Here is a 66,427-nt window from a genome sequence, read left to right as displayed (position 1 = left end):
TTCAGTTTACGATGAGAATATGAAAGAGGCTCATCAGCAAACATGACACAGCTGATTCATGGACACATGACTCCATGACAGAAAATCAGCACGCAGCACATCCTGCCCGGTGGGGCGGCAAACAGTCTCGTCTTAATCTAATTTTTATCGACACAATGTAAGCAAAGTAATGCAACACACCCACAGTGTAACATTAACTCTCACATAATAATGCAGGCCCGACTGAATTCAAGTCACCTCCCTCTGTGCCCAGAGAGAAGGCTCGGCAGCTCTGAAATACATTAACAGCTGTATACTCTTAAAAATACACAGCACTACACTTGTCTAAATCTCCCAAGACATACAAAAAAATCACGAACATCAGAAAGGTGTACCTGATTGTCAGAGGTCCCATAATTCAGAAATAGTTCCCAAACTGAGATTAATGCAATCGTAAAGACTTCATTCATTCAGCCTGACCTGACCTAAGGAGTCTCTATCGCTCTCCACTTTTCTGCTTTGTATCTTCTCCTCCTGTTGTGTCTTTGGTGACTAGACATCAGAGGACTTGACTCTTTGATTTGTGCTGACTAGCTGAGCTCGTGGCGTGGAGCTGACCAACCAGAGCAGCCGTGTCCTCTCTGTAAACTAATAGACCGCGCCAGGGTCCAGAAGCTAATTCAGTGTCCTGTAGCCAAGGGAGCTGCAGCAAGCTAGCCCATGCAGGCGTGGGATCAAGCCAGTGCAGATTCTCTGGAGGATTAGCGGCGAGCTCTTCTAGAGGGAATTACCCCGACACGGCCATCTGGACAGCAAAACACTGCCCACTAAAACACTTATTGTCCAGGCAGCTATCATCCAGTCATCATGCAACTCTGACCCTCCACTCAAGCCTGTACCCTGACTTAAAAACAGCAAATTGTGACCGAAAGCAGACTCTGCGTTTAAAAGGAACGTTAACTATAGCTTGAATTATCCATTCATTTGGTCCATATTGAAAACATTCTTTCAGGGATTATTACTGCTGACCAGTTTCTGAGGATTTTACATGATCTAGTGAGGTATCATTATATCAGAGACTAAACTGACTGTGCTGAGCTGAATGGGTTAAAAGTCTAATTTAAGGTTTATTCTACGAGACTGATATCAACACTGACATTTTTAGCTAACATTTCGAACTGATAGTGTTTTCATGGAACTGCGATGCCTTAATATTTGCCCATCAATGAAGTTCCTTTGAGCCATCGACTGAAGAGCTGGACCATAATTGATCTCGGGGTGCTACAAATACACAGATGATATTATGGAAGTGCGACTAAAACAGCAGCTACATCCTCAAGAGTAAAATCCTTTACTTTAAAGAAGCATTTATAATCTTGTTTATAACAGCTGAACTTATAATAACTAAAAGAAAAGAGTTTAACGTCCAATTGAAGAGATTATTCTACACTTACTGTTGAAGAGCTATACTCATAATAGAAATGGTACGGCAAAACAAATGCATTCTAATGTAACACTCCTGTACTCGACTGGAGATTCGTAACTGAGAGAGTGTTAATCAGCGGGTTATACTAAATAACAAAAATACTTTAGTGTTGAATTCAACCCAGATTAACAGCAACACAAACTACACCCTCCAAAATGATCACATTACCACCTTCCTGACGCTGGTGCAACACAACGTGAACAGATTTGCTGCAGGACTGTTACGTTAGAGTGGATTTGTTTTGACTCGTGCACCTAATGAATTGAGCACAAGTGAGTGTTATTCACAGACATGACACGAAAACGCATTACCTCGTTCGTTCAGCGACAGAACGCCGCAGAGATACACCCGGGATAAACACACGTCTGGTTGTGAAATCCACTGAAACCGTCACCACAAACCACCTTCTGTGGGCAGCGGCGGTGGAGAGCGCTCAGTCTTTTTCTGCCATGTCACACGTTTGCCTACAGCGTGCATGAACGAAACCTACACGATCACAAGCCAAAAGCCACGCAAAGCGTCTGCGCCAAAAGCACGATAACACAATGCATGCAATGCAAATTAACGCTGGGCTGCGTTTTACCTGACAGGAGCTTGATAACCCGCCGGAACAAACGGCTCGACTGGGCCGAGTATTTCCCTGTGCGACTTCTCCTGCTCTCGCTCCCTCTTTCTCTACCTCCGTGTGTGTGTGTCAAACAAATACCAGGAAACTGAACAAATAGTTGTCTCTACATTCACACCTGTTTGTTTTATGTAAAGTCAACCAGCGGCTCTCGCTGGCTCCTTGGCCCTTCCTCATGCGCTTCTTTGTGTGCGTGGTAACTCTAAACTCCGGGATCAGGTGTCAGATAAGGAAGGGAGGAAGAGAAAGAAATTGCCCAGACAAGAGATGCACAGATAAATAGAGAAACAGGTGGGCAGCCATAACAACAACAACAACAAAGTGGGTTAATAAGATGTGGAGGAGATGAAAGGGAAGGAACACATGGGTGGCATCATTACCTCAGGAAATGAAATGTTAGTTTACTCTGAAACATGTTCTGTAATTAAAGTCTTAGCTGTGTGTGTGTGTGTGTGTGTGTGTGTGTGTGTGTGAGAGAGAGAGAGAGAGAGCATTTGTTTTTAGTCAACATTTAATTTTAAATGATTTTAACGCTTGCCTTGAGGGTAAGTCATCAGGGGAATTATTTTAAAGCTTCTATGTAACAAAAACATAGTGTAAGAAAGCTTAAATAGGACATTTGTGTTTGTTTTAAGTTTAAGAGGCCGCCAATGATGACAATCTGAAGGGCAGTTTGAGGGTTAGGACTCGGTTTTAGGGTAAAGACTGGAATGAGGATTAGTTAAGAGCTGAGGCTAGGTGAGGTGGTTAGGGTTAGGGTTAGGGTTAGGGTAAGAGAGGATGAGATAAGCTTGATCACTCATCACTCATAACCTATAATATTTTTTTGTAAATTCTTATTTAGTAGTTTGGTTACAGGATTTAAGAGTTAAGATTGAGATCTTGGTGCAGGTTGTTTAATTTCAGACTATATTGATTTACTTTATACATTCAGGAGTCACATTACCTTAAATGAAAACAGTGCAATGTTCACATTTAATGGTTGGGATGACCTGTCAGGGTAGGTTTTAAGGCATAATTCTGAACGTATCTTCAGTGGAGTGCCCCAGGATCATAGGGTGTTTTTGTCACTAGATCCCCTCAACCAAGGAAGGGCCATACACAACCAGTGGATTTGCAGAACTGAACTGGTCTGCAAGTCCACTGGTTGGCTATAGATATTTCAATTTCGCTTTTATTTTTACCTATTAGATTATATTATATTATCTTTATAGATCTTACTGAAGAAACTACAAGGTCTCTTATACAGTTTATTGGATATAGGTGAATCACAATGAGTTTTCTTACCTGATTTAATATAGATCTGAGCCATGAAATGAAAGCCTGTCTGTAGTGAAAGCGCAGGTCTCATAACACTGAGTCATCACTAGAGGGCAGCAGCTCTTCTTTGTATCAGCAGGGTCTCATCTGAATCTTTGACAAATGAAGTCAAATCTCCGCATCCATGACATTTTGACTAAATGGTTAAAAAAAAAAACAAAAAAAAAACAGAAGCTCAAAAACATAGTCTGTCCGTAAGTTATTCCTCTTTCAGAAATAAAGTTATAAATGAGTCAGAGTGATAATGACACACGGTTTCCTCGAGTTGCTGCAGATTTGTCATGTTTGGGTTTTTGTCTCTTTTACGCTCCACACACATAGTTTTGGAGAAGCCTTCCCAGAAAAATGTGACGAATTCTGTGTATTTCATACCAAGATAGCGGAGAGGAGACACAGCTCGGCCGGACTAAATGCTGTAGCTGATTATGTACATGTGACATCCCGAACGGTGTCCTGAGATGTTCTAAATTTCTTTTTAAGTTTCTTACAGTTTGGATTCACACGTGCACTAGAAAGTTGTGTTGATCTGAATCAAATTTTTGGTAAACAGCGATGCTTTAGCTTTATTCCACATTCCCAGTGCTGCACAGGAGGGACAACCCTGACGTGTCCTGCTGCCACCTGTTGTCACTCAGGCAATCTTAGCGTGAGTGTTCCCCGTCTCAAGAAGGAACCGTGGATATAATCTCATCTCTTTCCGTATCCATGGCAACAAACTGATCCACTGTTGCAACTTCCACGAAATGGATTGAAATCTGGTTTGGAGCTTGTAGGCAGGTTGCAATCAGCAGGTCAAAAAGGTTAAAAAAACAACTTCACCAATCAGTAGCAGATGTAGCATTCACTGTCTCGTTTAACAAGATGATGTTGTATTGGTGGTTATATTCAAATCAGTGACATCCAGCACTGTTCTCTATGGTGGTGCTGATGTTAAACCGTAGACTCATGGAAACATAGTATATCCCAACAACATCAGTGAACATCTTATCAGTAATTATTTATGACTTACACGGTTGTCTTGTAGTAGTTTTGTTATAATGCAGCATGTAAACAAATCAATAACAATAATATTTAATCTGTCATTAAACTTCCTCTTACCATTTTTCTATGTAAGTCCTGACTCCCTTCCTTTTTTTAATTCTTTTTGGGTGGGACGGTTGACACTGCGATCGTTGCTCTGTTAATAGATTTTCCAGTATAGCTGCACCCATTTTCAACCTAACTCAGAATCTCATTATCCAGAGTGATTGTTGACACTGGTGTGGGTCTACCAGACTTTCATTTATACTTGTATTACTCACTTTTGAAATGACAACAAACCACTCGACACACAGAGTCACCCTGAGGCCTTTAGAGCCCGCTTGATAATCCTGTTTCCGAATATTGATGACCTTGTATAGTGTATTAGCATTTACTGCATATTCAATCTCACCATAAAGTTCTGTCTTATGCTAAGACTGTATCCTCTAGAACAGATGGTCAACTTATATATATGAGCAATATATAGTAGATTCAGATTAAGACGTAGTAAAAGTAGTATAAAATTCAATTTAACGTGCTTCAGCTTTAACGTTACTACACTGTAGTAGTAATAGCTAGTAAGAATCCAGTAACATAATATGTATAGAAGATAATACAGCGTATATTAGAACTTTTTTTAATTCTTACCTCTCATATGAAAGTGGGTTTTACTGACAATAACTACTTCAGATTATTAATACTGAAGCAAAACAGAGTGCTACTGTTTATGTTCAGATAAACCTGAGGAGTCGCAAGTTGATTAATGTTTGGAAAAAAGAAAAAGTTCAGATACACGCACCTGTTTTCAGCTTTCAGAGTTTTCCTGTGATGTTACATTTTTAGTGAGATACACACACCAGATCAGTTTGCCAGTTCATTAGGTACACTAATGAAAACAAATGCATTCTAATACCACAGCCGTGCTCTAAATGGTTTTTCACTATGGTTATAGCATTGGGCCTCCATTTAAAACAAGCAAGAGTCCAGTTGATTCAAACGTGTTTTCATTTCGGAGGCTGTGGTTTGTAGAACTATTGAACTGTGTTTCTATTGTTTTAACCACCACATTTTAATCAGTGGGCTAGGCTAAATAACGCTGCACCACAAAACTACATCAACCCAAACGATCACACAGCTGAATAACCACTTTTTCTGATGCCGTTTTAACACAGACCAAACATTGTAACAGCCACGAGTGGACATTTAGTGCAGGACTGGTGCCGCACAACGCATTTGCTTCCATCAGTGCACATAATCAGCTGGCACCTGAACTAAAAGCTGAGATGGCGCACGCGCTCGCGCACATCCATCTGAGGAGTTCCCTGCCACGGCACGTGCGTCTACAAATGGTTGGACGAGCACGCGCTCAGCTTTTCAGTTTTTTATCCTTCCAGTGAACCAGAGAGAGTAGGAGGGGGGGAGAAGAGAAAGAGGGGTAGAGAGAGAGAGAGAGAGAGAGAGAGAGAGAGAGAGAGAGTCTGCTTGGTCGCTTCCGGCTTCAAACACTCAGACAAACAGCGCCTTACTACGAACACGGAGAGGTGTCGAGCAACACATGACAACAGAAACCTCCCCGAGAACAACCTCTCGTCCCGACGGCGAGCTGCGAAAGAATGCGTCGTTGAAGGTCGGGCCCGAAAGTTGAAGTTCGCCTCCTTCTTCGCCACAGCCAGATGCTCGTGTGACAAAAGGGACATTCTTTTCTTTTGAAATCTTATTTCGTAGAGGAGGCTTCTTCTTTCTTTTTTTTTTTTTTTTTCTTTTTTTTGGAGGGGAGGGGAGGGTGAAAAGGTGAAGAAGCGTAAAGAAAAGTGGGGACCGGCGGCTGCGTCGAGCAAGTTCGTTCATGGAAGAAACCCAAACCGCACAAGAGGAGGGGTCGAGTCAGTGCACGACGGCTGGTGTCTCTTCCATGCTCCGAGTTTGACAGAGAGGACTCATCATTGTTGCTGCTGCTGCTGCTGCTGCTGGTGATATCTGGCAGTAATAAAGCTCAAGCGGAGAGGCTTTTGGAGGGGCACGGGACGGGGCTGAGGTAAGGTGCTGTCACGTCAAGACCTCATGTCTGAGATCGATGCTGTGTGAAAGTTTGGTTTATTACTATTTAATAGCACCACCTCCTCTGAATGGGGAGTGAAAGCTGCTGGTAGTTAGGACCACATGCACAGCTATTCTTCCAGTAACTGGCTACTCGAGCTGTTTGAAAACTGTTAAGCAATTAATACCGCGAAGGCATTTAGTCTGCTGGAGAATCCCCACATGATACATACCAATAGTTTGTGAATGCAGCTGCCTGTCAGTGATAAACAGATTAACAGTGATAAATAAGGCATCCCATGCATTTGACTGGAGTTTGGCTGCACGCCACCTCATCCAATTTTCCAAAACAACTCAAGTCATTAAAATTAAACGTGTCCAAATAACTTGTCTAATCTGTTTGATCTGCCTGTTCGCCTCCAGCAACTGTATTTAACTAATATGCTGGAAAACTGAAACTCAAATATTGACGCTCACATGAGTTAAAACAACTAGTTTTTCTACGTTATGCAAATTTGCCTCAACTACTTTATTGATGTGGACATCCTGTCCTGAAAAGAGACCCGGGACAGATGGAAGATCTGGCTTTTATTACCAAATTATTTCACCAACTTGCAGCCAGATCGGACCATAACGCAGCATCAAGCCGTCACAGGTTCATTCATTGGATTAGGTCGCGAATATTTTTTGCGGCTGCACGTAAGATTTATTTTTGTTTCGTCTATAAATAAGTCTTACCTATTTGTTTGGTAAATAAAATGTCTTAAAGTAGTCCAGTATACCAACGTAAATATTATTCTTTTTCAGGCCTCTTGTCCCGACCGGCACAAAATATCAACACAGATATAAGAGTAAAACAGTCAAACAATTGAAAACTGACTTTGACAAAATTAATCAACTCATTTCTACGTGTCTAGTTTTGTCTGGGTCCCATATAAGGCCCAGTCTAGTCCTTCTCCCGTTAACGGACCCAGTGTGTGTGATCCCATCAGCTAGGAGAGGGCATCACGGATAAAAAGTTATCCATTGCTGTGTGTGTAATTTTAGATTTTTCGTCTGTTTTATCGTGTTTGTGGGAAATTTAAGGAAATTCTTTTCTGATCGAGTAGAATAAATGAAAAACACAATACAAAAATCCAGTATTGCCACAAATAAGCGTCGCCTATAACCTCACACACATGTGAAAGGGGTTTACATAGAGTAAGGAGTGCAGTGAAGATACATGCACTGCACTGTGAAGCTCCTTATTATACCTGCTTGTAAATTCTGAGATACCATCAACATCTCAACACACTGTGCAGGTTTATTGCCCACTCGTGTAGGCAAGTGGACAGTTTGGACGCTCACGCCGTCCTACTCACTCTGACGTTAGGCTGCACTGCAACACTCTGAAGTAGTTTATATGTGGTGATGCCAGTGTGATGGTGACAGTGTTTAAATGTGCTGTTGCAGTATGTTGCTATAGCAGCGCTTTTGTGCATTCCTGTAAAAGTAGACCTGTGTTTAGGGGCCTCCTCGTGGTGATGGATTACTTCACCGTCCTGTCACTAATACACGTTAAAAGTGGTTGTAATGTCAGCAAAATGCACAAGACCAAAGCACGAGTAAAGTTGAGCATGTGTACGTTTTTGGGAATTATTATGTTAAGTAGGACGCATCAATCAATAGAAATTAAATGTGTCGTTTAGCTTTTCAGGATCTCTTTATATTTCATATTTTTTAATTTTCCTCTTGTAGTCATTTGTAGGCGATGGGGCCTGTGTTGAAATTGTCCGTTTTATTCGAGCTCACAATTCCAAATTGAGAGATGTTATTCAGTGCAAAGACCGAAAAAAAAAAAAGTCTTTCTGTTGCAGCTAACCATGTGTGGCATGCAGTGTGAAAATGGTTCCTAGTGCCCAGTGCTGCTTCATTACACACTTGCTGTTTCACAGAAAGTAAATCCACTACTTCTGCATGAAAGGTTCAGAAAAGACAGCCGAACCGAAATAGCTTGCAAACGCCTCTCTTTCCTTCCTTTCTTCTCCTTCTCTCGTCCAGCTCGCTCGGTCTGCGTCCTGCGCTGTCCCCTTTCCTATGTCATGCGGGCCTTCGTGTTGTTGTGATTAAAACTTTGTGGCCATTTAATAAATAAAGCGAGCAAAGAGATTATGCAGTGTGACAAAAGCAGAACTGGTGGTTAGTAAGTTACTCGAGAGACCATTCAGATCGTTGATCTCTCTCTCTCTCCCTCCCTCTCCCTCTCTCTCTCTCTCTCTCTGTCTCTCCCTCTCTCTCTCTCTAACCAATGGAAAGCTCGTGTTTACCCTGTGGTCGATGACCTGATGTCTTAACTTATCAACTATCAAAACATATGTCACGGCAGTTTCTGTCACCGACACGCTTCAAATAGCTCGAGAACTGCAAACGGCCTGAAAAGGTCTTGATTTCTAGTAATTACGTTGGCTGTTCAGGAGTAGCTACGATGTGTCGGTGTGCCTGTTAAAAAATACGTAATCTGTGACTCATCAATTTCTCTTAAAGGTGGTCACTGACAATTGGAATGTCGTAATAAGGATTTGAACCTCTTTCTCGCACGCTGCCGCATATAAAACAAACTGGAAAAGACTTGCAGATGAGCGCACTGGCCGTGTTAGAGACGTCTCTGTCCGCTGCGCATCAGACACTGGCCGTCAGCCCCTGTTGCACGCTGAAGCTTATTTGCATGGCTGATTTCAACAGCAGGACGTGATGCCGAGTCCGAACCCTAACTAAACAGAGCGTTATTTTGCCGTATTGTGAATGGACGTTGCTCCTGTTTTGTCATATTTACACAAATTAAGCGTCATATTTCAAATGATTGTATCCACAACGGTTTTTCATACAAATACAAAAGAATAAACGCAAAGGTGCAGCCTGAAATTTACGTCTTGCTGTGTTGTTTGCAAAAGGAGAAATCTTAAGTCACTGACTCTGGGCAGCATCTGCATCACGTCATAACAAGGAGATTCCACAGACCAGCTGTAACCTTTTCTCCATCTATTTTTTTTTAATCCATTTTGAACACGTTTCTCTCTCCGTCTTTAAAGACCCCTGTGTTTACTTCTGCTGCTACTTTTTTTTTTTATCTCTCTCTACCTCCCTGATTTTCTCTCCCGCCACCCGCCCGCCCTGACGCAATCTCCCACTCTGCCGGCTTCTATCTCCATCTCCCCGCCCTTTTCCACGTGGCTCCCTCATTTTCCCACTGAAAGAATGTTGCCTTCAAGGTATTTTATTTACCCTAATTTCAAGGAAGGAGCGCAGGGTGACAAGACTGAGCAGAGCGGCGCACTGACAGGTTGATGAGAATGAGTTTCTTCTTGCCCTGAAACACTAAGCGGGGTTTCAGAGATGTCATGAAAAATGCTGAGCAACTACCGGGCTGTGTAATAAATCAGCTGTTTTATTCAAATGAGCGTCTTAAAAATCTCTTTTGTAGAACGTTGCAGGAGAAAAGGCAAGTTGTTTCCTGCTCGTTTTTCTCCAGTGTAACTTCACCTGTTCTCTTTCTCTGTTATTTTTCCATTTATTTTGTTGACTGTGACATCTTTGTTTTGGGTCAACAACAGGACTAGATGAATGATCGTCTTTGTCCGTAACGCAGTTTGGGTTTTCCAGGAATGGAAAAATATGACTTCTAGTCTCTGTCCTCTTTGGACAGAAGGAGCTTTTAATAAATTGGATGAGCCTGATGAAGGTCACCAGCTGAAATACGCTGGTCTGATAAAGTTTTTCCATAACTTTAAATCTGATTTACAAAGGTTGGATGAAATGAAATAAACTTCCCTGGTCCTTTTTTTTTTTTTTTTTTTTTTTTTTATTGTCAGTGGCGGGTACAGATTGAAGCGGCTCCCGGCGGCTTCAGGGGAGATTGTCAGATGTGTACCCAGCGCTCAAAGCCCCTGGCCCGGCCGTGGGAATGGCAGCCTCTGCCCTGAACCTGAATGGGCTTGGAGTCATGAACAGGTATCATTTCATTTTATAGGTCTCACCTGTCCTTTGCCTTTTCAGATTTTTTTTGTGACTGTATCGTTTTGTTTTTTGTTTGTTTTTTTTAACTGAGGAGTCTCTGTAGCGGAAGTGCATACTTTAAATGGTCATTATGGTTTGTTGCCACTCAGAAGCTGTTAGACCAGACTGGCAAGATGACTTTTTCTTTCTATTAAGTTAATAATTACATCTCTTAATATATCCCCCTTTATTCCTCTTTATCTGTTGTTTATTTATAATTTCAGCTTTGGGAGCTTCTCACAACATATTAAGTATCAAGTTTTACAATTTGCTTACCTACAGTCTATGTTGAGGTGTTATTCTCCTTTTACAGTGCTGTACATACAGATTAATCCTGCCCTCTCCTCCCTTTTTCTGCAGCAGTAATCAGTTTCACACCCAGTCAGGCTCCTCTAGTACCTCCTCCCGAGCCAGAACCAACCCAGTGGCCAGACCTGTGCTGCCAGTTCCAGATCGGAGCACCTACTGCCAGTTACTCGGTGGAGGTGGAGGTCTCTACAGCCCAACCAGTCCCAAGGTAGCTCAGTCACCACACCCGCCTCCAGATGGTTAAATACCACTGACATTCTCAAAAAACGTCATGATTTACATTAAAACACCAGCAAGTTTGAGCCGTCGCGTGATAGGCATCGGTGTTTCCCGTCCCATTACAATTAACTGGAAGCAGCGCGACATGTCTCGCATAACTTAAATAACTTTGTGGGTGCAGTGGCGAAAATGAAAGTGGAACTTATCGAAGCGAAACTCTTCTTCAGGAATTTTTTGGTCTCAGTTGGACATCTTGTGCGTCACTGCTGCTATCACATCCCATAATTAAGAATGTTTTGAGAGCCACGCCTCAAGTGCCAGGCCTCACCCCCTACAGTCTCACAAAATAATCGAAACGCTGGATATTGTCGTGTAACTTGTTTCTTATTTTAACTGCTGACATTAAAAAAAACAAACACACAATAAAAAAAACTGCTTTGCTTGTATTTTCTATTTTTATGCTTTTATTTTTACTTTCAACTGAAAGTGCTTTTTTACGTTCACCTGCGCCAACGATAAATGTGTGTGTGTATGTTCATTGTTGATCTCTTCTTTTTCAGACTGTAATCCAGAGAGTTTGTTTTTTCACCTGAGCATCAGAAAGTTCTCTTGGATACTTCCCATGTTTTCCCACCATAGGCTTTGCCTCACTCAATGCTCCCGGTTGCTGTTATCTATCCCACTGTGACAGTTGTCCCTCTCTACTGCCGAGAGCGAGGGCGTGAATGTAACGAACGTTTATGTTAAAAACCCCACGCTGTAGGTTTAGGAAAATTCTAAAGTAGCTGCACAAACAATGGAAAGAAACCCAAATAGCTGCTTTTGTTGACACTTGCAGTTTTTCGGGACATATCGCTCGGTGTGTCTCTCATCTTTACCTTATTCGAGTTTCGGTTCGGCTCTTTATTCGTCTTTTTTTGTCTCCCTTTAGACGAGCCCTAGAAGCTTCGGTCAGACCTTTGTCTTCCCCCCTTCGTCCCCGCTCAACCTAAGCCCCGCACCCCGCGCTCGCTCCCCCTCCCCGAGAAGCCCAGAGCTCCTGGGCGTCAATGTGGGCCAGCGCGTCCGACGTCTGAGCTCACCCGGTGGTGAAGGGAGGGCCGAAGGAGACGGGCTAGAGGAGAGGGGCGGAGAGACGGCGGGAGGAGAGAAACGAGAGGAGCGGAGACGCCAGGCACAGCTGCTTCAGATTCACAGAGAGCTGCAGAACGTCGAGGTGATTATTACACGTGCCTCCTTCTCTGTCTCGTATGTATTATCCTGTCCCTCCTGTCTCTCTGCTTCTAAGCGTCTTTATGCAATATAAGGAAATGTATTAAAACTCTGAAGGATTTACTAGTTTTGATATACTGAGCAGATCATAACAATGCCATTAATCACTGCTCGCTCTCTCTCTGCCTCTGCTGTTGGTGAGGATCCTAAAACAATTACTCAAGCTTGGAAAGCGGAGCAGCAATAATAATAAAAAAAAAAAAAAAAAAAAAAAAAACGTGTCTGGACTCACAACTTGACGTCCACTCCCTGTCATTCTGCGGAAGAGCTGTTACCTTACATTTCATTTTAAACAAAGCTTCTTCAGCAGAAAAAAGCCCCGGATGCAAAATCATGTGGAGCTGCTCAGTTCGTTTTTGATAACGCAGACCAAAATGCCTCTTTACGCAATTGGCCGGGCCCACGACCAGTCAGAGCAACAAAACACGTGACGTAGCCATCTCAGTTCCCTCAGTGACACTCCTTTGTACAGTCACACTCATACCCATATTTGATAAATGGTTGGCATTGGCCCGGCACTGGCAAACCCGTTGGAAATGTGTTTGAATGAAATGAGGGCCAAATGGATTCTGCCAGAGCGAATGTAACGTGAGCACTCAGATCCGTCTGGTTCCCAGACTAATGTTTCCAAGATTCAACTGTCCAAAATTTGTAATGGTACTCCCTTGGTTCACGGCATCATGGAAAAAGAAGTCGCTAACCTTAGTGGGATATCCAAGGTTAAATTAAGGTTAATAAATAATGGCTCCTTTGTTCACAATTTCATCAATTTCCATTTATCACTTAAGGTTATTCATCATGAAATCAAGCAGCGTGTTTTCTAACCTTTTATTGTTGGTATTAATCTACAGATGGACCGAGCTCATGTCAGTGCAGATTGTTCGGAATTAAAACGACAAAAATCAATAGACAGCATAGCCTTTTTTCTCTTATATGTTGTGAAGATGTCACACACACGCTTCAATTTCAAGTTCTTGCTTGCTTCTCTTCATGCCTCTCTGTTTACAGTGAGAAGCCAGCGTACATTAACGCTCTCTGTGAAACTGCAGACCGTCACAGTCACATTGAATTCACAGCTTGCCAACTGTTCATTTTTTAAAACAGCCTGTGTAGTGCCAGACATGGAATATGATAGTATTTCTTAAGTTCCTTAATATTGGTGCTTTGTTTTGACTTGCATTCCAGTTCATCTTTCTCACATCAGATAAGGTTGTTAATACACCTGCTCAGTGATAAGCTGCCTACACCAAGATGGAAAAAAAAAAAAAAAAACGCAGCTAACTTACAGTTACACCAAGGAAACCAAACTGTAGCTTCAGTTACGACCCTCGCTTTCTCTGTGTCTTTCAGGTCAGGGGAAAAGTGGGCATTTTCGAGGCCCACATTTCTGGGATTCGTGCCCAGGTGCTTAATAGTGAGCTCCAGCGTAGCCCCCGGTCTCCCAGACGAGCGACGAGCCAAACCCCTTCCCATCTCAGCCAAGGAAACACAGTTTTTGAATACCCAATGACCCACCCACAAGAAACTAAAGTTCCCTCTGTTGTCCAAAATGGGAGAGACCGGGAGGAAGAAACAACTGAAAGAGAAAGGAGAGAAGGAGGTGAGAGGGAGAGCAGTGCTACTAAAACAAATCCAGAGGACAAGACACTGGTTGATGGTAATGACTGCCACCCAGAAACAATGATGCAGGCTCCCTGTTTAGATGGACTTTTTGTTCAAAGTTCATCTGGGACATTAGTCAAAGACGCAACAACGGACGGAGAGAAAAAAGAAGGAGAAGTACTGAGAGAAAAGGAGGAAGAGAGAGCTCGAGGGGAGGTAGGAAACAAACAAACTGTGGAAGATGAAACAGAACGGACCAAAAAAGACGCGACCGACGAAAAAACGCTGCTTCAGACGGAAGGAAACAGGCTGGAAAGACGAGCTAGTGAGAACTCCTGTTTGTTGGACATCCCTGATCTCGCCTCCAACCACTCTTCCTCCATTCCTCCCTCCATCCCTGCAGTCATAATAACTGACCACGGCCAGGAAAGCCAACCTCAAACTTCTGAAGGCTCAGACCAAGGACGATGCTGCACCCCGAGCCCCACTTCTAGCTCCAGTCCAAACTTCTCCACTCGCTCTCTCAGGAAGCTGTCTTCCTCCTCCGCCTCCTCCGCCGGCTTCTCTTCTTCTTGGGAGGAATCGGAGGATGATATTTCCAGTGATACGGAGAAAGGAGAGCTCCTTCTTAACCCTGCACTCCTCAGTTCTCAACAGAAAGCGGTGAGTAGAAGTTTGAGAGCGTGCGTGCCTCTGTCTATAACTTACTTTTGACTGGTCATATTTAGAAACTTGCCCCAACATTGCCCTTTATAATCCCCAAAGGAGAAGACAAAGAACTAGATGAATTCTCTGTGAACTTCAGCCAATAACTTTAAAGGACAGTTGCTTTGCACCATTTGTTGAACCAATCGCTTGTGCCTACACATTACATGACCCACAGCCATTTATTAGTTAATTCAAGTTTTTAAAATACGTATTTTCCCAATTTTCTCATTGATTCAGGTTTATTTCAGCGCAGCTTCCAAACAATGCCTGTGGGGATTTTTTTTTTGAGGAAGTCAAGTGAGACAGAAACTCTGATCTGCGTGCTTTTCATGGGGTGGGGGACATAAAACTGCAGCGTGCCGCTATTTCATGTAATGGAATGAGCTGGCCCTCCCTCACGCACACATGCATTGTCCTCTCGACTTGACTTTTAAAAAAAAAAACGTATTTACTCAGCCGCCCAGAACCACAGCTTAATGCACCGTGCAGATTCGATAGTGATAAAAATAGCATTCATTCACAAATGTAATCACAACCTGAAGAGGCACTTTTGTAGAATAGTTTACAAAATACTCCAAATCCTCCTTTCGTTAGCTCATTTTGCTAATGAAATGCCAGCACAAAGTTGCGAATCTTACGTAATTTCATGTGATGGGTGACGATGGTACTATGTTGGCCTGAGTCCAAGGGAAGCCAAAGAGTGGCTGGCTTCCCTTGACACAGTCCTGGCCAATCACAGGTGAGTAATGTCATAACGGCGGCCTCACCTGATTGGTTTATCGTTGTTTCTTTTTTTTCGACAAGGGAACCCAACTCTGGAGTCTTTGCACAACAGTGCAATACCGTATTTTGCAATGCCGTATTTGGCTACGTATTCATTTAGGACGGCACTTAAATGAATAATTAGAGAAAAGAGATAAGAAAGAGACGAAATGAGGCAACAGAGAATTGACGCAACTGTCGAGAAGAGTGTTTTCATTTAATGTCAGCTACAGTCTGATAAAAAAAAAAAAAAAGAGAGAGGAAGCATGGCTTCCCTTGGCTTCCAGGAGAAAACCCCACTTCAAAATCAACTCGCAGGGTCTTGAGAGTTTCTCAGCACAGCTGATCCTTGGTGATGTAAAAATAGTTCGAAGACATGAGTTTCACAAAGCACAACAATTTGGAGAGATTGTAATATCACGAAAGTTATTTTGTTGACCTCAGGACAATCTCAGCTGGCACATACACACACTGTTCCTACACCTCTGCATCAAACACAGAAGACTATTCTCACTGGATAATCATGCCTGGAAAGTCTGTATACTAGTCAGCAAACAACAAGAAGTACATTTATTATAGGGACAAAATAACCATCAGCAAATAGGGCTATGAAGAGGTCTGACAATGAGACAGTTATGTTCCCATGGGATGGTACTTTGTTTTTTGAGTCGTACAAGGAAATTAAATATTGAACTGAACGAACAAATGACAGCTGGTGTTGTAGTTGTAACACGTTCCAAACTCTGCGGCCCACAGCAGAGCGCTTCTGTTGACGAAGTTGGACACCACAAATAGATCCAGTGTTTTGGTCGGAAATTAGGTTGGATTCATTGAGAAGTAGTCGTTCCCGCCTATGACTGCTTCTCAGAGAATTCAACCCAATTTCATCTGTCCTCTTAACCGATCCCTCACAAAATTACACCAGAAAATATAAAATACCCCGTCTCCAGGATTAAATGAGCAAAATCATTGTGACTGTTGAACATAGGGTGTTTAAATATGTAAAATATTTAAAATTTGGGAAGTTACCATGAATAAAGTGCATTACATCCACGTAAAGCGTCACATAAATACCATAGTAAGGTTTTATATACTGTACAGTGATGACTAGCCAATGAATGCGTGATAAATAAATGCAGTAAATACACAAAAGTTAGCGAACTACCCACTTTACATCAGCGCGTTGGATCCTTCAGTTGCTTCAATGAAGTTTAATTTTATTCGCATCCACAACTCAAGACCTGCCTGGTGCAGTAATGTTGCAATTAATCTTTTCTTGAAAATAACTTGTCTTGGCATGAGTCTCTTGTTTTTTCCACATCTGCATTGTCGTCAAGTTGTGCAAATCATAGCGTAGGGACACCATCATCGCTTCCAAAGAATTGTGTTGTTAACAAAATAGGGAGCACGCATGCACATGCACACACACACACACACACACACACACACACACACACACACACACAATGACAAAACAACACCACAGACATGACACAATACAGACCAGAAAGAGTCAACGTGGATCGGGGTTGGATCGGAAGTCTCCTAATTGTGCACCTCGTTTTTGTTTGTTCGAGTGTGCCTGTGCGTGTTGCTGAGTGCTCCTGTGTCAAATTGGCCTGAGCTCTGCCTGAGTAATCTTTGACAGCGGCGAGACTCGCTCTGTTCCTCAACCTGTGCCCGTGTAGGAGTGTCTGTAAAAGATGGTGCGGGCGATAGAAAAAGAAAAAGACAGAAGAAGAAAATGCCAGTCACACACACTTGGGCTGTGCCCACATTTGGACACAGTTCAAAGACAAGGTTGAAGCCTGTTGATGCTGTGTGTGTGTGTGTGTGTGTGTGTGTGTGTGTGTGTGAAGGAAGGTGTAGGTGGGTGCGCAGATAAGCTTTTATTTGTAGCCAGGAAAAGTTCATGAGGCCATCTCGCTCACTTCTGCTTTGAAACGCGACTTTTAACGAAGGATTGTATAACTGATTTTGCCACTGTTCCTGAAACAGAGTGACGGTCGCGAACGTATCCCTCTTTTAAGGACTTTGTGATGCAAATTATGTTTTCAATTGCTTTAAGAGAGAGAAGTGCTCCTTGTTAAAAGACAGCAGCATCAAAACATTAAGTGCATGACGTGGTAGTTTAACCGCGTAGTTTTTATATTGTGCAAATGTATACATTTAGAGTGGCTTGCACGTTTAATCGAATAATCCCCCACCACCGTCCGAGCTCTCCTGTGTGGCTTGCGCTGCCGTGCATTTGCTTAAACGAACTTGGCTGGCGGATTTGAATAGTGTTTGTATCACTCTTTGCATATTTCCGGGCATTGTTTTTGTTTTGTTTTTTCTATCCAGGCAAAGAAAGAGACAGATTTGTAGTTGGCAACTGTAGTAAAAGTCTAGATCCCCCCCCCCCCTTTATAGCACGGAGCTGTCAAACATGTGGGTTACGCATGTTCTTGTCTGTAGCTCGTCACAGTTCCTGATCCGTACTTTAAGGAAACCTGGTGTATGTGCGCAAGAGGCAAACGTGCAGAAACACATAAAGCATGCTCGCCTGTGTGGGAGGCATGTAGGAGAGAGGATAGAGAGACGAGGAGTGATACTGAGAGAGTAAGAAAGACAGAAAAACGGAGTGGGCCACAGAGAAAGCTGGTATAGACACAGACAGGAGAAGGGGCACAGTGTGTACTGTACACTCGCTATGTTGTGTTGACGTGAAGGGACACGTTTCTCTACTTGTTGGGGAACTTTGGAGGCAGAAATGAGCATTATCTGGCATCTGACAATGAAAACAAAATACTTTAGGGGCATCTTTCATAGCATAAATCATTTGAAGACGTACCAGGAAATGTACAGATGTGTGAAGAGTGCAGCTCAGGTACGACTATACGCACACCGATGTTTAAGAAAAGGAATATTCCCCACACTCTCTCTCAAAAATACATTCATCAGTTTTCAAGAGCTCTGCGTCACTGTGGATATATTTGTCACCCACAGTGGGTTTAATAAATATGCATTCTTTTGAATTATTCCCCCACAAGTCAGCGTGACGTTTTTGTTTTGTACAAACACAGATCTCCTTTGTTACGGTCATTTATGTTTGGATCATATCAAGTCACTTTTTAAGTGTGTAAGTGGAAGAGGCTGGAATCTGAACAGAGCCATATATAGACACAATTTGGCTGATCCTTTGACAGCTGGGCATCTCTCCAAGTTTAGAAGGAACATATGTGCTGCCAAGGTTTTTCTAGTTTGGGTAAATGTGCAACAAAAGGACACCTGCCATAGATTGGCATCAGTGTTTCTCTCTTTTTCTTTTCGCTCTGCAAGATTTCAGTTGAGTTTCACGGATTAAAAAGAGGAGAAGACTCTCGTCAGCCTCAGATGTGAGCCTTTAGTTAGATGACACTTGTTTGCTTTTCTGTGTAAATTAACGTTAAGCTGCCACCCACATTAGAGTAGTTTGGAACTAAACATCTTGATGCGAATGCAAATATTTGGGAATGTAATATTAAGTCTAGCCATTAGAGGATTTAAGACAATAAAGATTAAAGTAACTATACAAAATATCCGCCTGGCTGAATAACATTTCAGAGAAATGGAAGAAATGAATGAGAATCGTGGGATACATCAGCATGGTCGGACACACGAGGCTCTGATCGTAATGAGTGTGTTTGCATTCAAAGGTCTTTACTATCAAATTGAATCATCGAATTTCTTTTAACAGCCAGTCAATCAGTCCATCAACATCTGCAGAATATTAATCATGAACTAGGTTGAGTAATCATTCATCTTCAGACTGTTTAATAAATGTGCAGCAACAACTGGGTGATTTTATTGTCTCATGCTAATAAGACATCAGGCTTAGTAAGTAGTGCGTACATTCAGCATATTTATTTTTTGTGCGTGAGTACAGATTGATGAGAGAAATTTAAATTAGTGGAACAGAAGCCACAGTGAAATGGAAGTGGGGCAGGACTTTTGAAAGTCACACTACACATGAGGCAGACGCCGTGTTGTTACTCACGGTGTGTAACGCGTGTGATGCTTTGCGTTTTTCGATACGCCATTCATTTGTTGAAAAGTTGCGCCTATTAAATACACAGCTCCGTCATATAAACAAACTTGTCCTCGGGTAAGAAGACTACACCCATACCTCCGTAACTAAATTAAAACACATACGCCATCATCGACACGCCCTCTGCACATATCACTTTTGAACTTTTGCTAGTTGAATGTGCTTCCCTGCACTTATCCCTGTTTTGCTTTCACAACCATACTGTAACTTGTGTCACTTTGACTCACATCCCCTTTAAAAGGGCCTTTGAGAAGCGGTCACACGCTGACCCTCTCATTAATCTTCACCGTCCGTCTCTAACTTCTGTTAATCCAGCCGTGACTCATCTCCACTTCAAAAACAGAGCTGTTGTGATGGACTGCACTGAACGAGAAAACCTTTCTCTGTCCGCACAACTGTAACCCAAGCGCACAAGATATCGCACACACGTACTGCACACTGCAGTGGAAAATCTTCACTACCGCGGCGGCAAGTTGCCTAGCGACCCTGTGACGTCAAACCGAGTTTCCCTCTCACAGCTGTACAGCGTGTGTGTGTGTGTGTGTCTGCGTGTGCGTGTGTGTGTGAGAGAGAGTCAGTACGTGTACGGGTGTGTGTCTAACTCTACTGTATGTGTTAGAGAGTGTGTATCTGGTTTGCTGTGAGAGGGGAAACACCGGTCAACTCTGTATTTGGTGTTTTTTTTTTTTGCGTGAGATGGCATGCATGCGCATGTTTGACTTTCCTCAGGCGTGGAGGAGTCAGGTCGGCCCGACGTTAGCGGAGCTGGCATCTTGACTGAAAGCGTATTGTCAGTACTGGATGCCCTGGGGAAACCCTGCTGACTGCGACACATGACTGCAGGCGCAGCCCGTACATAAGTCAACCACCGCTTTATAGTGAATAGTAAACGTTATAGTAAATGTACTGGTTGCTGCAGAAGTGGGATAGATTTTGTGGTTCATTCGTCTGCGTCAGTCAGTTTTTTACATTATTTTTAGTATCTGGTTGCATAAACAGACTCTGGTTAGTGGTTGCACTAAAGGACCCGTGTTTCAGAACTGAGTCCAGATCTGAAGTCAGCTCTGCTCTTTAATGTACAGCATAACTGGAAAAACAGCCACATCACAAACATCTCACCCTTTTCTTTTTTTTTCTTTTCGGTGTCCCCTTTTCTCACCTTTCAGAAGCTGACAGCTTTGCAGAGCTGTAGTTTCACCGGTCAACCTTTGCTGTTGCTAAGAAACTCATCGTGCAGCCTTCGTGCACGTTGTTTAGCTGGCATCACACTCTCTGCAGTTTATTTCTGTGTCACTACGTCTAAACTTTGCAGACTCAGACGGTTGCAGTATTTGTATCTGCAAGGGGACCTTGCGGTGAGCGATATCGGGCTTGTTGTTTCCTCCGTGCCTCTCCGTTGAAAACATCAGCACGCATCAGTGTTTCCCCTGCTTCTTCACATTACACATTTGTAACCCAGAGTTACCCTTTGCCCCAAGTTTTTTTTTTTTTTTTAGCCGTTCTGCACTCGTCCCACTCTACTCTCTCCATGCAAATGATGGGTGTCTGTTTGCCCTATGTAACCCTAGTGTTCTTGGTCAACATGAAAACATCAGATTTCCATTCATCTGTGCATATTGTTTGTGACGACCGCATCGACATTGCATGTGAGAACTTTCCACTGTGTGATAATAAGTAATTTGTCTCATCCGAACGCGCGTTAAAATGCGTGCTGTGTACATGCGCACGCTGAAAATGCGGTGTACATTTCTAGAGATGATAATCAAAGGGCAAATAAAACTTCTTCACTTCTTTTTTCCTCCGTGCTCTTTCTGTTGTTTACAGAGGGGCAAGGCCTTTTTTTTTTTTCTCTCTCTCTCTTTTGTTTGTAGTCAGCGGCGGATGTGGAAAATACTGTCGCTGAGGCAAGCGGCAACCCCCCCCCACTTCCTGTCTGCAAGAAGTTCCTTCGCTTACCATTTCCTCTCTCTCTCTCTCTCTCTCTCTCGTTCTCTCTCTCTCTCTCGCTCAATGGAAACTTTACTGTTTGTCCTCTCTCTCCAGCTGGTCTGGGGAGAGAGATAGGAGACCGCTGGAGAGAGATGGCCAAGAGACAACAGACCCCGACACGGAGGGAATTTTTAGACAAAGAAAGAACTCGGCGGGTTCACCGCTTCCATTTTTGCCACATTTTCTATAAATGCAAACTTGAGAGTTTAAATGCGAAATAAATGAAGACGACCGGAGGCACTGGCTGTGACTGTGCAGCATTTGTCGAAGGCGGTCACTGAGAGTTTTGAACAGTTTGTTTTGAGGACGTCCCTTTTTTCCCTGTGGGTGTTTTAATGATCGTCGGTTTGCATAGTGTGAAAGTATTTACACAGAGGAACATAAAAACAGAGACACTGACCGTAGCGAATTGAGGCTACGTGCCTGCACACGTCGATGGACCATATACAGCAGCACATTTCAAGCATGTTAAACCTGGTTTTCTTACTGTGCAAGAATGAAAACACATAAACGGTGCCTGTAAAGGCAGGAATGTCTCCATGTAGATGTCATATTACACTGATTGATTGCAGGCGTAGTGTTGAAACTACTGGTTCAGTAATTGATTAGTCAAGAGAAAGAATTCTATTTAAGGAAAACCTAAAAAATAACCCACCATCAAGGCTTTTTGAATACATCAGCAACATCATTTTATTTCATGCATTTCATAATTAAAAATAGAACATATTAAACTATCCCCGTCCTTCCAAAATATTTGCGCACGGGCTGTTTTAACTGTACATATGCTGTATACATAAAGATAGTTTGTTATGCAGTGCTGCACCCAAAGGTGCTGAGTTATTGGCTGCGTTGTGGTGGCTTCAAAAAAAAAAAGGTCACCGTCGAACGTGTGCGAGCTCCTGTTTAGGATGTTTCCCTTTGTTCACTTTAGCCTGTGTCGCAACTTCTGTCACAATCTTTCTGCGTCTCGCGCTCGCCCATAGAAGCGCTCACATGAGAGACGGGCCTCCGCCGTGAGGCCTTCATGCACATTTAAGCAGAAAAACATGCGCGGACACACTGCACATGTGCCGTCTGCTCGTCTGTGAGACCTCTACGTCGTGTGCATTCTCAAACGTTTAACTCCGTCTCAGTCCGTCAAATGTTCTGCGGAAATTTGCATGGCGTGATCGTGTTTGTCCCCTTGTTTTGCCAATCAAATGATCCACAAGTGTTTGTCCCGGGCGGTGCACTCTCAGACAATCGTGTAAATTTTGTGAGGCAATGAAACAAGAGTTTGGCTTTTCAGCGGAGAGGGACAGATAATCGGTGTTGTCTGTTTGTCCGTCTGACTGAAAGCCCGTCCGTCATCATGTGGTCTATTTGGCTGTGTTCACTGTGGAGCGTTGTCGTGTCACTTGGAGCCATCTTCATCATTACCTTCATCCACCGCCGCAACACCCAGCGTCGTCAGGTACCAGCACCTGTACGGTCAGGTTTACTTACTTATTTCAGTCAAGGTCTGCGTTAACTGTCACAGAAAGCTGTTGTACCGGGATTTAGATCTTGTTTAGCGATGTTTGACATTCTGCTGCAGTTAGATTTTTTTAAGCAATACAGTCAAAACCTTTCGTTTTTTCCACCTTTCCTCTCCTCCACTTATTACTCACGCATAAAACGGCCCAGACTTTCTCTTTCTTGTCCTTCACAGCTCGTACACACCAGCTGTCAGCGGGAAACACGGTAGAAAAATTACTTTCTGAGCTGACAGAAAAAGTACAGACTCTATTCGCCGAGATGTAACCTGATGCAGCTGCTCTCTCGCTAACTGGCTAAAGATGGTGGGAAATAGGAGAACTCAACTAAGTTAACTCATTTATGGAATTATGTTCTATGACCTTCAACCACAAGACGGAAAGAGTGACAGAGACATGTCGGCTGATCTTCAGACCACTGTCATCACGTCGTAAACTACGCTATCCAGTTTTGCTGAAATTACAAAGAAAGCATTATATTTTTAATCATTAACAATTGATGTTTTTTTTTACCAGTAAATCCATTCAGCATCCTTGCAAAAACACTGAGCCTCAAAGGCAAATGATTACGCTCCTGATAGTAGTAGGAGTTCTACTTTCCACCATGTGATGTGTTCACATGGGAATGTGTGAGCGTGTTTTACTTTTCATAAGATTGTGCCCTTTTCTCTCAATCCTCCACTGGTGCAGAGAAAACCCCTCATTTGACTCTTCCGAAAAAGAGAGGGAGTGTGAGTCTAAAGCAGTGTGAATGTGTGTGTGTGTGTGTGTGTGTGCATCTAACCATAGATAGTCATGCTATCAGCTGATGAATTTTCACCAGGTCCAGATTATGTGACAGGGGCTATATATCTCCTTCTATGGTCCTCTTCACTCTTAACTTATCCTTTCTCTCTTCACTGCTTGCACATTGCTTCACTTCTTGTTTGGTTATTTCTAGACATAATATTATTCCTGCTGGCATTAAAAGACCAGATGAAATCTTCTGTGTGGGAGATCACATCTTTTGTTGCCGAACGCTTGCAGTGTCAACAGCTCTTACCAGAGGGAGCCATTTAATGATGTTTCTGTTGATATGTTTTGAGGTTTGCATGTGAGTGAAGTACCGGGCTTGTCATGCCTTCAGCGCTGCTGCATCCACTGGTTTGTGTGTCTCGGAGCTGTACAGCCGAGCATTGTTTAAACCCACAGAACAAGACATGTGGAATTTTTCCATCTGATGTAATGCTGCAGGCATAAATAATAGTTTAGAGCTTCAGTATTTTATTATCTGCTGAAGAGCGGGGAGCAAAATACCACTCAGAAACATAATAGAGCTTTATTTTGCATTGACATATTAAGGGACAACGTTCAGAAGTCCGATTAAGGAAAAGCGGCTTGCCATGGCAAATTCCATGCGTTAGAATTTGCCTTGTAATTTACCCGTAAACCTAAACACACATCTTGGACATGTGATGCTCTAATTCCTCTACGGTTAAATATTAATAAATATACTTGATGGAGCTTCTTCCCTCTTTTAACTTTCCGTCATAGCAAACAGTGAAAAGGAAACTGGAAGCCTGCATTTGAAACAGTCCAAAAAATAAACAGTTTACATTGAAACAACAACGCTGTGTGTGTTTGTCTGTCAGAGACAGCATATTCCTCCTGAATGGGTGTGTGTGTGTTTGCATTTCTTTGTCTGTGTGTGGCAGGAGTCCCGCAGTTCAATGTGTCCTTGCCAGGGACAGGGAGAGCCTTTGGAAAAATGCTGTGTGTAGTTGTGTGTGTGTGTGTGTGTGTGTTACCAGGGGAAACCCCGACTCAGTCGTTCCGAGTTTGGTTAAAATGTTCTAACGGCTAAAGAAAAAAAAAGAGAAGAGAGGGGGGAGAACCAGGCAGCTCCCTCATGGTCAGGGATACCCCACTGTGGGAGTGTGTGTGTGTGTGTGTGTGTGTGTGTGTGTGTATATGCACATACAGTGTGTTGAAGACCCTCATGGTCATGAAACAAGGCTGTAACAACAAGTGGATCAGACAAAGACACGATCTTAAACGAGGAACTCTAAGAGCTGTGTAGGATTCAAGGTTGTATTAGCATAAATGGAAGAATTAGTGTATAATCTTTACCATTACTTTGTTGCACCGAATGATCCTTTCTTCTACATCTACATAGCGAGCAGGTCCTCATCGTTGTGTGCTGCCATCTTTCTATTGCCAGCCACCTTTGGTTCTTGTACATGCTTGGAAAGGAAAGGTTAGTCGGTTGGCTGCAGTTTGCAACCTTGCCACTAGATGACACTAAATCATACACACTGGTTCTTTAAGTCTTGGCTCAGGTTACAAGATTTATCTCCTGATATGAGCCCTCTGACAGTTGCAGGTTCAAACTCTGCCTGGTACCAAGGTTTGGCCCAGATTAACTCGCAATGCAACGTGTTTAAGGTCTTGCCAACTCCTCAGGAACCCCTGATTAGCAGCAAACCGGTTTGATATTTAAGATTTAGTATCTGGATGATGACATGAGTCCTTCACCAGTAGCCAGTGAGAGGGACAAGTCTGCAAGTCTACAAGGACACATAGCAGCTGATGGTGCTGTTGTGGGTTTTAAACATTCTAGTCCTTGAAGCTAACATTAGTGATAAATAGTGCAAGTTTGAAACGCCACTAGATATATAGGAATAGAAAACTTGTGTTGACGGTACCCTTATTCTCGTCTACACTTTTTTTCTCACTGCAAACTATAACAAAGTTATAGCAAAGTTGTTGCACTAGCTTCCATTTGTTTTCATCGGCTTCTCTGTGAGATCACACTTCAGCCTCGATCTTGCACGATGATCTTAATAGTATCACATTGTGTGTGACCCCTCCTTCATTCGGTAGAATTTTAAAACTCCTTATCTGATATTTAGTCAACTTAGTTTATGTTTCGAAGAGTTTGCATACGCTTGTTTAACTCTATCATCTTTGAAAGTTGCATCTTCACAAGTGCCCTGATAATTTGCATGATCAGAAGAACAAATACACAGAATACACTGACAAATACAATAACAAATACACCTGTAAACCTAGCTGAAAGACAGTTGTGTTGAAAGACAACAGGTTTAGGGGTGGAGGACCTGGGCCTAATAGTTCCACTGAAATAATCGACTCATGTTTGTTTCAGCTCAGGTAGCATTCTCAGTAACACATGACGCTAGAGTAGTTTGAGGTGACGATAAAGAGGCAAATTTTTCCTTGAAGCCACACACTTTTTCTAACAGATCTTCATTTTTTTGTTTCTAGCACAAGTCTTGGAAGAAGATTAAAAACATGGTCCACTGGTCACCGTTTGTCATGTCTTTCAAGAAGAAATATCCCTGGATACAATTGGCTGGTCACGCAGGTATGTGGACACACACACACACATACATTGTTCGAGATAATAAGAGAATCAAGGCCTTTCTGTCACTCACACAACCAAGCTTTACCTAACTAAACAAGAGCTTACCTGTCTAAACAAAGAGCCACGGCAGCATTCCTATCAGCCCTGAAACACCAATTAAATATCAATAAAATAACCACTGGTTGTTTGATCATCTGCGATCAGCTTTGTTCACCAACTCTACCACTGTACTTGCATGTTGATGGTAAATGGGGCCAAAGCTTTTGTCTGTTTTTTCAAAGAAAATGTGCCACTTTGTGTTGCCTTTGCTGGAGCTTGTGCTTTGTGGTCAGGGCTGTCGGGTGAAATGTGTGTGAGGATGGTTGGGAACAGGAATAGGTGAAGGTGATCGAAATCACAAATGTTGGCGTAGAACAACCTCTAACATTACTCAAGCTGAGTAAGCCACCTAAGTTGAGCTTCTTTTCTGCAGCTGCTTCACAGTAAAATTGTGTCTTTTTTTTTTACAGGGAGTTTCAAGGCTGGAGCGAACGGCCGTATACTGAAAGTAAGACACCCTCTCTGCCTACGACCAGTCACGTCCATTCTGGCTTTTGAGAGTTCCCACATTTGGCTGATACCGAATCCCAGCCAAGAATCTAAAATTACAATTTGTGAAATCTTCCAGAAACACTGTGAATGTGAGCAACGCTGTTTGTCCCTCCTGATGAGGGACGTGCTTCGCCCATACGTCCCTGGTTACCATGGAGACGTAGAGAAGGATGGCCAGAAATACAACCAGATGGAGGATCTGCTGGCTGAGTTTGACTTCCCATGTGTGATGGACTGTAAGATGGGAGTAAGGTAATCATATGTCATGTGCATAATGTGAGTGTGATTGCTTTAGCTTTTTGGGTCTTACAGGGGCCTCAGTTAAATGTTCCTCCTGACAACTTAGTGTTCGTTGAATCACTTAATGTGATATTGTAACATTTATGCTCACAAACGAGTTTGTTTGGAGGTAAACTGCAGACAAAAGCACCCAGGTAGGCCCTCATGGCAGCATGAGAGGAACCTGTTAACAAACAGTGAGTTATAATTTGCCTTATTTTTCTCTTTTAGCTAATGCAAGGGATTGTTTTTAATCAGTGTGATCATCTCATGGCTCTTATTTCTTGGCCAAACAGAAATTCTTAGAGTTGTCAATGTTAGACCTGATGCCTTCACAAGCCCTTGGTGTGAATGCTCATTTGGAAGCGATTCTTTGAAAGGGCTCCAGACTAAACCGTAAAACAGCTGCGTCATGCCATTTGGAAAGAGACACCTTCCACGCATCTTCTCTGCTCTGCTCGTCTCTCCCGCCTACCTGTCGTGTCTCTCACGCACACGTTCTTCTCCAGTGCCTTCACCGCCCACCCCCTGTCTGTTTTTCTCACGCTTCAGGACCTACCTTGAGGAGGAGCTGACCAAGGCTCGTAGGAAGCCCTCCCCGAGACCCGACATGTATCAGAAAATGATCGAGGTCGAACCGCAGGCGCCTACGCCGGAGGAGAACGACAAGAAGGCGGTGACCAAACCCAGATACATGCAGTGGAGAGAGACCATAAGCTCAACGGCTACCCTGGGATTCAGAATAGAGGGAGTCAAGGTAAGACTGACAAACAGAATTGCGTGTGTGCGGCCTTCCTTCCCTCCTTTCTTCCAGCGTTTGAGTGTGTTTCTGCGTTTGGGTGTGTTTGTGTGTGTGTGTGTGTGTGTGTGTGTGTGTGTGTGTCTTTCAGGGGTATGATCTAACTTCCTGTTTTGCCCAGAAACTTCCTCCGTAGTATGTATATGTGCACCGTTGCCTTTGTCGTGCATGAGGCCTGTCTGTGGCAGCTGTATAGGCCTTGGCATCTGGGACTGACATTGAATGCGCACACGCACACACTCTCAGACTCACACACACACACACAAATCTCTTTGTCTCTTTGAGGGTCGTGGCTATATAAGGACATTCACGGCCTCCTGGTGGTCTGTTGCCATGACATTGAGGGTTATCCCCAGAAACAGAAATGTGTGTGTGTGTGTGTGTGTGTGTGTGTGTGTGTCTATACTAGAAGTATAAAGTGTGTAAGTGCAGTTTGTGCAGTTCACATGTGTCTGTTATGTATGTAAGAAAAAAAAAACATGGCATGATCAGGTATGATGTGTGTGTCTGAGTCCTGTGCTCAGACTTGAACCATAAAGGGAAAAATATTTTTGTCTCTAAATAATACCTTGTTGCCTGGCAGCCAGCAGGACAGGAAAAAGTTCATTTATTCCACTCTGAACCCACCAACTGGCCAGTAACCATTAGTGGTGCTGCTTTTCTAAAGCACCACTACTGACTACAAATGCTAAAACTACACAACATCTACCACGAGTTGCACCAACAAGTGCTACTACTATTCCTAGATATGTATTTGGTATGGTTTGACATGCTACTTTAATGGATTATTCCCTTCATATGAACTTTATATTTTCCTAATTCTCCACAATTATTTAAAAAAAAATATCTTAAGGGTTTTTGTTAGTCAGACTCAAGAGACAGGTCAGGGAGACAGCTCAAACTATTCATTAAGAAATTACCAGTTAATTTAGTCAGCGTCTGGTCTGAGTGATTTTTAAAGCAAATGTGAGCGTAGTTTACTGTACCTGATGAATAAACATTCAGTATTCACTGTGTTATGTTTATTCTGTGATTCATATTCTTTATATTTAGTATTTGAGTCGTTGGACAGAACCAGGTAAAGTCACGAGTATGTCGCCCTGGACTGTTGAAAATGAGGCTCGATTACAATTTCACGAATGTTCATTATAAATAAATGAATTATAAACACATTCTTCTGTGAATGTCACTAATACAGAGCTAATGACCTTTCCCTGCGTCCAGGCTCAATCTCTACAAATATCTTCCCTTTCCTGCTTCCTTTCTTCTGTGTGTTCTGATTTTCTTCCTCGTCTTTCCTGTAACAAGGCGGGATGTTGTAATTTAGTGTGGAGCAGAAAAGTAAATATAAACAGTTTATACCATAATGTTCCACATAGTTATTGTGTTACGTTACCACTGCAAATAAACACGACAGGGAACTCTCACTTGAAGTCAGTTCTCATGCTGATCCTCTCCTCTCGTCCACAGAAGGAAGACGGGACCGTGAACAGAGACTTTAAGAAGACAAAGACGAGAGAGCAGGTTCGGGCGGCCTTTGAGGACTTTGTCAAAGGAAATAAGGACATACTGGTGAGTGTGTGTGTGTAGTTTGTTCTGTGTGTGTTGTTATCCTTGACCACTGTGTGAGACAGAGGAACAGATAAGGAATGGAATTTAAAGTTGACCTGTGCAGCGCTGCTTTAACAACTCCACGGGAAACAAACGCCACTTCACTACACAGGCTTAACATTCGTTTCCTGCAGACTTACCCTAAACCTAACCACCGTGTGCCTAGCTCTAAACCAAATCTTCACACCGACATGCTATGATTTATATGATAGGGCCGCTCCACACAGGACAAGTTATAAAAGTGCTTGATATCATTTGTTTGTTTTTCACTGGGAAATCAGGGCTGTGTAGAATGGTGCCCCCTTTACGATTTCTTTTTTTTTTGCATGTTTGTCACACCTAGATGTTTCAGATAATCAAACTCATTTAAATATAAGACAAAGATAACACAAGTAAACACAAAATGCATTTTTTTATTATTATAAAGGGAAAAACATCCAAACCTACGTGGCCCTGAGTGATTGCCCCTCCTGTTAAAACAGGCCTGATTACTGACACACCAGTTCTCAATCAAGAATTCAGTTAAATATGACCCGCATGACAAAGTGGAAACCAAAAGAAATTCAGGAGAAAAAAAACGAGAAAGGAAATAATTGAGATCTATCAGTCTGGAAAATGCTAAAGGAGCTGGGACTCCAGTGAACCACAGTGAGAACCGTTATTCTCAAATGAAGAAAACAAGTAACAGTGGTGAACTTTCCCAGGAGTGGCTGGCCGACCAAAATTACCCCAAGAGGGCAGCTACGACTCATGATAGCGAGTGCTAGTGTAGTGTCTGCTGTTTTGCTGCTTCAGGACCTGGAAGACTTACTGTGATAAATGGAACCATGAATTCTGCTGTTTGGAGCGGCCTAGTCAAAGTCCTGACTTGAATCCTATTGAGATCCTGTGGCATGACCTTAAAAACGTGGTTCATGCTGGAAAATCCTCAAATGAGTCTGAATTACAGCAATTCTGTAAAAATGAGTGAACCAATATCATTCCACAGCTCTGTAAAACACTTAATACAAGTTATCACAAACACTTGATTTCAGTTGTTGCTGCTAATGCTGAACCAACCAGTTATTATGTTTAGAGGACAATCACTTTATCACACTGAGCCACGTAGGTTTCCCTCAAAAATAATAGAAACCATCATTTAAAACCTGCATTTTGTGTTTAATTGTGTTATCTTTGTCTCATTTTTAACTTTGTTTGATGATCTGAAACATTTAAGACAAACATGCAAAAAAAAAATAAGATATCAGGAAGAGGGTCAGTACTTTGTCACACAACTGTGAGTGAAATCCATGACGCAAGAAATGTAACTGTTGTTTTGTTTTTTTTTCAGAACGCTTATCTGACAAGACTCAAAGAAATCAGAGAGACTCTGGAGATCTCCCCATTCTTCAAAACCCATGAGGTAAAGACACAGGTCTAGTGGTGAAAAAGATTAAAGTTATCTGCAGCAAATTAATCAACTTTACAACGCACTAAGATGAACTTCAAGCGTTATAAAGCTGTTAATTAGAGTGTGCATAAATTACAACAAATAAAGTGCATTTTGTTTGTGTTACAGCTGTTCAACATAAAGTATGAGAATTCCAGATGATCTGGAGACATAATAATCAAACCTTAAACATTGAATCAGCTCCAGACGTGTTTAGCTGCTCTTTGGTTTCACTGTGAATCCTCTTTGTATGTTTTACCAGCCTTAACTTTAATTTAGTGATATTGTCTCTCTCAAGCAAACACATTGCTTCATACACTGACACAGCAGGTCCTGTCATGGAAACTGGACTGCAACAGCCCTGACCACACACATTCACACAGGCGCGCATTCAATTTCACACTCGCACGTGCAAACACACATTCAAACGGGCAAACCAGCGCGCACGTAAGACGCTGACGTCACAAAACAGGAAGTGAGATAACATTTTCAAAAGATGCAAACAAACAAACGCTGAGTGAAGGCCCGCTTTTGCAACCGTCTCCAGTTTTCATCGCTTTTCTGTGTCTGTGCAGGTGATCGGCAGCTCCTTGTTATTCGTTCACGACAACAAGGGACGGGCTAAAGTCTGGATGATCGACTTTGGGAAAACCACGCCTCTTCCTGACGGGGAGGAACTGACCCACAGAGCCTCATGGGTGGAGGGGAACAGAGAAGACGGCTACCTGTTCGGACTTGACAGTTTGGTGGAGATCATTTCATCCATGGTGAACTCTGAGACTTGAAGCCCGCGGCTTTGTTTTAACTGATCCAAGTGAACGTTCGGACACGCGGCCACTTCCACTCATTCTTCATTCCTCTGGGGAACACTCCGGGCTTCCTCAATGACTCAGTGACACGCCGGTCCTCATGTCGGAAACCACATTATTCAGAATGAATTCGCGGCTGGATCCATTCATATCCGGCGGACAGTCCAGATCTAGTCGTCACCCAGTCGTGGCCTCGTTGCTAAGAGCAGGTCTTAACGGGCCTTACGTCTTCACAGCAGATGATTTGACAGGAAACTAATAACATTAACAGTGGCTCAGTTCCTCATAAAAGAGAAGCCCATGTACCAAATGGAACGACATCTTTAATATTATTTCCTTGTTTTATTTCTGTCAAATGTCAAATTGTCTGCTGTGAAAACATTTTTTTTTTCTAAATGAATTCTCAGTTTAAAAAAAAAGTTTAGATGACCTAATTAGGGGATATTCACTAATTTAATACTGTCAACAAATCCCATGAAATATCAAAACCAACAATGAGTCAATTTGTCTTTCAGTGCATATAGTTTATATGGCTCTGAATCCCAGCAGTTCATTACAATGACTATTTTAGCTGTATATTATATAAACTGAATGTCATTCACTCATGGCTCAAAATAAAAGACATTACCTAAGTTACTATAATACTGTAATGAACACACATCAAAGGGCGCTATTCTTAATGGAAGCCGAGAAAACTCGCGCTGGCAGTTTTTTTAAATGTTATCTCTGCGTGGCAGGTTAATAGCTGAATTGTTTCCTCAATCACGTGAAAAAATAGCATAAAGAGAGACGGAAACTGTATCTAAAGGCAGTTGTGGAAGCTGAATGGGCTAAAACGGGAGAGCAGAGAAGTGTTGACATTTTGTCAACTTGCTGTTTTCAGTTTTCCGTCGCAGCCTCGAAGGCTCATTACTGCCGAGATCAAACGAGAAGAAAAAAGTGCTCCGTAATTATTCCATAATCATGTTTTTTGTTTGAATTATTTCTAAAAATATCTCATAACATCTATAATTTCAAGATAATCAACTCACGATCTTGGGATAACAATGCAACAATTCAATCACAGCAGTTTTCAGTTTCTGTAGATGAGTAAACATGTCACGTGGTTACGTGGTATCAGGATTGAGTTAGACAAAACATTCTTAAGCCCGGTTCGTTCGTTGGTTTTGGTCTTCCTTGGTATTTGTTTATGATTGAAAGATTATCCCCGGAATCATCCATAAAGCCGTTCACGTCATTTCCCTTCAAAAGGACGCGATCGTTGTCTTCATTTTTCTACACACCAGCACTTATGCTAGCCTCATCTTTTGAACGACACTGTAATCACATACGTGTTGCTTTAAAAAAAAAAACTAAAAAAAATGACTTCTTCCTGGATTCGACCTTAAAAGTCCTGACTGGACTAGTCCTCTTGGCTACTCTCCCTTAAATATCTGTGAAGTGTTTTTTTCCCCTGTGTTTGAACACAACTTCCCATTTTCGTCAAAATATGCACTTAATTATACTTTGAGTGGTGAAGATTAGAGGTACAAGCGTTTTTACGCTTCCATTTTAAGGTGTGTGGAATGAAAAAGTAGTCCTTAAGCTGTTTTTCGCTTCGGTTTTAACAAACCCCCGAAACTAATGACAGAGTTTAGAAGCTGCGGGTTGATCTGGTGTGAAACGGGGGGTTCAGTGGAGCTGGAGTAGGGGGGCTTGTTTTATATGTAACATATTTGTCCATAGTAGTGGCCAAACACTTACCACCTTTCTCACACTTTGTTGGGATTGTTCACAATGTACAGTAAGATGTATTTAGTTTGATGTAGTTTTTTTTTTTTTATCGTAACATTATTTCAGTCAGATCTTGTGGAACACTTACAGCCATGAACAATCGTATTTAAGCTATACAGCAGTGCCTTGACATACAAAGCCAAGTCAGATAACTGAAAGTACCTTCTTACCCTTAAATGGTATTTTCTCCTAGTCTTATACGTGGGTTTTTGTGTTTAGTCTTACATGGGTGCATGCTTATTATCCTCTAAACAGTTTGCTCTTAATTTGTAGTTTTTATTTAAACCTTACTATTGGTTTGTTTTAGTTCACTGGATACTGTGACAATGTTTTGTTCTCATAGGAGTGAAAGTCAAACTGTGTGGCGGGTTGGTGACATCGCGGACATCCTATATTCGAACCGGAGGATATTTTTAGAGAAACGATTAATGGTGTTTGGCTCAGTGGAGCCATTTATTTGAGTGTGGGGTTGGGATACCAGCAGCAACCGAAACAGAGAAACGCAAGAGCAAAAAAAGCGCCTCATAATGTAACAGGTTCCTCGTGGTAAATAAAAAAGTTTCACTATACCTTGTATTTGAAATGCCCTAGTTTTCCGTTAAAGTTTGCAGTGACCGTAGATGAGAACGAGATAGCTTGCAACTTCATGCAGTGCCTTCTTAAAGAAATAGTTAGACATTTTGGGAAATGCCTTTGTTAGTTTTCTTGCTACGATTTAGCCAAGGAAGTGTGTGTCTAGTGTGTAAGTTAAATATGAGGCATCCTTCAGTAGTTGGGTTGTGTAGCTCAGCATAAAGACTGGAAACAGGGGAACCTCAGCTTTCTTGATTAAACAAACAAGTTTCAAGTCGAGCTGTTTCCACTTGCTTTCCATTATTTTTTGCTAAGCTCAGCTAATTAGCTGCTGACTGTAGCCTCATTTCTAACATGCAGATATGATCTCTAGTTCTTACAAACACTTAATTATCTAACTATTCTTTTAAGACCAACTGTCCGACCTATTGCTTCTGCTCCCCAATGTGCACTTACAGCTGTTTGTTGGTAGGTTTCATATTGTTCTGGTTTTGAAAGCTTGTGTATTTATTTGGATTGTTCCTATAAAAAATGTGTATTTGGTGAAACATCTGTCTGTACGTGTGGTTTCTGTGCCAGGAGACGATCCTGGTGCGTATTTCACCCATGAGGACACAACTTCTCGTTCTGACCTGAGAAAGCCTGCAGTGACCCATGTGTCGCTGCTGCTGCTGCTGCTGCTGCTCCTTGCCCACATTAATTGCTGTGTTTGCATGAGCGTTATTTGCCATTCAAATTACACCTGTCCACAACAGCAGCAGCCTCCAGAGCCGGTGGGAAAGAAAGGAAAAGATTTACAAGCGTCATTCTGTAACAGATAAACAACAGTGATTTTTCTGAAAGGAAAGTTGGCTTTTCAGGGCTTTTTGAACAGGTACCCATTTTCAAAACGAGTTAATCCTTTTTTCTGACTTCATATGGATACCAATTTCTCTGTTTTTACACTTTTTACATTACGCGCCTGGAGATTATCAGTGGAAATGGTGCGTTGCCTCGTATGGGGCAGGTTTTTGGGATATCAGTTTGAGAAAACTTGGTTCGGAGTTTCAAAGTAAGAAATTTACTTTTGAGTCTATTTCTCCTGTTTCCTTACTGGAATGGAAACTACATTTCTCACTTGTCCAACTCTGATAGAAGACATGTTCACTTAAGAGGACCGGTGAATTTATTTAGTCTAGGAACTAATTTATTACCTCGTTTATATACGTGACAAGCGCTGTGTGGCTCTGTGGCGCACTCTGCTGTCACTACGTTGGTACAGCTGATACGTCCGCTGTGCTCCTTTATATGTATGTATTTACAATATTTTGGAAACTTACAAAGTTTTTTAAAAAAGCTTTTCAAATAAGAAAAATGTAAAAAATACATTTTATTCATATTTCTTGCAGTTTAATATATAAATATAATTTATAGAAACACAGATTTACATTAAAGGGCATATTCTGTTCTGTTCTGTTAATTTATTTAAATTTAATGTTGGGCTCGTATCTAAAAACATTTTAAATTATTTTCTTCTGTTAACTGTAACTGTTCAACAGGGCCTAGTCAAGGTGCAGTCATCCAACAGCAGATGGCAGCAAAGACTTATTTCCCCTTCGACGTACCTTTTACAAACATGGTTGACATCTATATGGAGTTTGTGTTATACTGTGTCAATTATCACTATTCACAGTTCCTCGGCTACGTGTGTCTTGTAAAACTGGATATTGTTTTCAGTAAAATTCAGTCATGCATCGTAAAGGACATCTAAACGGGGGGCCTGCACTTTGTTTTCCTTTCGTGATGTACCAATGAGGAGCCGCGGTTTGAACCCCACCTCCTGTCACTGGAAGGCAAAGGACCAATGGGAGCAGAGGACGGCGGGAGAGAGGCGGAGACACACCAGAGCCATGTATACACAAAGTTTAACAAGGAAGTTTTCGTGACATGTACTTTTATGAGCACATTTTACTGGCGAAGTAAGGTTAAAATAGATTTAAATGAGGTTTACTGATTCCTGGCAGGAAACGGAGGGGAGAGAGGGCGAAACTATTAGATGCACTGAGCAAAAACTCTGAATGAGAGCCTGTGTGCGTGGTGAAGTACAGTTGAGGGTCAAACATGAGTGGGTTGCGTGAACACATGGCTCTGGCTGCAGTGAGGAGTTGGTAAATACGTTTGACCTCGTGTAGAGGTAGAGAGAGAGAGAGAGAGAGGGGGAGACTGGATTAAACGCTGCCTGCAGCAGTGGCAGGAGGAGGAAGACGACTAGCTAATGACCTGCAACTCTTGCTGCTAGCAAACAGTGTCTCGTCAATAATACAACCCTCTTCTGAACATCGTTCTCATATCTCAACTAATAAAAGTGTTGTTGACTCGCCTGTTAGTTAACCTCGCCTGACAGAGTTGGACAAACACGACAGCTGCTGGTGAGTACCTGAAATCGCAGATTAGCATGCATTAGTATTAGCTATTACATATGCACGGTGTGGTGTATTTTAGCTGGACATTTTAAGGTCTCACCCTACGCCTCTTTATCCCCCAATTCTACGTGCACAGTCCCCTGATTTAACGGACACCAATGGCTGCTCGCTCGTGTGCAAACTTCAGACTCAATGGAAACTCATTTGAAACTGAATTTTCTTTTATTTTTATTTAGGCAACAAGTGCGCGAACGAAGCTGTGATGGTAGTCCATGTAAAACGTGGCACGCGTTTGTTTTTGCAGCGTCTCGTGGCCGCTAAGGAAGTTAAGAAAGGCAGATTTCAAATGGGAACTTTGATTAGACAGGAGGGCTTGTGGCGCAACTGTAAAATGGTGAAGCAGCAGAACTTAGCGAGGGTGTGTTAAAGCGTGTAAGCTCAGAGGAATATGAATAATGACACGCCTTTCTGGAAAACTAATGTTTTGGTTACGACAGTCAAATATTCACGTTCATGTTATTGACCCTGAGCGGAAAACATCGGTCACAAGTAGGCACGAAACGTCTTCAGAAAAGTGCTAATATCTGCACTACAGTTTAAGACAAGGCTTTATTTTAAACTTTCAGAGCTCAGGGCTCAACGTCCCCCTTCACTTTATGTAGCTACATGTTGACTGGGAGTCAACATGACTCTGACTCTGTTGTGGCTGATATTTTATAACTGGGTGACATTATTCTTGTCCAAGCATAATATTGAGAGGTTGATAAGAGCTGCTGGCTTGGCTAAAGCAAGTAATATAAATCTATTAGACTGTGGCAGTGTTTGCTTTTCTGTTTCTTTGTAATCACAGAGTCATCGCAGTTATTACTTTTTGTAGCCAGAAGAACAAAACATCCATCATTATTATGATGGTAGTATTGTCCGTCTTATTCATTTAAGGATATTTGATTTGACCAGTACTCATTATGGTTAAGGCCATTATTACACAAGGACGGGCTTTGATTGTGTCATTTGTGAAAACAGAACTCTGACGGTGTTTCCTGTCTCGTAGCCTTGCAGGGAACGTGGATTTCTTCACGTTTCCCCTGTTAGTGGTGATGGCTCATCACCGCACGGTAAAGGGAAACATTTCCCAGTCAGTTCTGGCTCAGGACCAGCAGCCAAGGGCAATGATGTTAGACTGTCAGTAAGCCATGAGGTGTACTGAACAGCATTCAGGCCTTGACTAACGCCGCCTGGCTATTTCCAAAGCAGTGAGACAACAGTTTTTACAGCAGACAACAGCTGAGGCTTAGATGTGTGCGTGTGTAGTGTGGTGGCTGCACAGTTACTCATAGAACCATAGACTTATAAGAGGTAGTTACCTTTAGCCTTCCTCCTCTCCTCTCCTGTGTTATTCAACATGTTATATTTGGCAATAAACAAAACACAAACTTCTCCAAAATGGTGGCACATCTTGCAAGTCGCGTCTATTGATTTCGGGTTTACCATTGTAAGTGTCAGAGGAAAAATGCAAGTTGCTTTAGGAAAAGCTTTACGTGTGCTCTGTACAGAACGCAGCAGATATGAATCAGTACAGACGTTTACAAAAACGGTTGTTGAGGTTGAGGTTGTTTGCAGACTTATCTAAAGTGCAGAAGGTGATAGAATTGTAGAACTTGATTATGGGCATTATGCTGTTAAATATTTTAAATAAAAGTCAAGTACTTAGTTGTTATGCTTTATATATATATATATATATATATATATATATATATATATATATATATATATATATATAGCAGTTACTCTGCTTAACATTTTGTCTATACCATTCAAATGAAAAAAAGATCATTAAAAAAAGGCCCATCATAACTTCCCATGGTGACCAAAAGTCCAAATGAAAACAGGCCTGCTTATAGAAATTTAAAAAAGAACATTTAAATGTAATAATAAGACACAAGCTAGAACATCTATCGTCTCCATATTGTTCTTGTCGACAGTTATTAAAAATAAGTCCCAGTGCTGCTGGTCCTTTATGTTCCCAAACTGTGCTGCACCTGGTCTACGGTCCACCATCGACAAACACAGTGCAGCCCTGAAGGAGGATGGGTGACCCACTTACTGCCTCAGTCTGTGTATGTGGGGTGCCTCACTCACACATATTGCTTAGACTCTATCAGCAACAGCTTTTTCCATTGGCCCAAATCCCCACTGAGCTGTGTTGAAGCACGTTGCCACACCCACAAAACGTCACCTGTAATACACGGGGCAAGACAAGAATGCAGCATTGTTGTTTTGCTGAAGACTTGAACTTTGAGTTGTATGAGCATTACCATCACAGTTTAATGAAGAGCCAGTTGTGTCACTGAGTATAAGACACACCAGATTGTTTCTTGGAAGCACGGTGTAATATTTTTAGATAGGCCTCGGTAGAAAACAATCTTACACTACCGGCAGTGGCAGTAAGAAATAGAGTTGTGTGATGACCAACCTTGTACACGAACTAGACACATGCAGCCACATTAGCACAGAAATAGCTGGAACATTTAGGCTATCTGGCACTCCTCCCCCTTTCGTTGGCAGTGGCATTTCTGGATCCGGCTCTACGCCACATACACATATTGACATGTGCGGCGTTCGCCTTTCATTTGGTGTGTGTGTGTGTGTGTGTGTGTTCACGTGTGGACAGACGGGCATTGGAGGTCACAAGTATTTTTAGACAAATTATTAAAGTTATCTGAAGATGTGGTGACAGGTGCATGCTTATGCGTGTAACTGTTGACAGCGTGTTGTCGACTAGTTTTATTTGCTTCCACCTGCCCTCTTGTTCATTGGTTCATCTTTGTCTCCGTGTGCTTCTTATCTTCCCGGACCAGTTGATGTTACACATTTAGAAACAGCACTCCTCTCCTCGTCTAGTTCGTGTCGCTGTTCCCTGTGAACAGTACGTACCTCTTCATGCTACCAGGCTCATTTCATATGGACGTAGACTAACGGTGACTTTCACCTTCCATTTCTTTATTTTGCTGTTTTCTTCTCTTTGTTTCTAGTCCATCATGGCAGGAGATATGATGTTACTGATGAGAGGTTTGGCAAAGCTGAGTCAGGCGGTTGTAGAGACTCAGAGCAACACTCTGCGCAGTGGGACAGGTAAGTTCATTATACATTAGCTTTGATAAATACTTTTTATTTACCCTTAACAGTGTTCTGCATTAAAGCCTAATACTAACTAATAACCAACTCCATTAGGGTGGCTTTGGGTTAATATTGATACTTCCAAGACACTTTGAAAATAGTTTTTACACTGTGGCCAATTATACCAAACTTTTAAAATATTAAAATAATAGTAAGTAAAATGGCAACACTGCTAATAATTGTTATGGATTTAAAAATGAATCGAAAAAACTTTATTTATATATCACCTTTCATACAAATGAATTGCAACACAAGGTGCTTCACGTATAAGCCATTTTTTCTGTTCATTAGACTATTATAGGCTTCAATAAACAAGTTAGTGTCACATTAAACTCTGTTTCCAGAAATAATACAGCTATCTTATTAGCTTCTGTTGTTCAGAACATTAGGCTAACTGTTAATCCATTACCATACACATACGTCTGTCTAATTAGCAAAAGAGGTAGTTAGCTGTTCAGATAAAAGAACTGATAATCAGTTTTTTTGCCTTTTAGCCTATTATACAAATAATTTGCTTTAATTCTAACAAGTTAGTGTCACATTAAAATGTGTGTTGGGAAAAGAGTGGTGACATTCTCTTTCAATCAAACTTAAAATTAGCAAAGCTGCTAAAACACTACACTCATTTGGTCTTAGTTAGCAAAAATACTAGCAGATGTCTTTTCTGCCTCTTACACAAATAATATTATATACTTTAGTTATAAAATGTTAGTTTCACATTTAACCACTTTTCTTCTGAAATGGGATGCTAGCGTTGTTTCCTTGTTAGCTTTAGTAGGTTTTCATTTAAACTATAAGCTAAATTATCACTAACTCAAATTATGTCTCGTTAGCAAAAAGCTTTTTTTTCAGCTGAATTTATCACTAATTTTCACACCAGTCTTTTTCAGTTTGTTGTAAAGAAACAACTGTTAAACTGTGAACTTAAATACAGTGCCATAAATGTCAAGTTGGCAAAAGGCTCCATAAATAGTTTTTCAGCTGAAACACTGATGGATTTTATTTCTGTATAGTGATCTGTTATATTATGTCACAAGTATTAGGAGCCAAAACATTGACAAACTGCTTGCTTCCATAACGTTCTGTGTTTGAGCCAAACCTCTAACTCCAATTTTGTCTTTTAAGCAAAACTTTTTTATTCAGTGTGAAGACTTGATAATTCAGAAATGTGGTTGTGGTTGTGGTTTTGCGTAAATATAACAAACTATGAATTAAAGGACACCTATCACTTTATGCCTACCAGTTTTACTTGGACTGTGATTGGATGTCATCATCTGTATAGAAATGACAATTCAATGTTTTCTTTTGCACTATAGGGACATTTAATGTCACACTAACTTAGTAGACAGCAAAAACTTTTCATGTATTTTTTATTAATAGTCACTGTCACATTAGAGCTAATAGATCTATGAATTGTCCTGTTTGTTTTTTGTAACCCAGGCATCCCTGCTGTTGGTGCTGCTGTTCAGACTGTCCAATCAGCCGCTGAGCAAGGCCTCTCTGTGGCCATGATGAAAATGCAGGTCTGTGTGTGCTTCAGTAAACACTATTGCGCTTTTAGATGATGATATGGACCATACTATATATTAAATTTATTATTAAGACAATACTGTGTTTTTAATGTGTAAAAATAAATTCATGTGCATTATTCTGTTTTTATAGGAGATGTCTGGTCAGCAGCAAACCTCATCATCAGAGTCAGATTTTGACTTTCCTCAGGATGAAACCGCATTCACAGCTTCAGAGTTCAGAGAGGAAGGCGTGGACTTTCCCTCAGGAAGTAGTGATGAAGCAGCAGCGAGAGCAGGGGTGAACCAAACCAGTGGGAAACAGTCATTGTTTGAGGGATACCAAGATCCCAGCAAACAGTTCAGTGGACACACCAGATCTTACCATCAAGATGCCAGGTGTGAAAAGTCTCTTATTCAGTTGTGTATTTGGTATCGTTAGTGGAGGATAAAGGTAATCATTTCTGCTTTGTGTGTTATAGACATTTCATCGGACATCATCTCTACAACCACAGCCTGAACAGGCATGTATGGGGACAGGTTTATTGTCATCCCGTCAGTCAGGTCAGGAGCTACCATCAGGACCCGTCCACAGTCGGTGGACTGACGGCGGATGACATAGAGAAAGCCAGAGAGAGCAAGAGGGATGAGATGAAGCCACACAAACAGATGGTAAGTCCTCATTCCCTGCAATTAAACACAAAAGCACACAGCTATTCATGATCTCTCTGACATTTTAATAGAAAGCTTTCATCATGTTCTGCGTTTTTTTTGTTTTGTTTTAGTTGAGTGAGAGAGCCAGAGAGAGGAAAGTGCCCGTGACCCGTCTGGGCAGACTGGCCAATTTTGGAGGTAGAGCAATATGTTTGTTTCTGTGTTTGAGTCTTGGATGATTCATTGTCTGTTGACCGAACTACATTTGTAGTCATATGTGACTGGTTGTCTGCCTGTCTATGTGTGTGTATCATAACCCACTAACACATAGTACAGATGATATTTATTGAAACATACGTCTCTTATACCTCTTGTATTGGGACAGTTGTATTGTTATTCTTTAGTTAATATAAACAAGATGTGGTTCTGACTGAGTCAGCCTGTGCTTATAGCCTTACAATCTTTAGTCTGACTGGCACCTCCCGTGTGCTTTTCAAGCGGTGGCCTCTGGGTTCAGCGTGTCAGTATGTCAGCGCACGACCTTCTCGTATGACAAACATAAAGACCAACACCACATGAGTGTATGTAAAGCTAAACGTAAACACCTGCAAACACAAAATGCAAAGAGGAATACAGCACGCATAAACGTTAGTCACCTGTCTATCAGCTGGAGCCGGGCTTAAATAAACACTTCAGGAATGAGGTCAAGCCTCCACGTCCTTAATTAAAGAGCCTGTGTTCCTGTTCAGATAAATACATAGTTCTTTAATCAGGTATAAGATGATAGAGCTGATAGAGTCAGCCCCAGTTTCAAAGCAATCTGTGTGACTTTGAACTGAACAATGTTGAATGTGTGTTAATCTGCTTTTTGGTTATCTCAGACTTTAATGATCCATTAAAAAAATAAAAATATACTATAAGTATATTTTATATTTATATATACAGTACATTTTATATTTATATAAAATATAAACTATATGTATTTGTTATAGAATAAAATAGAATATAAATGTATGTATAAAATTATATATATATGTGTGTGTGTGTGTGTGTGTGTGTGTGTGTGTGTGTGTAAATTCTACCTTTTATTCTATTTATCTGGTTTTGATAAGTAACTCTGACATGTTTGGAGCTAACGGCAGGTACAAACATTTGCTGGTTCCAGTTTCCTGGCCGTATCTAGATGGGATGTTTATACACTGATAAAAATCTTAATGTTCACTCAGCTAAAAGCTCACCTCTACCCTCAGATGTTGTTTAGTGACCAGTCAGCAGGTTTTATATCATAGGACGGCGTAAGGTCAAAGGAGAACACCTACTGTACCAAAGTAAACCCAGGACACTCTGAGGTAAACCTGAGTGTGCTGCCAACGCAAACACACACAGCAGAATTTAGCCACAACTCTTTCTAAAAAGAAATGGGGGTTGTTACATCGGAGATACATCAGGTGGAGCAGAGGCGATGTTGACAGTGGTAACATTTAGAAGGTGTTGAATGGGGGAGGTGTCGGAGGAATGTGGCCTCAGCCCGTCCTTCGCTGTTCTGCAACATGCGTTCACAAGTTCTGCAATCGCATTGTTGTTTTTCTTCACAGCTGCGAGGGCAGATTTTACATATTTGATTTGGAAACAAGCAGCAAAGTGATTCATAGTGTCATAAAGCTGTTGGCATGGTTCCCCGTATGCCGTAGCTTTTATGAATGTCGCAGCTTTCAAAGCGGCGGAACTTTAGATTCGGTTCTCAATAGCACGTAATGCAATAAGCCAGTGGTTCATTTCGTAAACACATGGCGGTCCGGTAGAGCAAATGACGGACAGACACTTGTGCTCGGTCTGGAAAACTATCAGTCACCGAGAGACCCTGCAGGATATGCCGATCTATCTTTGGCTCGCAGTTGAACACACTGACATCACACAGATATATACATGCAGGATGCTGGCTCATCCTTAACCTGTGCATTTCAGATTTCAACTAAACTGGGAAATAAAAGGGCACGAAGTAGACACACACAGTGTGGTGCGTGGCCGACACGTTCCTCGCAGTCGAGGCGCAGGCCTGTTTTCTGGTCACGGAGAAGCGGTCTGCCGATTTGTGTACAAGACTCGAGGCACGTTGTGTCCTAATTTGTCCATCTACGACTGCATCTCAGATTTGGTGCTTTCGGATGGACCGCTGACTAACTCATTATGTAATGCAGGGTTATGTAAGGTGGATGCTATGCTTGGAGGAGCTTCACAAACGGCCAACATTTCTTTTTGGTTTTCATTATCTGCTGATACAATCCTCTAACCTTTAAGATGTGAGGATTATTCCGTGATTAGATTAGTGATATAAGTTCTCAGACAGTAGAAGTACAGCTGTTAAGAGCTGTTGTCATTATGTTTGGACACAATTTATCATTGAATTGAATGAGAAGATGTGTCTGAAGTTTCGACTGGTGGAATATATATATATATATATATATATATATATATACACGCGCGCGCGCGCGCACACACACACACACACACACACACATATATACACACACATATACACAAGCATTAATAGTTTATTTTCATTAATTAACAAAATGCAGTGAATGAGAGAGAAGAGAAATCTAAATCAAATCAGTATTTTATTGATACAAATGTTACACAGAGACGTTACTGAGCAGTGGTGACATTTACTGGTGAAAGTCCCGTTGCTTCCCGAGTCTGTGATTTGAACTCTTGTTTCTATGGATGTGTGTTTATCTGCCTGATAAACACACAGTGATGCATTGGGTTTGTGTTTGTATAATGAGCTTGTCAACTCTTAACCGAGACGTTGTCCATGTGTTTGCTCCAGGTTTAGCTGTTGGTCTGGGGATCGGAGCGTTGGCAGAAGTCGCCAAGAAGACCATGAGAAACAATGGTGCAGCAGGTGCCCTGCACACACACCCAACATTAAACACACCCAGCATGCAATAAATGGCTTTTTTCACGTAGTTACAGCTGAGAAATAAAGGTAAAGAGCACTGCTTGCTTCTGCAAGGGATGGCATATTTTTCAAATCTACATATTCACTTTTGTACTTGAATTATGAAAAAAATTAGGAAATTCATATAATAAAGTAATAAAGGTTGTTTTATAGCCTTGTTTTTCTATTATAATAGTTATTTAGCATTTGTTTGGACATACAGCTAGGTATATATGCGTAGAACGTAAACTCACGATTGCTTCCTGCCAGTAGAAAAAGAAAACACAAGAAATCAAAACATAACAAAGGTGTGTCTGTTCACTTTTACCTCTTGAACACACAAAGGTTTTGCAGCTGGCTTCTTCCTGAATGACACCTTTTTGCGCTACACACCCATCTCTCGCGCATGTTACAGCATGTTATCCACTTTTTATATGCCGGACGGGTGTAATAAAAGTGGAATTAGGTTGCCTCCTTCACCAACCTGCCTTCTCCAGAGTCACTCCCGCTCAGATCTACTAATCCTAAACATGGGCTCGACTGAAGCAAAGAGTACATGCGTAAATCCGGAGCATTTGTCCGTCTGTTTGCGACTGTTTATCTTTGTGCGGGTTCTAATCCCAGCAGCAGCGCTCTGAACACGGCCCCAAGTGTGTGCGCGCATGTGGCAAGTCTCTGTTAAAGCTCCTGAAGACATGTTAAAACACTCTACCTGACGGCCCACTGACACACATACACACAGTCACACCCCTGCCCCTGTTGGTATAGGCCATGCTGGTTATAATCACCTGTGAATGGAACAGAAATGCTGTGCGCTAATGCTCACCTCAGTTCACTTGTTAACTTCTTCAGGTGACAAGAAAGCCGTTCTGGACTCGAGCCCTTTTCTGTCCGAAGCCAACGCCGAGCGCATCGTCAGGACTCTGTGTAAAGTCAGAGGAGCTGCATTAAAGCTGGGACAGATGCTCAGCATTCAAGGTGATGAGCAAATGCACCATTCACATTTTTATTTGCATCTTTGCGTCTTAACCGTATTGCTGTCCTGTAGGGCAGAAACACTTGCACGGGCTTCTGTGGAGGGAATTCACAAAAAAACAAGAAAATGCAGTTTGTAGATGGATCTGAATTTAATACAAAGCTATCAAAGCCCAGCCTGAACCACATTCCCTTCGCACAAAGTGTCTGTTTTTTGGCAAGGCTTAAACCAAAGATTTCATAACACAGCAATCCTTGGATCGCAAAGAAAGTTGGCACAGGCACCGGTTTGTCTCTGCCAGTAGAGCATTAGTTAAAGACCTGAACAGGTGAAGAGGCTCAGTACTGACACAGTGGAATTTTTGTTGTTTTCTCCGTTACAGCTTTGACATTGGCACCAACCTGCATGTAGGTTAATGATTGTTTGTGATCCTCTACAAAGTGCAGATAGTACATGAGAGGAATGCCAACAGCAGTAAACACTCTGGTTAATGTAGCGGGTTCAGGTAACGGCAATAAACACATCATCCCCAGTTTGTTTGTCTCTGTTGTCCCACTGCCTGAATTTGCCTGGTGACCCTTTTCTGTCGCAAACATGTGAGCGGAGAATTTGTGCAGAAAGTACAGTGTAGTAAATCCAACAAGACACAAATACAGGAGAAGGAGAGAAAAACACATCAACTGCTCAGTGTTCGCAGTAGATCAACCTCGTTTGAATGTGCTGGTGGAAATGTCACTGCTTTATTTCTAAGTTGCGTCTTAAATTATGGGTGAAGAGGTGACGCTAGTCTTCTATGGTCTTGACACACACACACGGCCTCACTTGACCTCCCATGGAGAATGACGGAGATTAAAATAGACTTATGTATAGTGTGACCGGCTGGAGTTGAGTAAATGTGGAGGATAGAAATCATTGCAGCGGTCTTTGCACACTGCTGACATTTATCCGTCATGGCAGGAATGTGGGCAGATGAGTGTTTGCCCAACCATTGTGCCCTTGAGCACAAGTCCAAAATAGTGTTCACCTTAAGAGGCCTCAAGCTGTTCTTATATTGGTCATTAGAATTTCTAGTACTGATTCCTCATCCCGTTAAAAAACAATCTTATTAATTCTTTAGTGTGATAATGTGTAAGCCTGGAGTCTTTGTCTTTTCTTTTTTATTCCGATCACCAGGGTAGGCAGCTATTCTTCCTGGTGTCCACATACAACAGAGTATTACAAAAACATGTCATATTACATAAAATGGACATCTGTCATCTGATCCAACTGTCAAATTAAAAACATTTCTATAAAAAAGTAATTCATTAATGTCTCATTCCCTCATAGTGAAGTTGCTCGTTGTTAATGTAATAGTCTCTCATCACTTTCTTAAAACTTGCCTTGCGGAGCACATTGGTGACTGTACCAGGAAACATATTCCACATTGTGATGGCCTGGTACGCTGTGCCTCGTGCGATCGTAGATTTGCTCTGACTTATTGGTTAATTGTAATTGCTTTGTGTTGTGAACTCTGCCAGCTTGCTTTAAACGCGTGTTTATTTTGTCTTTGTTTCAGACGACGCGTTCATCAACCCTCAGCTCGCCAAGATCTTTGAGCGCGTAAGGCAGAGCGCGGACTTCATGCCAATCAAACAGATGACAGTAAGAGTCTTTTCTTCTACATTAACCAGTGTTATCGTTTTAAAGGGGATCACACATTCTTTTGATGGTGTAGCTACAAAATCTTTGACAGTTGGCTCAGTTTTTAACTCCGTTTCTGCAGAAAGCGCTGAGCAACGACCTGGGTCCTAACTGGAGGGACAAGCTGGAATCGTTTGAGGAACGTCCGTTCGCGGCAGCTTCCATTGGGCAAGTCCACCTGGCGAGGATGAAGGACGGGAGGGAGGTGGCCATGAAAATACAGGTGACGATGTGTTTATACACAGCACGTTCCTGTGTTATTAAGATAAACACTGTTACTGGAGAGTGTGTTTTTGTCTCTCTCCAACTGATATATACAAAGAAACCGCTCTGATCCCTCAGATCTGAGTAAGATCTATAAAAACCCTAAAAATGGAATCAATGTTGTTTCTTAGAAAAACCCTCTGAGTTTGATTGTATCATGTTTTTACATAATAGGACAGGAAATTATGGAAGGCATGCCAGTAATAACTTTTAGTTCAGGGGGCACATTCAGGCCAATTTGATCTCTAGAGGGCCGGACCAGAGATATAATCGAATAAAAACCTATAAATAACGATAATGTTTCCCTTTGGTTATTGCAAAAAAAAGTTCCAAAGCATTTTCTGAACAACCAGGAATTTCTTGATTAAAATAAGTTAAATTTTGATGCTGCCAACTGCAATTCAGTGTCTCATTGGCGTGTTATGTCCGCAGATCTTACTCAAACAATGTGACAGTGGACACATTCATGAATAGCAGTTACTTCTATTGAAAATTTTCAATAAAGATTTGATGATTCAGATCATCGATGATAATTTAAGTTTTTATTGTTTCATACAGTAAAAAGTCCATTTTTAAACGTTGCTCTGTGTTTCTGTTCGTCCTCAGTATCCTGGTGTGGCTCAGAGTATCAACAGTGACGTCAACAACCTGATGACGGTGCTGAACATGAGCAACGCCCTCCCTGAAGGTGCGCACTCAAAGAACCTACACAGTTTGGATGCAACGCACAGAGCGCACAGTCATCAGAAAAGCAGACCACATGTAGCAAAACGCAGTAAAAACCAAATGAGAACCTTCAGGGCTAATAAGTCAAGCATACTCAGAAGTCCACTGTAAACACCAGCATGCCCAACGTCTGTGTACTCAGATAACATCTTCCCTTTACCACTCTGCTCAACTTCACTCTGCATGCTTGGTGTCTTTATTTATACCCTCCGTTTTCCACCACATACATCTCTGAATTACTGTTTATAGACTTAGTGCCAATGTTTTTTGCCCTTTTGTTCGCGTCTCTCTAGGTTTGTTTCCAGAGCATCTGATTGATGTAATGAGAAGAGAGCTGGCGCTGGAGTGCGACTATCTCAGAGAAGCCCAGTGTGCAAAGAAGTTCAGGTATTGTCTTGACAAATGCAACTCTTAACATATAGAGGGTATGTATTGACATCACTGCCTCCTGGGGCCACGCCCCCCCAGAGGGGCAAAAACATGGTGACATGTATCAGTAACTACAGCGAGACCAGGAAAAATGTGGATTATCACATAAGAAGTAACTTAAGGTGCGACTTTATCAAAAAAATACAGCATAAATTAATATTACCTGACACTAAATCAAACCACAACATTTTCTTCGTAATGATTCCAGTTTCTTCTAAATTCAACGATCCATTTACTTCTCTTTCCTTTGAGAGTTGGGGGATATCGGTAAAAATAGATCTCTGACTGCTCCTCAGATCTGTTGGTTCAGTCAATCCCACAACATGCCTCTATTGAATTAATTTTACAATTTAGACGCAAATAAAGCCTTTTTGCCACTCGGTTGCCGTAACCACGGAGACTTTACTTGCTGTGATGTCACGTGCTCTATTGGAACTCAATTAAATTTACAGGTAGCTACATTCTAGAACTGTAAAGGCAGAGCAACTGTTCACGCTAACAACAGCACATTCTAGAACATAATTTTCAGCACACTGATGGTATGAAGCGACAAACAGAGACCCAACTTTTGTATCTACTTTTTTGGTTGCATGTCAAAGTTGAGCCACCTCCAATGACCTGGTGACACAGCAACAGATTCTTCTACTTTCAGTTGATCCCAGGGAGCTGCCTGTTCAGTGTCTGGCCCTGTGGCTGTGACATTTTTGTTTTCGCATACACCACCTCCTTCTGCTTAAGTTCAGGGCTCCAGAGCATGTGTGAAAACATCATCTTCAAGCCATAGCTGGAAACTGTGCTGTGTAGTCTGGCCTCACTCTCGCAGAACACATTACCGAGATTCTTGATAGGCTCAAGTTACATACACACACGGATATAGTTAGCTTACACCCCCCGCTATTAAATGTTCATCTTTTGCATTCAAGGTCAGAACAAGTGCAGTTCAACTATATTTAGAGATAATACTCTGTTGGATACTTTCCTACTTAAAGTAATGTGTATCATTTATATTTGCATTACTCATGTTTCGTTCAGGGAGCTATTGAAGGACCATCCGTTCTTCTATGTACCAGAGGTGATAGATGAGCTGTGCAGCAAACACGTCCTGACCACTGAACTGGTTCCTGGATTTCCCCTGGACAAAGCTGAGAACCTCACACAGGAACAGAAGAACGAGGTACAGCTGACAAACATGTCTCCGTTTCACAGTGCAGTGAACGCACCACTTACCGCAACCGTTCTAAAATAAGTGTACAGCAACAGATTCTATGTACTGTATGTATTGTACTCAGATCTGCCAGAACATCTTGATGCTGTGCCTGAGAGAGCTCTTCGAGTTCAGGTACATGCAGACCGACCCGAACTGGTCCAACTTCCTCTACGACCCACAGTCACACAAGGTGAGACTAAATACTCCTAAACACCAGCAGTTACTGCCACTGTGATTAAGATTAATGTGGCGTTGACAGTGAGAGTTGAAAGTCTGGATAAATAAAAAGTGATCATTGCATTATGACTCTTTAGGTGGCGCTGTTGGACTTTGGAGCCACGAGAGGATTTGATCTGAGCTTCACTGACCTCTACATAGAAGTAAGAGCAGTCGGCTTCATTCTAACTTTTTATTTATCTATTATATAGATTGATTATTATTCTGTGTGCTATTTAAGGGCTGATACTATATGTATTCTGTAATCTGATCAGATAATTACCGTTTTATATATTTTATAGATCATGTCCAGCTGTTTTACATCAAATCCCATTCCTGCTACTTTTGTTTATGTTCTGATTTGTTGCAGAAGAGACATTCATACACACATAATCTCAGAGGACCTATATTCATCCCCAAAGCATTAGCAACTGTTAGCCATTGTTAAAGTCATGTAAAATCAAATCTGAAATACCCCATTTAAAATTCTGGTTGATTTTCTGGTTGAAAATTCTAGTCTCGAGTGGAGAAAATGAGAGAGACTGAAGGGATGCTAGTAACACGTGTGACCTGTTTGTGATTGTAGGTCATCCATTCAGCTGCCATGGGCAACAAAGAGGGAGTCCTGAAGAAATCTATTGAGATGAAGTTCCTGACAGGTTATGAGTCCAAGGTAATCATCTTTTTCCCGGTCCACATCACAGACCATGAGTATGCTGAGCAGAGATGCCTCGATCAGGTTTTTTTTTGTTTTTTTTTTTTCACGGCCCGATAACGATCTTTTAATATTCAGTATCACCCGATCAGAATCCTGGACCGATCTTAAATAAAGGAAACGTCCTGCCTGGAGATTCATAAAGGCTTCATAATAGATTTTCTAATCTTCCTTGTATTCTCCTAGATCATGTGTGCCATGGGATTCTATTTAGTGAAATAAATAGGGCTGAGAGGGGTAGATTGTACATTGACTCCAGAAAACCCATGTTCTCTACTACAGATATTAACTGATCATCCAGTGCCATGAACTCTCTAACCCTTTCTGCAATATTTCACCTTTTTCATTAAAACGCAGCATTCAGTATTTGTTGCTGTTATTTCAGCGCAACCTTGGAGTGTCCTCAGTGTTTTTTGTTGTTGCTGGTGAATTAAGTTGGTACTATTTGAATAACGACCTCTTTATTTTGATCTACTACCTGGAAACTATTACAAACTATTGTTTTAATATTCCAGAGTAAAGTTCTTCCACCAAGCACAGACGTGCACATGTTAGTTAGTTGTCGTCTTCTTCGTTTTATTTTGTGATGTGAAAATGAATTGATAAAGCAGTGGCTTTAGACTCAGCGGTGTTTGACTAACAGCTCTGCTCAGTTCTTCTTTTGGGATTGTGACAGGCTGGTCAGTTGTGAGTAAGCACTCTTTTTCTCCTCGCGCCCAGGCGATGATTAACGCCCACGTGGATGCGGTGATGATCCTCGGTGAGGCCTTCGCCTCCACAGACACCTTCGACTTTGGTTCCCAGTCCACCACGGAGAGGATCCACAACCTCATCCCCGTCATGCTCAAACACCGACTCACCCCGCCTCCGGAGGAGACGTACTCGCTTCACCGCAAGATGGGCGGCTCCTTCCTCATCTGCTCCCGGCTGAACGCGAAGCTGCAGTGTAAGGACATGTTCCAAACGGCGTATCAGAAGTACTGGGAGGGCCGCACGCCTCCCTCTCACTCAGTTTGAGCCCCGTCACTGTCTGAAGATCGGATGAACTGGTCCCGGGGGCCAACAGCCCATCGATGGCGAGGTTTGGGTGAAGACACAGAACTACTGAGCAGATGTTACCTGTCCTTAGCTGGTCATTGAGCGCCAGCGTGTCTTTCCTTTTCTGGGAAGCCAACTACATTGAGGCTTTGAAAAAGCATTATTCATATTTCCAGCCAGTATTTCTTAGCTTTAAAGAAGGAGCGGCTAACGAGGCATCTGCACTATTTGTACAGATATAGCGTGAAAACATATAGGAGGTGGATGGATTGAGTGCTCTGTTAGGTCTAAAATGAATGTATAAAGGTGGAATTGCGTTTCATTTATTTCAGAATTATTCTTGCATTTTCTTTTGTGTTGCTGTGTTTTGTTTTGAATAATCATAACGAACTAAACTAGTTGAAAGGCAACAATCACTCAGCAGTGGGGTGAGTCTCCGTGTGAACCAGGACCAACGTGTCTGCGTCACTCTTTGTTTTTGAAGACGTTCGATTAGATCGTCTAGATGTAGATCATACAGCTCAGTGTACATGTAGGCAGAGGATTAAATGTTAGTACGGTTCTGTTTTTAGAAGGTGAGACAAACTGGTATTTGTCGGCATTGAACGAGAAAAGGTCCGACTTACCCCATCTGTATGCAGTATACGGTGATCTAACTTCACAGGACTGAATGATGCTGTTGATCACGTTTCAGTAGCTTTGTAATGTTGTTAGCGTTTAGGCCACTAGGGAGCTGTTATGGGCATAGCATTAAATCAAACTGTATTTCAAAGGAAAACCATGATCTGTACGCTTCAGGCATGTTTGTGCAGGGTGAAGGTCCGTACGAATTCCTGCTATTATTTTGTTTCCTTTAAACTCCTAAAGTGCTAGGACAGCGGCTTAGAATTAACTTCATATCTCGCATTAATTTCTTCTAGTATCAAAGCATGATTTTCTTTCTGTTCGTCTGTGTATAGGAGATGGATTTAAGAATATAAGGTCTGGTAGAGAAGCAGAGCGCGGCCCGCATCGACTCCGGGGCCTGTGCTTAGACGTGAATGTTAATGAACCACCGGAATAAAAGGAGCTCATCCTGATAACGCACAAAATCACTGGCTCACCTAGCTTCCACAAGGCGCTAATCTCTCCACGCCTCCTCCGGTGTAAAATCCTCCTACACCTGGCTGGTGTGTGACTGTGAAAGTTCTCTGCGCTCTGCCGTGTGAATGCAGTTATAACGATATCTGGTGTGACGACGAATTTAAAAAAAGAGAAAAAAAAAAAAGGTGCCTGAGGTTTTTCCAGCAGACTGGTTGTAGCTAGAAATCTCGACTTTATATTTCATATCAAGTCTCGCTGAGAAGATGGTTTAAATTTTCTAAGAAAGATGCATTCTTAAGCGAAAGTTGTAATAAAATGTTTTTTGAAAAGACTAAATGCTTGATCTTTGTATGTTTTCTTTTTTCTGTGTGTATAATGTGGCTGGACAAAGACCCACGTTTTGTTCAGTCGTCACTGCCGTCTTCTTTGAATAAATTTCAAATCAAGTGTCAAATCACTGAAAGCAGATTACTGAGTATAAACATGCTAGTGGCTCCTACACCTTTCCTCTAATTTGTATGTGAATCCTTATTGTACCGGAGCGTTTTCTTCTCGTCTGAAAGCAGCTCCCAGTTTGGATATGGGAGACAGACACACTCACTACTTTTAGGGTTAGGCTAAAAACGTTCCTGTTTGATTAAGTTTATAGCGTAGGTTTTCAACAGGGGGTCTGTGACCCCTAGAGGATCAGCGGAGGTACTGCAAGGGCATCGCAAAATCTTTGGTTCATCAGACCTTTTATTATGTACTTTTTAATTTTCCCCCACAAATTTAAGTTTTTTTGAATACACATTAACATGAATCCAACACATTTTAGTAAAGGGATAAGGTGTAGCTTAATATTGAATGCGACAATCCTGTTTATCCTATTTATAAATAGCACTAGGCCAAGTTTAATATAGAACACATATAGTAGGTAGGGGGTCACAGTTTCATCTTTCCATTAGTTTGTGGGTCCTTGGCCTGAAAAACGTTGAAGACCCCTGGTTTATAGTGAAGGTTATAGAAAAGGTTTAGATGTCCCCACATATTAGCCAGGTTCTTGTTCAAAGGAAGTTTTTCCCTATTCCCTGATGCCTGTATACTCACTGTGAGGGCTCAGGTTCAGGAGTTATTCAAGTATCTTGGGACATTGTGTGTTGACTGTTATTTATGCTATATAAGTAATTAAATACACTAATAATCTGCACTTAAAGCCCACATAAATGATATAATTGCAAGCCACGTATGGTTCAGTAAACAGCCAAAGTGACAAGAATTGCGTCAGTGTCCCGACATAAAAGGACCTAACTGTGTAACCCACATAAGTAGGATCGCCGGCCTTCATTGAAGAGATGTGTTCAAAGAGGGTTAAACAACAGAAGTGAGAGGGACAGAGGTCGCCTTCCTTATTTAGCAATGTCTTGGCCAGCGGTGGAGGAACTGGCTAAGAGCCTGGGAAATTATCGCACACACACAAATATTCTCAGAATGTGAACGCGCACACTTCCACTCAAGTGGATTGTGCCAGTGCAAATGTATGGGAAAGTGGATGAACCCACTCTACCTCTATGAGTCTTCCTCTCTATGATACAATCCGTGTTCACTTGAGAAAATAATCCTTCATCCCTTTTTATTTCAGTAAACCCCAAACTGTCGTCTTTGAGTTGACACGTTGCAGTACACGTCGATGTCCAGCAGACGGCGCCGCGGTGCTCTCCCAGAGCCACTGACATGTCTCGTAGAACTCAAACTGAAATTCAGACAACATTCAGAAGAAAATATAAGCAGCCTGGAGCCGGAAACGTAATCATATGGAAGTCAGCTGCCTGCTTGAGCTGTAAGAATTAAATATGATGTGTGCTATTAAATAATATCCTGTCAGCAGAGGTGGGAGAAATGAGAGGGAAAGGATGATTTTACAAGTCAGCTCTGATCAAATTAGGAGCATGTGCTGTCAGTGCGTGAGTGTCTAAGCCACCAAAACCTGATTAGCGAACACATTCACTATCTCTCAAAAGACTTTGGACTTAAGCTGCAGCATATTGCCGTTGCTTAGCAAGCTTCTGATCATCAACAGCATCACAATAATTATCAACAGCATATGCTGAGCATGTTTTATGGCGCAGTTAATGGAAGGCTTTCATTCAGTTCTATTAATCCCATTTAAACACCATCTGTGGTTTTCTTAAAAGTACATTTTGTAAAATGTAAATGTAGAAATCTGACTCCCAGAGTTCAAGTTCAATTTCTCGTCCTTTTCAGAGGTGAAGATGAGGCTGGCATGTCCTCTGACCGACTTCAGCACTGACTGGGCTGGAGGAGTGCTCCAGCCTTGGCTGCTGCTGCATTACGTCTCAGTGACCTGAATGTGTTTTGACATTGCAACGTCCTCAACCGAAAGAAATGTGCAGAGTTGAGTCGCTGAGAAACGAGTCAACTCTGGCTTTGTTTACACGATGGAGAGGATGGTGGGAGTGTTAGTAGGACATCGTGCGCAAAGTCGCCTGGTCAGAAACCCCTTATTTGGTGAGGGGACAGTCAGCACAATCCTTAAAGCCAAATACTCCAAACACTTTCCGTCAGTGTGATTTTGCAACATGTTCCTCCTCATCGCTGGCATCGCAGATGGTTAATGAGACTATTCTTAATATTGCCATGGAAACAGACATTGTGTGCCTTTAGCGTGGGGTAATCAAGAAGTGCACTTTTGAGCCTCTAAGCTGTAGCCTAAACTCTGTGTAATCATCAAGATATGTCATTTTTAACTTGTCATCCAACACATATCATCATTTGTGACTTTGCATTAATGTGATCTTCAGATTCTGCATGTGGTTGCTGAGGCTTCCCCTTCAAACTGGGTTTGATCCAGCAAGGTTTGACTGGGTAAACAGTGGAGTGGTAATAAAAATCACATCAATCTTTTGTCTGCACATAAAGAAAGAGAGATGTAGCTTTTTGGTATGCTCAATATTTACAGCAATAAAACAAAGGTCCAGGAGACACAGGAGATGTGAGGCCTCTTAAGTGGTTTGCAGTTAACTTGAGTAGAAACCGTTCATTTGTGAATGTAACCCTCAATTTGCGATTGAAAGCTAAAGTGCAGTTTTACAATCCCTCAGACTCTTCCTTTCTTTTAGTGGTCTTCCATTGAGGAAACATGTTTGTCCTCACCATTGACTTGTTCTATTTCCCTCTTTCAATGCAGTGTTTCTTTTTTCTTTGTTTAAATACATTGCAGGTTGTGTTTTGTTCTTCCCGATAGAGACGGATCAGATATGAATTCATGGAACCTGGGTTACATTTGTAACTTTGTTTTCTCTAGGTGTACTAGACGCTCTGGAACCAACCACGTCTTTCCACATCTGGTCCCGTCGCCAGCTCTGCCAAACAGAGTGCCAGCACATAGCTCCCAGAGCACCAGTACATCAGTGTGGTCATAGAAGCATTTGAAACATAAACGCTCCGTCTCAACAGAACAGCAAACAATAGTCTAAATCCATATTAGCGAATATGTAGCTATGCTAGGATCAGCACGTATTAATGGGTTTCAAATTTTCAAGGAAATGCACAAAGTGTACTGAAGAGTATTAGGGTCACCAATGAAGAAAAAAAAAGATTTTCATGGACATTTGGACCAAAATGGACTTTTAATTGCAAGATTGTCAGTTACCTTAAACGCCTTAAATTAGAATAATAGAAATGCTCCAAAGCCACAAAGTTAAGCTACAGTCTTAAAACAGTTAAGTTAGTCTGTGTTTGTATGTCTGTCCATGTGTGCGTGTTACTCTATACGGTCATTTGACATCAAATATACGCATGCAGAAAAAAATACTGTACAGTGATCATTCTATAGTCGAAAACCTAGAACAGCACGGCATCATTTACAAAAAAAAAAAATACAGCTATTCAATTTTTATCCCTGGAAACACATACAAAGTTGATAATAATAAAGAGTCCAAATATTAGCTGAGCTCTAGATGTATAAACCAGCACCACTCTTACAAAAACACACACAGGAAAACATCAGTCAGTTGTAAGGCATAAGATATGGTCACCATCACAGATATAATCATCATCATCATCATCATCATCATCATCATCATCATCATCATCAACAATCCACTCTCACACACTGTCCAATATATACACAGTGAAAACATAAGAACATTTATTATTCATCCAAATACAGGTTCTTGAAAAGGCATCTGGCTAAAATGATCAAAAGCTACAAAGATCCTTAAAAAAAAGTTGGAGTGATACATTGTCAGTAGAAAAATCAGAGGCTGAATTCACAGAGTAAATTATGAACTATTCTTCCGTAGAGGCACTGGCAATCGCATCAACTTTCCCATGTTGCATGTCACGTGTATCATTTCTGTGTTTAAGCTAGTGTGAGCAGCTGTTGTTTTTCTTTTTCCCCAGTAGCTAAGTATTTATTTCCTGCACACACACTTGGTTGATTGGCGCTGCTTCATGCTAGAGTTGGAACGTTTGACTTTTTTTTTCTCCTTTCTTTTTTTTTTCGCTTCGTTTGTTTGACTTCTGATACTCTTGGATATTTTTCATGGAGAAAGGCCAGTGATTAAGTGCATGAGAAAGCTGGTGGGGTATCATGGGAAAGGCCGTGTTTAGATTAACGAGTGCAGGGCAGCTTTCCGACTCATGCACACGACAGAAGAATGTTTATACATTTCTCCTCATTTTAGCCCAAGACCCTTTTACACACTTGACTCTTTTATAAGCAAATTAACCCCAGTCTCCATCTCTAACACTGCACCCTGTCCATCACACAATTACATGTGAATATATACACAATGTGCACATTTGGCTATTTATGTGACACAGAACAGTGAATTAATCAGCTTTAAATTCGTCCGATTTAACATTGATATCTCAAGTGGAGTTTGGGAGTTGCTGACTAACATAAAAAGAAAGTGTTCAAACCCTAACAGCATCACTGTAACTGCATCTTTACCATGAAGTGTCAGACGAGATCTAAGTAGTATGCAATGCAACACTTCATTAAGGTGTAATTTCCCTTTCCCACTAATTTTCACATTTGAGAGGTATGAATATTCAAAACCAATAATTATTAGGAAGGGTGGGTGATTTTCCACTTCATAAGGTTGGGAGAACACACGTCTTGTGACCAGCAGTGTGTGCACACTGAAGATGGGTTTGCTATAAAACATATCGAAAACATGGTAGCCATAGTGACAACGGGCTGATCAGCTGGTTCCAATTTGGTAAATTATTATCATCAAGTTTTCATTGATTTCACCGGATTATCAGCATGATTCTGTTGTGATAGTATTTTTCCTGACATCATTGAGAAGGTGAGACACTGAAATAAGAGACATAACGTAGCTTTTCATAGCAGCAACGCAAGCCGATGGCAGAGATACAAACTGAAAGCAAAGGCCACTGCAACACACTGGAGGCTGGTTAGCCCTGACATTGACACTATGTGATGGTAAACATGTCCAGTGAAACCAAAGACCTCTAACTCTGAAACTAGCGAAGTAGCAGCTGCACCAGGCAGTTGATGTCCAAATTAATTTGAACCCTGTTCTACAGTCAGCATACGCTAAAAGTATTTCAACTGGATTATGACAAACATCACAAGCTAATTACACAGAAATCAAAGAACGCATGCAAACAAAGCGTCCGTCCTTCTTCATTTATGGAGACACCTTTATACAGACAGAATTCAAAAATCACTGTTTATTACTCATTACTCAACAAAATAAAAGCACATCGTTTGTTATGTTGTGTACAGTTTAAGTCTCTTTTTCCTCGTCCCCTTCCTCCAAATGTAAGTGTGGCCTGGTGCTGGCTGATCGGCGTGAAGGGCAGTCCCCTTTGATTTGCTTTGATTTGTTCATTATCGTTGCCTCTCTCCGTTGTCAGCTACGGGTCGTTACAAAGGTAAAGGCTTCAGGGAGGTCGAAGGGGTAAAAACTGTCCGCGTGATCCATCTGCTAACGTGAGAGACGCTTCTCTCAGACATCCTGAGGGACGCCCTGGTCTCTGCAGCCTGACGGTGGAGGAGACATAAGAGTGGGAAAAACTAAATGAACACTATTATCTCTCTCAGGGGCCCACTCAAGTTTTTTTTTTAGCTGTATGCAATTACAAAACACTGGGTTTGAACTTGTGACAATAATTGTCATTTCATTCTCTATTACATTTAGCCGGGCAATCTGAAAGCAAAGAGTTTGGCAACAAGCAAAAATGGGCTATTAGGAGCTAATTTCTTCTCAAGTATTGACTGGTGGGTGTAACTATTACCCCAGTTCCCATAAAGAGGCAAACAGTGCTGGCCTGGCAGAGTGATGGTGTAAAGCAGCTCTCCTCAGCAGGGAGCGGGGAGCAACAATACTAATTTGTCTGGATGCTGGGTTAAAACGGTGAAATGCTGTCAGCAGCAGCGGGAGCAGTGGCAGCACACTGTGTCCAGGCAGGCAGCCATGAGCTGATAGCTTACCGATAGGAGTAAAAGAGCATGTTAGATATGTGTTGCAGTGAGAGGAATGTGTCCTGTGAATGTAGCAGCAGACTTTCTTTGAGGTGGACGAGCTTGCGGGCTTTGCTTTGCTGAGCGTCTCTTTAGGCCGTGGAGGAAACACACCATTCGAGTTTTATTCTCGCTGTTCTTGTATAAAAATATACCTCTTGTTCGATTAACACCATGTGATTAAAACTGTGTGATGATAGAGAGGTCGAACAGCTATGTCCTTTGATAGGACTTTCATACAGCACTGACTGCAAACATAGCTCATACTACTTTTAAGCTGAAAACAAGACATGCTTAAAGAGCTAGCATGTCAATAGATGCATCTCTATGTCTCATACACACTCCATACACACTTCTAACATACGAGTCTCATGTTTGGAGTTGTTCAACTTCCATTTTCCTAGTTCAAGGGTCCACTATGATGCCTGAACTCATGAGGTTTGGGCTGATTCTGTGAGAATACCATTCATATTTTAGCTGCGTTTCCATCGCAGGAAACTTTCCCAAGAACCAGGAAGCATGGGTGGTACTTTCATAGGTGTTAAAAGGCACATTTAAAAAGATTCGCACAACTATGTCCGATTGATACGGCACTGACTGCAAACATTAGCTCGTACTACTTTTAAGCTACAAACAAGAAATGCTGAAAGAGCAGGTGGGTGAACAGCTGCTGAGCTAGCATGTCAGTAGACACATCTCTGTGTACAAACTCCATACTCACTTCTAATATGCATGTATCATTGTTGGATCTTGGTTTAGGATTGAGTTGACCAACTTCAAATGTTCTATAGTTCAAGAATAAACTATGATGCTTGAACTAATGATAACATTTGGGCTGGTGGATACCACTCATGGTGCCGCTTCCACCCCTGGAACCTTTCCCAGGGACCAGGAACTACTGCATTTTCCCCACAAGCAGCACAACCAGGGTCTAAATTAAAATGAGACTGTACCCCCGAGAAAGTCCCTGCCCAGGAGTGGTACTTGTCAAATATACTGTATAGGAGCTTGTCTCTCTTAGCTTTCCTTGGCTGGCATTATTTTATTTCAACCACATTTTTAACTGTAGGTACAGATTTAAATCTGTTATCTTACTGAAGGTCTAGCATGGTCTGGTTTTAAATATGACTTCCGACTGTTCAGCCACATTCGCAAAGCAGTAAATTCTCTGTACTTTGAGTAGAAATGTGGCTTTTGAGTTGACTGTAGTGCCCAAATAAGATCACTGCAAAGAGTGCAAGTCCAGGGTCCAAGCCTGGGAAATTGTTTGTTTAAGAGATATCTGGGTTAAATTTAGTAGAGCTCACTCTTTGCTATTTTAGTGCCATGCTTCTACATTACACATTTTTATCAACTCATTGGGGACCCGTTGGTAGTAAATACTTACCATCCGAAACTGGAGGGAGGGAGAGCAGCGAGGGAGAGAAGACACAAGAAGCAGTTAGTGACAATTTGTTTTACGCTTTTCAAGTTCCTCCATGACACTGCAAGTGGAAGAAAAGAAGATTTTTCACAACACAACTTTGTTTCAGCATGACCTCACTTTTGATATGGATGCATTTCATGATCAAATGAACACGGCTAGCGTAACCCAAGCCCTGTTCTCTGGATCAATGACAAGAGAGACGGAGGCAGGAAGAATGGGACAATATGAGATAAAAAAAGAAAATGAGGCAAAGAGGGAAACAAGGGAGGGGGCAGAGAGTGGGAGGAATAATTAAAAAAAAAGGAGTGGGAGCAAAGATATGGCAAGATCAAATAGTAACAATCATTAGATGGAGAAAGAGGCAGATGGAAGGCGATCAGTGGGAGGCAGCTAATGCCGCGATCATTACATAGACGGAGAACAAGGAGGGAGTTGAATTTGTAGAGATGGAGACAGAAGAATATACCTCATTTTCAGAGTGATTCATTACGTGGAGGAAGAAAAGAGGGAGCAGCTGAAAAGGAACTCCCAAAGCTACCGAGACATGAGTTGTGGAGATGAATAGCTGAATAATAATTGATCCTACGAGCGTGCATGATTTCACTCTGAGAAGCAGCGCTAACAGAGAAATGGTGATCTCACTCATATAAATATTCAACGCGCTGCCAGAGCCGACGGCGGTATGGATTTTAGAAGCAACAGTTGAGGAGAATGAATGTCCGGAGGCCCGAAAAGCAGTAGGGAGCAGTGAACAAAAACACACCAGGGGTGCTGCTCACTCCCACGCACACAATTACTGTACCTCGCACGCAGCGAGCACACACACACCTACTCGCAGGCGTGCTAACACACTTTGGTTGCACATGCAGGCAGCAATTACCTCACATACACACACCTACACACACGCCAAGGAGACAGTGCTGTGGTAATTCAAAGGCTGCCTCGGCGCAATGAGACTGTGTGTGTGTGTGTTTGTGTGTTGGCTTTTGTTCACGCATCAACACCCGAAGAGACTTTCTGACAGAGCAAGAGTTAAAATTACATCATTCTTTCTTCCTTCATCACAGAAACAGGACCCATTATTCTTATTTCCAGCTCTGTATTTTTCACGTGGAATTCCACTAGAGTAACTTTGCATGACTCCCAGTTGAAAACAATCCTTGTTTATCTTCTACCGCTCGTTATTCAGCCCCTCATTAGAGCTCCCGGCCCGAAAACAGGAAACATTAGCTCCTGTCTCTTTAAGGACCTCACCCTAAACTCCCACGTCTCTCTGACTGGCAGTCTTTGCTCAATTGCACCACATTTACTCTATTCACAGATTTTTCACAAAGCAAACTATGAACCAACTAAGCAATTTCATTTCTCATTCTTTATTTAATTTGACAGCATCTCAAACCATCTGTACACATTCAAGCCTGGATTAAGTGCGGAATACGAGAGCGGAGAGCACAAACATCTGCAGCAGCAAAGATCATCAGGGCATCTCTGTCAGTGCACTTACATTTTCCAAGAAGATTGTGCACATGATCATGATCATATAAAGTAATATGTTACAGGCTTATGTCAGTTTGGTAGAGAAGACAGATGGAAACCAGTGTTAAGTGGAGCCTGAACTTTTACATGACTTTTCCCTCATCGATTCAACCATTTTGGCCATGTTTAGTAATATCAAACGCACATTAGGTCTCCTTTAAACAGGTTATCTACTAAATAACAACACGAAAGGTGAAGGATATATCATTTATCATTTATTTGGATCTCCATTAGATTAGGCTAAGGTCATTACTATTCTTCCTGGAGTCCACACCACAAGCCCAACACAATTATATTTGCACTGCAGTACTCAACGGTGAGGCCAAAGCAAAAACAAAATCTGGTCAAAAGGATGAAAATGATTCCCTTAATGCCTTGCTTTGGCAGACTGGGGACGCCAGCAGCACTCAACACTGAAACCAAGGGATGAACAACAGGTCATAAATTAGTTCCCGATTTTAAAAGGTTAAATGGTTTCCATAAACTACCAAGACACAAACAAGACAAAGTGAATTAGTCAAATGTTTTTCACATATTTGAAGTCACTTCTAGTAGCACCAAGATCATGTCTGTGGAACTATGTAAGAAATAATAAAATAAAGAAAATAAAAAATGAAATCTGATCCATTCATTCTCCTCCCCACACCTTAGTGTCATAGTGAAACTGCAGTTATATACTCCAGCGTTGTTAATGGACGTTACAGTTATTTTCAGAAAACAATGGAGGTCAATGGAACGGACCAATTAGTGTTTTTGGTCTTTATGTGCATTTTTTACAGTGAGAATAACCCAGACAATTTTTTTAATGCATTCCTATTAATGCAAATCATGCAGAATAAAGAAAGAGTCATTCGGAGTGAGTTTTGTTAAAATTTTTGCTTCACACGTCTCAGCAGTCTGATAGCCCTTCGACACTAATGAAAACTCAACTTACCCACACAACACATTTGTAAATATTTGTAAATATTTTTAGAACTTTAAAAATATCATACAAGTTTGGATCATCTTTGAACTGCATGTCACGTATGAGACAAACAAATGAAAGGAAAAAAATGAAAAAGACCAAAATAAACTGAGAGGAGGGATGAGGAGAACTAAGAATCGGTACGACAGCCGCAGACAGGCAGCTACTGACTTGCCAGGATGACCATGTCCATTCCCCAGAAGATGCTCATGATCCATCCGACCATGATAACAGCTGTCAGTATCTGGAGGAGCGCTGCTGCCACGTTGAGCCAGAACACGCAGCAAACACCTCGCTCTGAGATCAGCTCGCTGCGAGCGCCGCACAGCACCGTGAAGGCTGAGATGAAGGTGCCTGTGGGACAGAAACAGACAAACATCCTGTTATCAAAAACATTTGATTTAAAACAAAAATGTTCTAGCTGAGTGTCACGTTTGGGCTTCGCAACGTTTACAGTTCAACACGAGAGAAGGCCTCGAAAGGAGTTTTCCACTCTGGTTTATCTCCAATGAGATACACCACACAGACAGACTCCAGGCTTAAATAAACCACAGGAGGTGGGTTTGCTTCTGAGGAAAAACATCACAAAGGTAAACTGCACTGGATTTCTTTGAAGAGCTTTGTGCCAAACGTTAACATGCTTTAAGACATGGAACAGGAGGAAGACGTGGGAAGGAGTGACAAAGAAGAAGATAGGAAAAGGGTGAGACAAAAAAGGACTATTACTACTATGTAGAGAAATTTAGTTTTATAGAGAAAATCTTATACCCTCCAGCGCCTCTCTGTCGACAAAACCTCTTACCATCCCTTTCTTTCATATCTGCCAGATCATGTGCAGCTGATTGACAATAACTTTTGCAGTTCAATCAATGCACCCAACATCTATAACTGCATTCACATGGTTAATTTACAATGCTCTCTTATTTGTGCAGCAAATGGATCAATTACCCTCTCAGTGACATCAGGCGTGTTCCTGACTAGCACCCTCTCCACTGCGACCGTGGCCTGTTCGTTCAGATGTTCCTTACTTTAAAATTGCAGGAATGTCTTGATGAATTGCTGAGTGACTGCACCAGGCATATTATAATCGTTCCAACGAGGCTCAACAGTGATTGGATTATATTCAGAGGCAGATGATGGGCAGTGGAGACACCGCCCATGGTAGCCTAACCTTCTGGGGTCTATTACAGAAAGCTCATCTCATCTTCTACTACCGGTCGCAGGGGTTGCTGCAGCCTATCCCAGCTGTCTCTCATAGGAAATGATGTTTGATTTTCAGTTTCATGTCCATTAAATTTAGGCGTCTTTGCCTCATTCAGGAGATGTGAGACACTGGGCGTCATCAGGATTTTGATGATCTACTATATTGTGTGCATTTCATAAGTTAAATGTCACATTACATCAGTAGTACTCAGAATACAGTGTCATTGGTTTTAAGATTTCGCAAAAGTTTAAAACATTGTTGTCAATATACAAAATCATAAATTATTCAGACAATCAGCTGATGTTTGGTCTCTCTGTCTGTACCTTTTTAGCAATTACCGATGTGAACACTGTGAATATGTGGTAGAATAAATGCCCGGTGGGAGTTGTGTGAATCCTGACTTCGGCCCTTCCCTTTTGTGCATTTCTTGTCACACTGGAAGGATTCAAATAACAGAGCAGACAGAGCAGGTGGGTTGGGAGGTGGGAGGAGTAAAAATGGCCAGAATGCCAGCTGCATCTTGTTTCTCAAGAGACACTAAGACCAAAGCCAACTCATGCAGCTATAGGTTCTGATTAACTCAAGGCTGAACTGCAGACAAACTAAACTGAAACATAAATGTTTCTTAAAAAAACACAGATATATACAGTTTGATGACACTGTACAAATCTGAATGAACGTCATAATATTTACAGTCACACGGCCCGCGCCGTCCTTATCTGGAATGATTTAAAATAAGTCAAACTGAAGAGCAAGCACCATCCCAGAATAGTAGGCGCCCGAGTGAAATAGTTTACATTGGGAAAATGAGAGGAGAATGATTTATCTTTTTAAGTCAGGCTTCCTTTCAAGCTTCTCCCCGATGCTCATTTCAAAGCCTCTCACAGAAAGAGCAACAGCAGGCTAAAATCAGATTCCACCCAGAGCCGACAGGGTCTGATCAGACGGAGAAATTTTCAGGTCGCAGAGGCCACGCCCACCAGCAGATGCTCTGGCTGCCGGTGGAGCTGCCCACCTCCAGGAACGAGCCGAGATTGACGGCAAGCTGGTAGAGAAATGGTTATGCGTCACTTCCATCTGAGTTCTGGCTTGGAAACACAGGATTTATATGGTCTGCTCACTTTTACTTTTCCTGGATGTCTTCCAACTTGTCCAGTCAGGTACCAATCACATGTGTGGCTTTCACTGAACAGTTGGTTTGTACCAGCGTTGGAAGAGAAATGTATTTGCTGTGCCTGCCTACATGATCAACATGTACACCGCCTGTTAGGGATGCAGCTAAAGATTTTATTTTCACGTGTTGATAATTAGCATAAAGTTTGCTCTATGAAATGTCAGTGACAAGCAATATTCCCCCCAAAGTGACATCTAAAGTCAAATTGCATTTTCTCGTATGTAAGAGTAAAATCACTATATTTTTGCTTTCAAAAAATGCCAAACATCAGTACAACAACGGATTCATTTATCACATGAATTGAGGTTTCAGTTGATACAAACAGTCCAGTTTCCGTTTCCCAGGACTCTTAACCACAATGACTTAACAACAAACAAAATAAATAAAATAGCCTGGTGTGACCTAAAGTTTACCATTGGTTTAGAATGCTACATTGT

General features: G+C 41.8%; 3 protein-coding genes across 9 annotated transcripts in view; 2 read left to right on the top strand and 1 right to left on the bottom strand.

Annotated features, from left to right (window-relative positions):
• Positions 1–5,907: 5,907 nt before the first annotated feature.
• Positions 5,908–34,719, top strand: itpkb (inositol-trisphosphate 3-kinase B). 3 transcript variants are annotated; one of them, XM_047573895.1, is made up of 12 exons: positions 5,908–6,465; positions 10,316–10,454; positions 10,863–11,016; positions 11,959–12,243; positions 13,650–14,564; positions 26,208–26,307; positions 26,817–26,854; positions 26,975–27,150; positions 27,730–27,934; positions 29,447–29,548; positions 30,918–30,989; positions 31,592–34,719. In XM_047573895.1, exons 2-12 carry the CDS (start codon positions 10,408–10,410, stop codon positions 31,799–31,801), a joined length of 2,304 nt encoding a protein of 767 aa, XP_047429851.1. In that variant the 5' UTR covers positions 5,908–6,465; positions 10,316–10,407; the 3' UTR covers positions 31,802–34,719. The 3 variants fall into 3 exon arrangements, with proteins under 3 accessions (XP_047429851.1, XP_047429849.1, XP_047429850.1); XM_047573893.1 differs by having other exon boundaries at positions 5,909–6,465; positions 10,860–11,016; XM_047573894.1 differs by lacking the exon at positions 5,908–6,465 and adding an exon at positions 7,071–7,166 and having other exon boundaries at positions 10,860–11,016.
• A 1,509-nt stretch (positions 34,720–36,228) lies between these two features.
• On the top strand, positions 36,229–53,523 carry coq8aa (coenzyme Q8A, genome duplicate a). 3 transcript variants are annotated; one of them, XM_047573909.1, is made up of 18 exons: positions 36,229–36,579; positions 39,432–39,499; positions 39,606–39,705; positions 41,191–41,273; positions 41,413–41,657; positions 41,741–41,930; positions 42,044–42,110; positions 44,743–44,808; positions 45,706–45,831; positions 47,385–47,470; positions 47,592–47,732; positions 48,380–48,461; positions 48,793–48,886; positions 49,961–50,102; positions 50,218–50,325; positions 50,450–50,515; positions 50,938–51,024; positions 51,787–53,523. In XM_047573909.1, the coding sequence occupies exons 3-18, from the start codon at positions 39,612–39,614 to the stop codon at positions 52,081–52,083; spliced, it is 1,974 nt and encodes a 657-aa protein (XP_047429865.1). In that variant the 5' UTR covers positions 36,229–36,579; positions 39,432–39,499; positions 39,606–39,611; the 3' UTR covers positions 52,084–53,523. The 3 variants fall into 3 exon arrangements, with proteins under 3 accessions (XP_047429865.1, XP_047429863.1, XP_047429864.1); XM_047573907.1 differs by having other exon boundaries at positions 36,233–36,579; positions 44,743–44,817; XM_047573908.1 differs by lacking the exon at positions 39,432–39,499 and having other exon boundaries at positions 36,234–36,579; positions 44,743–44,817.
• A 3,270-nt stretch (positions 53,524–56,793) lies between these two features.
• stum (stum, mechanosensory transduction mediator homolog) overlaps positions 56,794–66,427 on the bottom strand; it is a 16,546-nt gene continuing 6,912 nt past the window's right edge. Inside the window, exons 2-4 of one of the 3 annotated variants that reach the window (XM_047574075.1) lie at positions 63,784–63,966; positions 61,074–61,170; positions 56,794–59,206 (exon numbers count right to left, since the gene is read on the bottom strand). In XM_047574075.1, coding sequence (XP_047430031.1) covers positions 59,107–59,206; positions 61,074–61,170; positions 63,784–63,966 — 380 coding nt within the window. In that variant the 3' untranslated portion in view covers positions 56,794–59,106. The remainder of the gene's footprint in view (positions 59,207–61,073; positions 61,171–63,783; positions 63,967–66,427) is intronic. The other 2 variants (XM_047574076.1, XM_047574077.1) reach the window with 2 other exon arrangements.

Source organism: Mugil cephalus, chromosome 21, assembly GCF_022458985.1.
Source record: "Mugil cephalus isolate CIBA_MC_2020 chromosome 21, CIBA_Mcephalus_1.1, whole genome shotgun sequence".
Taxonomy (NCBI): domain Eukaryota; kingdom Metazoa; phylum Chordata; class Actinopteri; order Mugiliformes; family Mugilidae; genus Mugil; species Mugil cephalus.
Note: the sequence above shows the minus strand (reverse complement) of the source record. Positions and strands in the feature narration are given on the sequence as shown.

Coding starts and splice junctions, on each gene's coding strand:
- itpkb (XM_047573893.1), top strand. CDS start 10,408: ATGGCAGCCTCTGCCCTGAACCTGAATGGGCTTGGAGTCATGAACAG. Junction 26,855..26,974: donor CGAACGGCCGTATACTGAAA/GTAAGACACCCT, acceptor GAAATCTTCCAG/AAACACTGTGAATGTGAGCA. Junction 30,990..31,591: donor CATTCTTCAAAACCCATGAG/GTAAAGACACAG, acceptor GTGTCTGTGCAG/GTGATCGGCAGCTCCTTGTT.
- coq8aa (XM_047573907.1), top strand. CDS start 39,612: ATGGCAGGAGATATGATGTTACTGATGAGAGGTTTGGCAAAGCTGAGT. Junction 47,471..47,591: donor TGCCAATCAAACAGATGACA/GTAAGAGTCTTT, acceptor CCGTTTCTGCAG/AAAGCGCTGAGCAACGACCT. Junction 50,516..50,937: donor TCACTGACCTCTACATAGAA/GTAAGAGCAGTC, acceptor TTGTGATTGTAG/GTCATCCATTCAGCTGCCAT.